Source organism: Monodon monoceros, unplaced genomic scaffold, assembly GCF_005190385.1.
Source record: "Monodon monoceros isolate NGI ecotype Baffin Bay Population unplaced genomic scaffold, NGI_Narwhal_1 Super_Scaffold_16, whole genome shotgun sequence".
Lineage (NCBI taxonomy): Eukaryota > Metazoa > Chordata > Mammalia > Artiodactyla > Monodontidae > Monodon > Monodon monoceros.
Window position 1 is genome coordinate 103,012,733 of NW_021703772.1, and position 72,089 is coordinate 103,084,821.

The following is a 72,089-nucleotide window of genomic DNA, read 5'->3' on the forward strand; positions in this document are numbered from 1 at the left end:
GTTGTTAGCTATCACCTGGCTGAACATGTTTTCCTCAACCCCTTAGGCAAAGAGGCCACCTCTGCCTGGTGACCTGAACTAAAAGCTGAACATTTCTGTGTTCAGATAAACCCTCTTCTGGGGAATGAGCTGGTCTGAACAAATAGAAAAGAGGACAGGAGAGATACTTGGGTTTTTTCCTTCCTACTGAGGGACCCTGAGTGAGGCACTTAACTTCCCCAAGTCTCCGTGCCCTCCAGCAAAACCCTGGAGAATGTGAGGGTGCTAAGGATGCCCTTCTGTCCTGGAAGGTGAGCTGCAGGATCTCTTGAGCTGATGGGACCCTCTGGGGCAGACTAAACTGACTGTAGTTTTCCCTTTTGTAACCACTTGTTTGATGTCATTTTAACAGAAGCTCTACTTTTTTTTAAAGGATGCTTTTTCATGCTGCAATTTGTCTTGTGATTCTTTCCTTATTATTTCCTCCTCCTGCTATTTAGTGCTGGCTTTCCACAGGTGTCCCTGGACCTCACCGTCATCCATCAGAGTGATTTCCTCCAAATCTGTCCCCCACAGGTGCTCCCTGGAGGTTCCCCTTTTGTCTTGATACAACGAGATGATTTTAACAGCCACATTCCCACTGTTAAATCACGTGGAGGAGATGGAACCTTCCGACTGATTCTCTTTTCCTTTCTCCGATGCCATTACACGGTGCCTTTGATACGATCTGCTTCGACACATGCCACAAAACATGAAAAGATCACAATGCCTCTTTCTGTGGAAAGTTAAACAAGCGGTTTCCAAGTTTTAATGCCACTTTTCTTCCACAAAAACTACCCAGAGAGTGGTTGATTTGTCTTCTCTTGGGGCAGCTCTAAAAAGAGAGAGGAGATAAAATTGTGATATTGAGTGCTTTCCTTGTCCTTGGCTTTCTACCAGCTGCAGAAAGAACAGGGAACCTTGCCTTGAGAACTCTCAGCATAAAAGAAGACGGATGTAATGTTTCCAGAGGAGGTTGCAGAAGTGACTGCCCTGGCTTGCGGTGCTTTCTGCACCTGCACACTTTGTAAGTTGCCCCTTTTGAGTCACAGCCTCTGGAAGTGTCTTCTCTTTCTTCCCACTCATTTCTTGGGAGCAAAAGTTCATCGATGCTAATCAAATATTAGTTTTGATAACGATGAAATGGATGATAGTAATAGCTACTATTTGTGAATATCGAGTATGCATTAGGTACACTACGTGCACTGTTGTGTTTAGTAATCACCTTGGTCCTGCTAGAGAGAAGTGGTCTCCATTGTATAGACAGGGAAAGCAGAGCTCAGAGCAATTAAACTATCTGTCAGTAGGACTGAGCTAGAAATAAATGCCAAAGTGAGAATTCACACCCAGGGCTTTTCCAACTTCAAACTCTGTGCCCTTTAAATTTCACTTTGATTGTAGGTCTTTTCTCTTTCTTTGGTCTCCCTTGTCAGGGTAGATAGTATTTCTTTGATTTTCATTACAAGCAATGGGTAAGGGGTTTGAGCAGCAAAACTCTTTGAGAGGAACCTGGGAAGTTTGGGACTCACCCTCCAACACGCACACACACAGATGACACTGTCATTTGTTGATTTTATTTTCATTGTGAAAGGTTCAAATAATGGAAAAGTGTAGAGAAAAATAAATCACCCAGAGCTCTGGGGAGATTTTTAAAAAATACAGAGACCTGTGGCCCATGATGGAGACCTTGATTGAGGGCCCTGGGGTGAGGTCTTAGGGTCTATATTTTAAATAGTCTGTACAGGTGATTCTAATTCACAGCTTGAGCTAAAAAACCATGGCCTGCTCTAGACTCAGATGAAAGATCGCAGTCATGGTTTGGCTACTGGCCTGCTGTGTGAGTCCAGATGGGTCATGCTCCTCTCTCTGATCCCTTCTAACTGGAGGACTCTCTCTCTCTCTTTTTTTGTTGCAATTTTCAATAAAAATTTATTTTTTAAGGCAAAACTGTAGTGACAGAAAGCAGACTAGTGGCTGCCTAAGGTTAAGGACAAGAGTCGGTGATTGTCTGCAAAGAGGCTAGAGGGAACTTTTGAAGTGAAGAAAATGTTTTATATCTTGATTTTTTTTTATTGAAGTGTAGTTGATTTACAATGTTGTGTTAGTTTCAGGTGTACAGCATGGTGACTCAGTTATATATATATATATTCTTTTCCAGGTTCTTTTCCCTTAGAGGTTATTACAAACCATTGAGTACAGCTCTCTGTGCTATACAGTAGGACTCTCATTTTCTGAGTGGGAAATAGGGCTGCCAGTGGTGTGGAAAGAGAAGTAGTAGGAAAGTGTGGAAGGCTCCGGGAGCTTTGCTTGTTCACTCAATCCCTTGAGATCCGGTATCTGGAATTTGCCAAGTTTTATCTATTTCCATTTCCTGGTAATGGCATGATCTTCATTCTGAGATGCAGTGGGATGCAGTGAAAAGAATGTGACTGCAGGGTCTGGCCTATGTGGCCGGGAACTGAGCTCTTCCCTTAACTATAGTTGTGTCGGGACCCAATAGGAATCTCTGGCTTTATCATTAGATTTTGACATTTGGATTCAGCCCTTCCTGCAAAAGCATGGACCAAACGGGCCTGGTTCTTTGTAGGTATGCAATACTTTCTAGTTCCCTTTTTCTGTTACGGGTAAGAATTTTAGAGCCAGGTTGAAGCCTATGCAGAGGGCATCACTTGAGATTTGCAAGCCTTGTACACAGAACTCCTTTCCTTGGTCTCTTCAGAACTCCTTTCCTTGGTCAAGGTGACAGAGTCTCCCTCAAGCAAATGCTCAATTCTGTCTGGACCCAAGGAGGGAAGAAGCCTTCTGAAAAATGTAAACACCAGGAGTAAAGCACCACTTTGGTCAAGTGGAGATGCCAGGTTTTCTGTCTTAAAGAGAAGGATTTATGCTGTGGCCATTCCAAGGAGACTTGCAAATGGTTATAAGTGGTGCAAATTATAGAAGTGACTCAAGGATACTTAGGTTATTTAATTTGATTGCTGCCCTGGAAAGATACCTCACTGACTGAAGTGTAACAGACAGGTAAACAGTGTCTGAGGAAGTTCCTTGACCTTGTCTGCCTGACTATTGATATGCATAAAAAAAAAACGAGGTATAAAAGAAAGACCGGGGGTGGGGTGGCAGGGGAGGACCTCCAGCCACTTGTGGTTATAGAGCAGCTTCCAGCCTCAGAGTCACATTTGAAATGAAGCTTTTCAAACTCCCCTCTCCCAGCTCACCTCTTTCTCATCAATCAATGGCTACAGATGATGGGGACATTTACAGGTCAGTCCATTTATCTTTGAGGCTGCCGACAGGACTGTTGCCCTGCAAAAGTCTCAGACAGATGGGTGACTGTCCTCCTTTGCAGAGCTTTCCTGAGAAATAAATCATCAGCATTCTCAGTAACCCATGCTGGTGTGGAGCGCCAGTAAGAAGGTCTCAAATTCACATAGCCTTCAAAGGGAGAGGAGTTAGGAGTCCAGCTCTGTGTTTGGTAACACGGATCATACATCTTAGAATAAAGGAAGCATGGAAATCAAACATGTAAGTGTCAGAAACAACTCACTTAACACATTACCCTGTGACTGGGGCATTATTCCTGACAATACCAGCTAATGTTCCTGTAGAAAAGCATCTCTACTTTCAGGAGCTGCCTTTCAATTCTATGAAATGCTGCATTATGACACTCAAGGTGGAAGTCAATTATATATTTGGAACCTCAGTCTAAGATATGGAAAAATATTTTTTTCCTTATGCAGAGCTAGCCCTCAGTGTAGATCTATTTGGCACTGATCTCCTTGGGTGTGGTTTGAGGGGCTCCCCATTGGTTAAAATTTTTTACAGCCTGTGAAATGGAGCAGGACCCTATGGTCCTTCCCCCACCCCATGTTCTCTGCCTGCCTTTTGTCTGTGGAAAAACTTTAGCCAAAGAATACGTTTAATCAGAGAAGTGAGAAAATACAGAAACAAAGAAAAAGAGTTAAAGGAGACCAAATAATAATGGTTTAGTCATTAAGCATAGTCAAGGACCTTTAGTTCTTTCTCAAGGGCTATAGATAATATTCTGAGCCATATCCTGTGAGCTGTCTTATAGATACTGGAACCGCCAACAAGTGGAAGAAGTTAACTACTTCTTGGCTGATGACCAGATTGTAGCCATGACATATGCTGCCACAATTCCAAGAATTGGCCTCAAGGACATGGGAACAAACCGACCCTGGAACTGAAGATTAACTGTACCGAAACCAATCAAGATGACGTCAGTCAGACCACCGATGACCAATTTCAGGATGACGGTCAGAGCTGACTCTGCCGTTTCTGCATGTAGTCCCCTCCCTCCGCCTATAAAAGCTCTTGCACACTGTTTGTCAGTGTGTTATTTTTCCAAAATAAAGCAAACTTTCCTTTCCACTCTTTATTGGCTTTTGAGCAGCGAGCAGCCAGATCGCACTTTCGATAACACCTGTACATTTTGAATTTCCCTAATCTCCCATATGGATGGCTGTCTCCCCTCTGTCTCTGCTCCCCCACAGGGAGGACTCGGGGCTGACCCTTGGGAACTCTCTGTCCCTGGTGCCTGGCTTGATTCCATCTCCCAGACCAGACTGTCCCTTGATGATAGACTCACATTACTGATCCCGTATCATCAGGTACCCCCCCGGGACTTGGGGAAGACTTTATCTCCTCTGCTCCAGCACCTACTGACCCTATGAGTTAAGGAGCCCTTGGCTGTAAGTAAGAGGAGACAGGGACCCAAATTTGTTGTTATGATAAGGGCATCTATTATTACATATAACCAGAAGCTTAGTAGTGGGCAGCTCCACTCTTCCTACAGTTAGAAGCTCAATGATGACATCAAGGGAAGTCTCCCCATTCTGTCATCCTGTTGTGCCACCTTTGCCCCCAGGATGGCTCTTTCTTGATCATATGATGGCCACACTGTTTTCCAGGTATTACATTCAGACATAGGGATGCCCAGGGGCAGAAGATGCTATCTCTTCCAAGATTTCTTTCTTTGAATAGAAAGGACTGCTTTCCTGGGAACCCCCTAATGACTGCCCCTCATGTCTCACTAGCCAGCTGACCCACTGCTACCTACAAGCCACCACCAGGAAGCAGAAGGAGACCACCATGATTGGCACACCGTGGAGCTGACCTGGACCCACCTTCCCCTGAGGCACCCAACCCGGAGGAATCCTGTTAGAGAGGAGGATGAGACCATCAAGAGTTCCTACAAACTCTAGGTCCATCCATGTAGCTGCAAACGGCATTATTTCATTCTTTTTTTATGGCTGAGTAGTATTCCATTGTACAGTATATATGTACCACATCTTTATGCATTCCCCTGTCGATGGTCACTTAGGTTGCTTCCATGTCTTGGCTATTGTAAATAGTGCTGCTATGAACACTGGGGTGCATGTATCCTTTCAGATTATGGTTTTCTCCAGATATATGCCCAGGAGTGGGATTGCTGGATCATGTGGTAGCTCTATTTTTAGTTTTTTAAGGAACCTCCATACTGTTCTCCATAGTGGCTGCACCAATTTATGTATTTCAGCATGATGTTAGTAACATGATGTCCTCATCCGTTTCTTTCCTGAAATGTCACATCCACTATGGTTTTCACCTTTTCCCCTCTTTCATTCCCAGTTTCCTGGGAGATAGCCTGTTCCACATTTTTGTACAATTTCTTATTTAAATTTGATTCCATTACGATCCTTCCTTGAGATGCTGAACAATGGGCATTTCATTCAGATCACTGTCAAACTGAAAAACTATTGTTCCCATTTTATAGATGAAGAAATCAAAGTTGACATCAGAAATCTCAATTAAGACAACACTCTCATTAGATGTGGTGAAAGGATCCAGATGTCTCCAGTGACAAAGCCCACTGGCAAAGCGATTGGCACCCACCAAGCTGCTAATCCCCCAGGCTCGAGGAGCACATCTGAGCTGAAGAGGGAGCATGACACTGCTGTGGGATTCTGGCCCCTCTTGGGGTTCTGTTTCTGCTGATGCTGTGGCTGTGATGGTCGAGCATCTGCCTGTTCTCAAGCCCTGTCACCAGCTTGGCCCTGGCAACTGTCAATGTTTCTCTTTGCCAAGTACAATCACTGTCCTGTTGCTCCAGAACTTTTAGATTTGGCACTGCCTTACTTTTACAGCCCACCTTCTGGAAAGACTCATGTCACTGGAGCTCAATTCATTATTTTTTAACCACTTTTAAAAATTGAAGTATAGTTAATTTACAATGTTGTGTTAGTTTCAGCAAAGTGATTCAGTTATATATATATATATATGTACATATATATATATGTGTGTGTGTGTGTGTGTGTGTATTCTTTTTCAGATTCTTTTCCCTTATAGGTTATTACAAGATATTGAATATAGCTTTCTGTGTTATAAGTAGGTCCTTGTTTTTTATCTATTTTTAATATAGCACTGTGTACATGTTAATCCCAAACTCTTAATTTATCTCTCCCCACTCCCTCTCCATCCTCTTTGGTAACCATAAGTTTGTTTTCTACGTTTATTCAGTTTTTTTTGAATCTGGCAGAAAAGAAAATTGTGGGACAATTGGAAGAAAATATATTTAAAAATTTTTAATTTAATTTTTTGCCATTTAAAAGTTTAATTTTATATTGGAGTATAGTTGATTAACAATGTTACATTAGTTTCAGGTGTACAGCAAAGTGATTCAGCTATACATACACATGTATGTATTCTTTTTCAGATTCTTTTCCCATCTAGGTCATTACAGTGTATTGAGCAGAGTTCCCTGTGGTATACAGTAGGTCTTTGTTGGTTATCTATTTTATATGTTGTAGTGTTTATCTCTCTTGTTCCCCTCCTTTCTCCTTTGGCAACCATAAGTTTGTTTTCCATGTCTATTCTTTTTTTTTTTTTTTTTTTGCGGTACGCGGGCCTCTCACTCTTGTGGCCTCTCCCATTGAGGAGCACAGGCTCCGGACGTGCAGCCTCAGCGGCCATGGCTCACGGGCCCAGCTGCTCCGCGGCATGTGGGATCTTCCTGGACCGGGGCACGAACCCGCGTCCCCTGCATCGGCAGGCAGACTCTCAACCACTGCGCCACCAGGGAAGCCCTCTATTCATTTTTAACAGAAAATTTCCCTGATGCTAGTTTGCTGACCTTGACTTCCCTTTGGTCACTGCTTTTGGCCTGGGTACCCCACCACTGGGTACCACTGGACTGGATCCCAGTGAACGAATGAGAGTCAACTTTTCTAGAACCGTACGGGGCAAAGTGCTGGGGAGGAATAAGAATGGTCCCTGTCCTCAAAGGCTCATGGTCTTAAGGAGTGTGGAAGATGACATTATGGTTCAGCAAGTTTCATTCCCACCTGCCATGGGAGGAGTTCACCTGTCTCCCCATTGACGTTGGTCTTGGCTCTGTGACTTGTTTCAGCACGTAGAATGTAGGTAGGAGTGCCCAGTGCACCAATTCTGAGCCCAGGCCTGGAGGGGCCCTGTGCATTTCTGCCTGTCCCCACACTCTCTGCCATCACCCAGAAAGGGCTGTGCCCCAGGAAGCCTGCTGGTCCCTGGAGGACAAGAGACACGTGAGCAGATCTCAACTGAACCTGTGGCCCGGCCAAACCAGCAGACCTGCACACACGAGTGAGAAATAATGCAGACTGTTACTCCACTGAGATTTTGTGTTGTTTTGCAGCAAAAATTGGTACCTGGAGAGATGATAATGATGAGTATAATAATAGCAATAATGGGGGAGGCACGATGGCCGGAGTCTTTACCCAAGTGCAGCTGCAGCTGTGTGGGTGCCTGCACTGCACGGCCCACCCTGGCAGGGTGTGGGGTTTGCCCCATGCCCCACCCCCCACTTGCTGTAGTTTGCTGGGATATTATCTGAGAGACAGGACCCTCTCCTCCATGTCCATTGTTTAAATCTCCTCACTCATCCTGTGCAGTTAGGGCTTCCCTATCAACTTCCAGGCAACTCAGGGATCTGCTAGGAACACTGCAGTTATTCAGGAAGGATTAACCAGAAGTGAGCCCTTAACCTTACATGTAATAATTATGTCAAAACTTAAATGATGACATTTTGTCCTTTAGATAGCATTGTGGGAGATCCGGAGATCTTTTATATATATATTTTAAACACAGTTAAATCGTTAATGACTCCTTTACTGGATCTCAATTCTGAGATAACTGAGTTAGTGAAACCCCCTAGTGATTACAGAGAGAGCAAGACATCAACGGGGCAGGGCTGGCCTCCCAGACTGGTGACATCCTGAGGACCCACTGAGATAATGTGGTCCAAACCCAGCATTTGTGCATGTTTAAAATTGAGGTATAGTTGATTTACAGTGTTGTGTTAGTTTCAGGTATACAGCAAAGTGATTCAATTATATGTGTATATACATATGTATATTCTTTTCCAGATTCTTTTCTATTATAGGTTATTACAAGATATTGAATATAGTTCCCTGTGCTATACAGTAGGTCTTTGCCATTTATCAATTTTATATATAGTAATGAGTGTCTTTTAATCCCAAACTTCTAATTTTTCCCTCCCTCCCTTTTCCCCTTTGGTCATTATAAGTTTGTTTTCTTTGTCTGTGGATCTATTTCTATTGTGTTTGAAGTCCACAAAAGCGAGGGGACCTGCCCAAGGTCCCATAGCTGTTTGGCTGGTGCTGGGAACTAAGATTGATAGAGTATCTATCACGAGGTTTCTCCTCTGCCTCAGTTTTTTGTTATCACATTTTAATCCCTACAACATCCCTGTAAATATTACTGTACTTCCTACTACTGGTCTACAGTTGGAGAAACTGAGGCTCACAGAAAATAACTGTCGACCCCCCACCCTCATTACCCCCATCACCCTGCAGAGGAAGGGACAGTATTCTTCTCTTTCAAGTAGCTGCCAGCATTGAAAACTTCTTAGATAATTTCATTAAGTTGAAGGTTTCAAATATCAAGAAAACCCGATAGCTTTTCTGCTCTGATTCCCGTCCTGTGAGTCTGCTTCTTCTTTGTTTTATTCACTAGTTTGTTGTATTTTTTAGATTCCACATACAAGGGATAGCATACAGGATTTGTCTTTATCTGTCTGACTTAGTTCACTTAGCATAATGTCCTCCAAGTCCATCCACATTGCCGCAAACGGCAAAATTTCTTTTTACAGCTGAGTAGTATTCCATTGTATATATGTACCACATCGTCTTTATCCATTCATCTGTTGATGAACATTTAGGTTGTTTCCATGTCTTGGCTATTGTTAATAATGCTGCTGTGAATATTGGGGTGTATTTTTTCAAACTAGTGTTTTTGGCTTTTTTGGGGATATATACCCAGGAGTGAAATTGCTGAGTCATACGGTAGTCTTAATTTTAGTTTTCTGAGAAACCCCCATGCTGTTTTCCATAGTGACCGCACCAATTTACATTCCCACCAACAGTGTACAAGCGCTCCCTTTTTTCCTTGCCAACATTTGTTATTAGTGTTCTTTTTGATGACAGCCATCTTGACAGGTGTGAGGAGATATCTCATTGTGCTTTTGATGTGCATTTCCCTGATTATTAGTGATGTTGAGGATGTTTTCATGTGCCTGTTGGCCATCAGCATGTTCTCTTTGGAAAACTGTCTGTTCAGTTCTGCCCATTTTTCAATCAGGCTGTTTGTTTTTTTGATGTTGAGTTGCATGAACTGTTTATATATATTGGATATTAACCCTTACTGGTCTTATCATTTACAAATATTTTCTCCCATTCAGTAAGTTGTCTGTTCATTTTGTTGATGGTTTCCTTTGCTGTGCAAAACTTTTCAGTTTCATTAGGTTCCATTTGTTTATCTTTGCTTTTATTTCCTTTGTTTTAGGATACAGACCACACCCCCACACACAAATAGTGCTGCTGTTTATGTCAAAGAGTGTTCTGCCTGTGCTTTACTCTAAGAGTTTTATAGTGTCTTGTCTTACATGTAGGTCTTTATTTTATTTATTTAGTTTTAAAAAATTTTATTTATTTTTATTTTTGGCTGCATTGGGTCTTCGTTGCTGTGTGCGGGCTTTCTCTAGTTGCATTGAGTGGGGGCTACTCTTTGTTGCGGTGCATGGGCTTCTCATTGTGGTGGCTTTTCTTGTGGAGCACAGGCTCTAGGCATGCGGGCTTCAGTAGTTGTGGTGCACGGGCTCGGTAGTTGTGACTCACAGGCTCTAGAGTGCAGGCTCAATAGTTGTGGTGCACAGGCTTAGTTGCTCTGTGGCATGTGGGATCTTCCCTGACCAGGGCTCAAACCTGTGTCCCCTGCATTAGCAGGCAGATTCTTAACCACTGAACCACAAGAGAAGCCCCACATATAGGTCTTTAATCCATTTATTCACTCAGACGTCTGAGGGAACAGATTACTTTCAAAGAGTACTTTACTCACTCTAAGAGCAGGGCCGCTAATATATAATGAAAATGGTAAGGACAAGAACAATATCAATAATAATACTGTGTGGGGTCATGAGGGGCAGGGTGGTCTCCCAATAGCCTTTGCCTCTGGAGTGGAGGTGTTATTGTTTTTGCAGAAAAAGCAACCTGAGGTGGGGTGGGAAGTCAGGAAGGCACTTGGCTTTGTTCTAAATGGAGAATGCACCTTCTTTTCACTTGGTGTGGGTTTTTATCAGGAAAGTCTTCACAGAGCAACTTTACTGAACCACAGTCTTTCTGCTATATTGAGTGTCTCTTTCCTGAGATGATTATAAAGATCCCCAGTTTCCTCCAACATGCCATGACTTGAGTCATGCATTCCCGAGGGTGAAATTTCTGCTGAAATGTTACAGGGAAAAAAAATCAGGTTTCAAAAGCTACCACGGGGTATATGGCATATATCCTGAGAAAACCATAATTCAGAAAGAGTCATGAACCAAAATGTACATTGCAGCTCTATTTACAATAGCCCGGAGATGGAAACAACCTAAGTGTCCATCATCGGATGAATGGATAAAGAAGATGTGGCACATATATACAATGGAATATTACTCAGCCATAAAAAGAAACGAAATTGAGCTATTTGTAATGAGGTGGTTAGACCTAGAGTCTGTCATACAGAGTGAAGTAAGTCAGAAAGAGAGAGACAAATACTGTATGCTAACACATATATATGGACTTTAAGAAAAAAAATGTCATGAAGAACCTAGGGGTAAGACAGGAATAAAGACACAGACCTACTAGATAATGGACTTGAGGATATGGGGAAGGGGAAGGGTAAGCTGTGACAAAGCGAGAGAGAGGCATGGACATATATACACTACCAAATGTAAGGTAGATAGCTAGTGGGGAGCAGCTGCATAGCACAGGGAGATCAGCTCGGTGCTTTTTGATCACCTGGAGGGGTGGGATAGGGAGGGTGGGAGGGAGGGAGACACAAGAGGGAAGAGATATGGGAACATATGTATATGTATAACTGATTCATTTTGTTGTAGAGCAGAAACTAACACTCCATTGTAAAGCAATTATACTCTAATTAAAAAATAAAAAATACAAGTTAAAAAAACTACCACGAAACTAAATTAAAAGGCATATAAAATAATTTCTTCTTTTATTGGCTTTTGGAGTATCAATATGACACATTGGGTTCTAATCTCAGTTCTGCCATTTCTCATCTTTTGTTTCTATCCTAGTTTCTCTTTCTTTCATCCCTCCCTCCCTCTCTGCCTTCCTTATTTCCATTAAATTAGTAAGTATTTTTCTGAATAGTTGGGGTAAAAAATGTATCCTCTCAAGAAGGATTTGAAGTGGTAAAGATAATGACTTATTAAGAACTAAATCTTCAGGATGGACCTAGATTTTCTCATACTAAGTGAAGTAAGTCAGAACGAGCAAGACAAATACCATATGATATCACTTATATGTGGAACTTAAAATATGACACAAATGAACTTATCTATGAAGCAGAAACAGACTCAAAGGCATAGAGAATAGACCTGTGGTTGCCAAGGGGGCAGGGAGGTGGGGAAGGATGGATTGGAGGTTTGGGATTAGCAGATGCAACTATTATATAGAGAATGGATGAGCAACAAGGTCCTACTGTAGAGCACAGGGTACTCTATTAAGTACCCTGCGATAAACCATAATGGAAAAGTATATGAAAAGGAATGTATGTATATGTATAACTAAATCACTTTGCTGTACAGCAGAAACTAACACAACATTGTAAGTCAATTATACTTCAATAAAACAAATTTTAAATGGAACTAAATCTTCAATTTGTAGATGACAATTTTCAGCTCTTTTGACTCCACCTCAACCTTTTGGAGGAGGTAGGGGCCCTACTAGTATCTCCAGGTTACAGGGAAAGTATTTAAATGCCTCTGTTAAGATTCAGCTCACAGTGTGATTTGGTAAACGGTTGGGCCTAGGACCTGTGTCTTGAATTTGCCCAAGCCTGAGAAGGTCTATGAGAGTCTAGGGCTGATAATATCATGACTCCTGCAGCATAGGTCTGACCTTGAGACACCAGAGGTTGGCCTCCCATCCTGACCCTGCTCCTGCGTCTTACCAGACTGGTGACCTGGGGCAAATTCAAAGGCCGCTCTGGTCTCAGATTCAGCTTCTATGAGATTCGTACAGTTGTGTCAAGAACTGTGTGGTCAGAATAAGTGAAACCCTGAGAGCGGAACCTGGTGCGTAGGAAAATCTCAAGCATGGCGTGGGTGACTTCAGTTATGACAATTGCCATCACTTCACTTTGCTAGGGAAATTGTCATTCAGAGGCCTGAACAAAGACAGGCTAGAGTCAAAACTGTAAATATAAAGATTTTGAATATTATTATTATTGGTAATACCATCGATTTTCTCGGAAATCTCTGGCTATGTGATGCTTTAATAATTTTATGTATGCTATATTTTTTGTGCTAGTAGAACTAATAAGTCCTAAAAAAAAAAAAACCCACACAAAGCAAAACATGTTTTCCTGCTGATAGTAGATAAGGGGGCCTAAAATCCAGAAAGGAATGATTTTGCCATGATTAAAAAAGGAAGTGAATGAAGATGCCTCTCACTGTAGGATAAAATAGAAAATACACGTGCTTTATTTTCTTTCTTCCTGGCTTAAAATACCCCCCCATTTTAATTCCTTTTGACCTCAGGGGTAAGTACCAGTATCCACCAGGTTGACATGGACAGAAATCTTTAGTTAAGTACAGTGGTGAGTATATAGTGTGCATGTTATTGCTGCAAATCATTTACACTATTAATCTGATTTTTTGGATGCATGTATTTATTTGGACTGGGGGTATGGAAGGAATTTGATTGCTTGAAAATAAAAGAACTAGCCTCAGCAGTCTTGGGTTTCCTAAGGAAGAGGGTGCTGGATTTTGAGCTGGGATGGAGGCTGTCCATATCTGGATACAGGGATCACTCTATCATCATTATTTGTTAATAAGCAAAACCAAACAAATCAACCAGACAGACAAAGAAACAAACAAAAAACCCCAGTAGGATTTGGAGAAAACCTAAGCTCCAGAGAGTATCTAGATTTTATTTTACTAGATTGGGTTAACTTGAACCCGAAATGGTGAAATGCGTAACACAAGGAAATCTATGTTTGTAGAAGGTGAGATGAACTTAGTGAGTCCACGTGGCAGAGCTGTGTGTGTGTGTGTGTGTGTGTGTGTGTGTGTGTGTGTAAGTGCATGTGCATGCACAGGGCCCCCCCCCCTCTATCTATCTCTGGTGTAGAAGTGTCTTTAGTCCTCCCTGCAGGGAAGAGTCGTAATGATATTCCAAATGCATCTGGATCTTCTAAATACTTAGCTCATCTGCTCTCCTAATGGGCTCTCCAAGCTCAGGACAGGTGATTGCCCCCACCAGTCCTGAACAGAACAGCCAATATATTTGATCTTGCGAGTATTTTTGTCCAGAGGAGGCCTCTGAAAATCACAGCAAGTTACATGTGGCTTAAGAACGGGTAAGACATCTAAAGCTGTATTTGAAAAGTGTGATTCACAGACCACCTGCATCAGAACCACTGGTGGCTTCTGCTGGTTAAAAATGCATTTTCTGGGCCCCTTCTCAGACTCACTGAATCAGAAGGTCTGGGGGCGACTTTGAGAAGGCTTTAGAAATCAGGAGGGGATTCTATGCCCACCGAATTTGAGCTGCAGTGATGACAAAGCATCCTTTCTCACAACTCTGCACGAGGGGACACATGTTCTTGCATCCCACCCAATTCAGTTTGGTGAATTACCAAACTGATTACCACAAAGACTCCACTGCCTGGAAACCAACTTCTCACCATTGTCTGAGAGCTGGACACAGTGATAACAGGATTCTTGACATCCATTGACCTAAAGCTGATAGAATGCTGGCTACTCCATCATCAGGTCAGTTTGCAATTTGCAGTTGTGGAATTCAATGAACTCTGGTGGAGGTGGTGAGTCCGAGGCCATGGCTCCCAGAAGTCAATGGGGCAGGGAGGCCCGACTGGGTGGGAGGAGATGGGTCAGGACAGGCTGGGCCCTATGCATGGGCCACAGATAAGGTTGTTTGGAGCTTGAGAATCTCTGGTCCAGCATTGGGGGATGATGGGGACAGTGATGTCCCCAGGCTTCTGTTTCCCTCTCTGTCCACTTGGACCGATGTTCCCCTTGCCGTTCTCCTTCCATGCCCCAGTGCTCAGTGGTCTGTGTTGATGACATCACCAAGTTCTCACAATAATCCTCTGTGGTCAACACCAGTTGCTCCATTGAATAGACTGGGAAACCAAAGTTTGGGAAGTTTGGGTAAGTTGACCAAGATCTTTTACTTTGTGACTGGCATTCAAATGCTATTCAGTGTTTACCTCACCTCCTTGGGTCAGGGAAGGAGATGCAGTGGCTGTCCTTGGGCTCCCTTTCCTGAGCCCAGGGAGGCCCCCTTCAGAGATTTGCAGAGGACGGCGGAGGTGTCCCTCATGTCCTCAGGCAGCCCTTCTCTGCGTAGCATCAAAGAGATGTCACTGTGCAGGGGAAAGAGTCTGGTTTTGGGGTCATTTGGTGTCCCACTTCTATCATTTTAGCTGCACGACCCTGAAAAAGTTACTTAACCTCTTTGGGTCTACCTATCTTTAAAGATATCTCTTCCTTATCTTTAAGGGGGATTGGAAGGGTGGGCAGTAGTAGAATTTGCATTGTTGAGCACCATGCGTGAGGGGCAGGCTTAAGCTATTTGCATTTATTATTCCATTTCGTCTTTGCAACAACTTACCTGGTGGACATTATTGTCATTTTGCAGATGAGGAAACTGAGGCTCAGAGAGGTTAAATAATCTGCTCAAGGGAACAAGCAGAGCAAGTGAGTAGCACTGCTGGGATTTAAACCAAGTATATGCTCTTGCTTCCCTGTGAAGTGCTGAATTTCCTCCTGAAAGACTTTCTCCATCCCTGCCCCTTGAAAGATCTTACAGCGCTATTGACTTCCTTTGTACCCTCTCCAGGCACTAACCTCTGGACTACCTTGCCCTGTGGGGTTGGCTCCTGTGTGCCATAGGTAGTGCTCTTTGTTTTCCAGGTGGGAGCGGGAGAGAGTACAGCTTGTTTCTCTAAACAGAGAACACCTGAGGGTAGGATATGTTTATTCATTCAGCAGATGTGGGTTGTGTACCTACTGTGTGCCAGACACCATTCTAGGCACTTGGACTATAGCGATGGATAAAATAGACACGCTCTTCTGTTTTCACAGAACATATTTTAGTGGGGAGAAGATAGACAAGTTAATGAACCAAACCCTACTAACTAACCAGCTAATACATAGAGTTTGCTGGATAGTGGAAGATGCCATGGAAAAAAATAAAATAAGTAGGAGGGTACACACCAGTCAGAATGGCCATCATTAAAAAGTCTACAAACAATAAATGCTGGAGAGGGTGTGGAGAAAATGGAACCCTCCTACACTGAGGGTGGGAATGTAAATTGGTGCAGCCCCTATGGAGAATAGGGAGGTTCCTTAAAAAACTAAAACTGGAGTTACCATATGATCCTGCAATCCCACTCCTGGGCATATATCGGGACAAAACTATAATTTGAAAAGATACATGAACCCTTATGTTCATAGCAGCAGTATTTACAGTACCCAAGACATGGAAGCAACCCAAGTGTCCATCAACAGATGATTGGATAAAGGAGATGTGGTATACACACACACACACACACACACACACACACACACACACACACACACACAGGAATATTATTCAACCATCAAAAAGAATGAAATAATGCCATTTGCAGCAACATGGGTGAACTTAGAAATTATACTAAGTGGAGTAAGTCAGACAAAGACAAATATCATATGGTATCACTTATATGGAATCTAAAAAAATGATACAAATGAACATATTTACAAAACAGAAACAGACTCACAGACATAGAACACAAACTTGTGGTTACCAAAGGGGAAACGTGGCAGGGAGATAAATTAGGAGTTTGGGATTAACATATACACACTCCTATATATAAAGTAGATAACCAACAAGGACCTGCTGTAGAGCACAGGGAACTACACTCAATATTTTGTAATAATTTATAAGGGAAAAGAATCTTAAAAAGAATATATATATGTATATAACTGAATCACTTTGCCGTACACCTGAAACTAACACAACATTGTAAATGAACTATACTTCCATATAAAAATGGTTAAAAAAAAAAGAAAGAGGATGGAAATGTCATTGGGGAGGGGTCACTGGGAGAGGGTCATTGAGAGAGGGGTTTACAAATTTAAAAGGGATGTTCACAGCCAACCTCACTGCAGGTGACCTTTGAGCAAAATCTGAAGGAGATGAGAGACAGGAGGCATAGGTAGTGAGAGGAGTGCTCTGGAAAGAGCGTTCCAGGTGGAGGGAATGACAAGAGCAAAGGCCCTGAGGTGAGGGGTGCAGGTCTTTTACAGGGTAGTGAGCAGGCTCGTCGGATCGGTGTGGCCTGAATGGGGCAGTTGTGGGGCAGGTGAGGGGAAGCTCCCAGAGGACAGGAGTCATTCTGCTGAATTTGCCTTTTATTTGGAATGAGGTTGGAAGTTAAAAGGAAGGCTCTGAGCCGAGGAGGGACATGACTTGAGTTATACTTTCACAAGCTGTCTCTGCCTGCTTCCTAGGGGAAAGCCAGAAGGAGGAGAGGTCAGAAGTTAGGAGGCTACCAGGAAAAAAATGTTTTCATTTCTTTAATTTTGTATCTTTATGAGTTGATGGATGTGCACTGAAACTTACTGTGATAATCATTTCATTATGTATGTAAGTCAAATCATTATGCTGTATACCTTAAACGTATCCAGTGCTGTGTGTCAAGTATATCTCCATAAAACTGGGAGGGAAAAAAAAAAAAAAAGAAGCGAGGGTGAGCTATATCAGCCTGGCTTCCACCAGTATGAGATTTTAAAAAAAGAGGAATTTAGGAAGCTATTGCATTAATGCAGGTGAGGGGGTCAGCTCCTCGGAGCACATCGGCCTGAGTTATTTTGTATCCACTCTCCTTCCACCACAAGAGAGTGGCACATTGCAGGTGCCCACTAAACCCTTGTTAAAACATGGAAAGCGAGGATGCAGCATCATCTAGCGCTTACAGAGTGTGGGCATTGCTGCTGGATTCCAGCTTCAGAGTTCCTGCGGTGTGACCTGGGACACATGACCTTCCCTCTCTGTGCTTCAGGTCCCTGATCTGTAAATGGCATACTAACAGCCTTGACCCTGTACGCTTCTTGTGAGGATTGCACAGAATAATGTATGTGAAGGGCTTGGAAGGGGGCCTGGTCCACAGTTAGGGCTCCACGAATATCCGTAATTACCAAGGCAAGAGCAGGATATATGTGCCTTTGTTGAAGACAGGGAAACGTTGAGAGAAAAATATTAGAAATCTTCATGAATGATTTGGAAATGTGAGAAATACAGAGTATTTCTTTTGCCATATTTCCATTCCAGCAATGCAGTTTTTGTCGCCCATCACTCTTCTTTCCTGGGATGCAATCAGATTTTGGTTTTGCTGACATATTCCAAATGGGCTGGTAGTCTGATCAGGCAGCAGTGGGAAGGTGGGTTCCATCCTCTGCCCCAGCTTTTCTCTGTATGGAGCAGCCCTGTGTCCTTTCCTCTTATCAAGCTTCATGTCAGCCACGTTAAAAGTTTATCGCTAATGTTATTAGTTTCTAATCAGGGCCCACTGAGATTATTACCTAATAGTTATTGCTCTGCTCTTCCAACCAGATGTCAAGTATAGCGAGCCAATAAAAATGCTATTAATTTAGGCTGAGTGACAATTTTAGGCCCTCGGAGCTCAAGATGAGGGGCCTCATAAAAGCAGGGCACAAATAATTGGGGTGCTCAAAAGTAATAACAAAAACGGTGAGAATATGGATAAATATGTTTCTAATTTAAAAGTGAAACACACAGCTCTGAATACTAACATTTCTCATGCAGTTTCCTGGGATGAATGGAGCAATTTTCAGGGACCCAGCATGCAGGATTTGGGCAGAATGGCTGAGGAAGTCTGCCCTTGACAGGGAGAAATTATGGTACCACCACAGCCCTGTTTACCATGGTCCTGTTTGGTTCCAGTGAGAGAATGGGGTTCACGGATGCCTGGAAGAGAGGGTTTCCCTGGAGAGCTCAGTGAAACGTGCCTGTTTTGCGGCCAGCCTCTGGGGCATCCTGACTGGTCCCTGGTTGCCTGCCCTGACACGCACCCCATTTTTGAGAAATACCCTCTTTCTACTCACCTCTTCTGTCCTCCTGTATAGGGTTTTGAGAAGCTTGTGTTCAAATTCTAATTGCATGGGCTTCCCTGGTGGCGTAGTGGTTGAGAGTCCGCCTGCCGATGCAGGGGACACGGGTTCGTGCCCCGGTCCGGGAGGATCCCACGTGCCGCGGAGCGGCTGGGCCTGCGCGTCTGGAGCCTGTGCTCCGCAGCGGGAGGGGCCACGGCAGTGAGAGACCCGCGTACCGGAAAAAAAAATCCTAATTGCATCACTCTCTGAGGGAGTGATCGAAACATCCTTCTGAACCTCATCTCCCTCCTCTCCCAAAGCAGCAATGTGAACAGCACCTACCTCAGAGGACTGCAGGTGCAGCATTCAAAGAAATAACAGATGGAAGGAGCTTAGCACGGCGCCTGCACCCCCATGAACTGGACCAGATATTGCAGTGCTTTAAATGATGCAAACGTGCTTCCTTCTTCCTCCTTGCCCATCCATTCCTTCTCTTCATTCCCTCATTTGGATACTACTTATCAAGCACTTAGCAGAGCCAGAGGGGGTACCTTTAAAAGGTTCACTTCTTTCCTTCCCCATCCTCAAATGCATAAATAACGCTGTCCTGTGTGCTTTCACTTTGTTCCACCAGTTTTTGTTTTATTTTATTTTATTGAAGTATAGTTGATTTACAGTGTTGTATTAACTTCTGCTGTACAGCAAAGTGACTCAGTTATACATATATATACATTCTATTTCAAATTCTTTCCCATGATGGTTTATCACAGGATATTGAATATAGTTCCCTCTGCTCTACAGTGGGATCTTGTTTATCCACTCTCTATATAATAGGTTACATCTGCTAACCCAAATCTCCCAATCCATCCCTCCCCCAACCCCCTCCCTCTTGGCAACCACAAGTCTGTTCTCTGTGTCCCATTTCAGCATTTTTAAAGACACATAAGCATGTTCTGAACACACACTTGGCTAATTGTGATGGTAGGGGTGTGGGGTGCCGAGGTGAGGCTTCAGTGGGTGCTTCGATTCTTCTAATGTCTGGTGACTGTAATCAAGGAGGACGACCCCTGCATGGCCCTGGGAGAAGAAGGGGTGGCAGTAAAGGTTTCAGAAGAAGACTCCCTTGCTGTGGGCCCTCCATGGCCAAGCCTTCCATTAGTAGACCTGGTGCGTGCGGCTTGGCCCTGAGATGTTGCTGCAGATGCAGGCTAACTGTTCTCAATGGTTACTTGTTCCCACTAGGTACACAGGTCCATCCACTCCATTTCCCAGTGAATGAACTGTGGGCCGAGATGATGTGCAGCATTCTCTCATCACTCCCCATGCCTGGCCCATAAACCCTACCTTCCAACCCTCCAGGCCTCTCTTCCTTTGTCTTCTGGCCACCCTGAAAGATGCAGTAGTGCATCTGGGACCCTGAAATGTCAAACCAGTGGACGGAGGAGCCTGTCCCTGAATGAGCACCTGTCAACCTGCACTGAATAGTGAAGTGAGTACACAGATGTCATGGTGTAATAGGGAAAAACAAATCTGACTCTATGTTAGATCTATTCTTTAACCTTTGTATTCTATTGTTTTTGCTTTGAGTTAAGAATGTTGCCTATAGCCTGAAATATACAGGATAGCCTGTTTGGAAGGCTCTGAGCTTTAAGAGTATAACACTTTCCCACTCACATAGAGATACAAAGTCACAGAACAGGGAATAACACTTGTCTTGTTGGAGGTTTACAGGAACATTGTGACCTAACCTACCTGGACAGCTGCAAGCACAGAGGATTCTGACACCAAGAAGTGGTAGTATTAAAGAAGCCCCTTTTTAGTATAAAAGAAGCCTGAATTCTGACTGGGGTAAGATGGTTCTCCAGGATTAGTCTGCCATCTTCTTGGTCTGCTGGCTTTCTGAATAAAGTCATTATTCCTTGCCCCAGCAACTCTTCTCCCAATTTATTGGCCTGTCGTGTGGCGTGCAGAATGAATTTGGACTCAGTAACAATGGTGTGGAGGTCTGGAGGTTTGGGGTCGTTTGTTATAGCAGCTAAGCATCCCTGACTAATACAGATGGGCAGGACTTTGCCAGGTAGATGGGCAGGAAGAGGGCACTGCAGGTCACAGGTGTGGAGGAGCCAGAAGCCCCCAAGTGTGTGCTGTGGGGACTAAAGTCAGCCAGTACTGCAAGATGACCCAGTGGGAAGGTGGGGGGTGGTGACAGAGAGGGGGCAAGAGCAGAGGCTCAAGGGCTGTTTCTGCCATTTAGGATCACACTGTAGGCCATGGGGCTGTTGGAGAATGGTAAGAAAAAACTCTGACCATAATGCTGCTTTGGGCATGCCCTTCTGGTGGCAATTCTCCAGGGGAGGATGGACGAGGGTGACATGGGATTTGTCCCAGGCTGATGGATAAGGAGGCTTCACAGACGGTCGAGGGGAGACAGCATGGAGGCCTGAACTAGGAATGTGGTGGTGTTGGTGGGAGCTTGAGCTGACAAAGTAACTATTTCAGAAGTAGAATTTGCAGGACTTGGTAGTCATTTTGGGCCCGGTTGGGATTGGGGGAGGAGACCCCTAAGGCTTCCTCTTCCTTTTATATCCTTTTCTCCATTCCCCTTCTTTCCTAATTTATTTCAAGTGTGAACTGTGAGCTGTCACAAAATGAAGTTTGGTTCTTGTTTTCTGGGGGCATGCTTGCTTCCCACAGATGCACTGACCCACAAGGATGCAGAGCAAACAGTACTTGCCCATCAGTACCACTCATGCCCTGGCTCTGCTGTCTCCCAGGGTGTGTACAGGCAGTGGGCATCCAGGTGCAAGTTTCCTCATCTCTGACTTCCTTGTTGTGGTCCCTCCATGGCCAAGTCTTCCATCAGTAGATCTGGGGTGTGGGGCTCCTAAACCACCTGTTCATTCACAGGTGGATTGTGGGGACGGAATCATTCTTCCAATTGAGTCTGTTCATAAATTCATCACCAAGCAAGAAGATAGGAAATTATTTTAAATGGATTTGAACAGAATTTTAGCATGTTCAGCAGAGCCAGATTTGCTTTTGTAGCTCAGGTTAAAATTTGATGTGTTAATTGAGTCTCCAGTGCAGCTGGATTATCTTTGCTGCTATTAAAGTAGAAATCAATATTAATATTTTCTCCCTGTTAACCATTTTTCTAGAACTAATATTTTTCTTCCCTTCATGTCTCCTTCTATGACTCTGTTACCTTTGCATTTCTAATTGTGTTTGGAATTTATGGAGTTTTTTTTTTTTTTTTAAAGAACACAGATAGTTTTTGATGCTGCTGCATTTCCCATCACATCTGAGATCAACGTCTGTAATGGATTCGCTTTTATGCCCAGCTCCTGGACAGCCCTCTCATTATCTGATAAGAGAAGATTATTTTTGCTGGCCTTCTAGGTAATGGATCCTTTTCATTTGTTTTCCTGCAAATAAGAAAGGGGCTGGTGAGAGGATGGGAATTTTGTCCAACGTACATCTTGAGAGAGCTTTTCTGACCCTCTGCTGTTCACGCAGCCTCACCTCTGACTGCAGACCTGTGCTCCCAACCCCTCTCTGGGCGCCAAGTTCATCATCTAACCAAGATGTGTGTGCTCACCTGGGTCCCTGGGATCTTCCCCACCGTGTCCGGGGCACTGGTGTTCTCTAATCTGGGTGTATAATTGGCGCTTGTGCCGAGAGGCGCACTCATTCCTTTCCTCGTGCTCTACAGTGAATGCTGCCCAGTGATTTTATCACTCCCTCTAGGAATGGCTCTCAATTTGCTAGATGTCAACTCCTTAGCATGGCACTCAAGGTCCCCTGTAATCTGTCCGTCTTTATCTCTTTGGCCTCATCTCCAGCCTCCATGACGGGAATCTGAGCTGTAGTTATGCAGAGCTGCTTACAAGTTCATGAAGACAGCTTGAAAAGGGGCCTTTCCATGCTGTTCCATCTTCCTGGGAGGTCTTTCCCCACGAGCTACCCCTCAAGGCTGAGCCTGAACGGCCCTTCTTCTGAGAAGCCCCTTGACCTTAAAGGCAGTTGGCTGTTCTCTGTCTTTCACGTCCTTGTGGTCTGTCTTTCTCTCTTCTCCACTAGACCCTGAGTTCCTTGAGGGCAGGGCTCCTGTCTTCCCATCTCTCTACTGCTGCCACCTTGTACTCAGCCTGGGGTAGAGATGTGCTTGGTGAAGGCTAGCTGAGCGGCACCTTTCCATGTGTGTCTGGTAACACAGCCCCCATGGGAAGAGCTTCACACGCCTACATGCTTCACTCATCTACAACACACCTCTGTGAGGTAGATGCTGTTCCTTTCCTCCATGTCACAGATGAGTCATTTGAGGCACAGAGAGGTTAAGTGACTTGTCTAAGATGGCTCAACTTCTGCGTGGAGGTGACAGGAACAAAACCCTGGCCTCTCAGGCTTCCAAGCCTATGGTCTTAACCATTTTGACCTATGGCCCTTCCCCTCCTATCTGTTTCTCTCGCCCCTGCATCTTGACAGGTCTTTGTCCTCTCCCGCTGCTTTCCTGCCTCTCTCAGAGGATACATATTGCCGTAAGAGGAGATGGTGGTCTTTGTGAAGTTGAAAAACAGCGTAGGTGTGCTGTGTGGGGCTGCCCTCTGTTTGTCGCCCCTCCCCGCACCTCCCCTGTGTAGACTCCAGCTCTCTCTGCCCCGTGTCCCAGGAGCTCAGCTCTGGGGACCCTTCACTTGCTCTCTGGCTTCCATTTGGCCCATGGAGGCACTGGGATGGGGGACAGAGGCAAGGTGGTTCCTGCTCCCTCACTGTGTTCCCCTAGAGCAGGGGCTGCAAACACTGTAAAGTGCTAGATGGTAACTATTTCAAGCTTTGTGGCCCAAGAGACAAAAGTAAGGCTATGATTTAGGTACTGATATAACCATTTGAAAATGTAAAGTCATCCCTAGCTCATGAGCTATAACAGAGCAGGCAGCAGGTCCGGTTTGGCCCAGCTGTAGTTTGCCAACCGCTGATCTGGAGTTGACGGCAGGGGTTGTCAAACTTTGCTGTGTATCAGCATCACTGGAGGGCTGTTCTAAGACAGATAGCAGACCCCGTCCCCAGAGCTTCTGATTCTGTAGGTCTGCAATGGGGACTGAGGATTTGCCTGTCTAACAAATTTCCGGGTGGTGCTGATGCTGCTGGTTTGGATACCACAGTCTGAGAAACGTCAGAGTGGAGATGGCACCTGCCAAGTGTTCCTTTGGGCTCAGGGACACTATTCTCCCCCTTTGCTCCTTCAGGCCTGGGTGCTTCCCCATCCTTTGGGGATTCCCTTAACACTGCCTAAATCTTTGTAAATCATTATTTCCTTTTCAGTTAAACCCTTTGCGTGCTCCATCTTGGTCAGAATCTTCCTGATACTTGAAGGGTTTCCGTTTTCCAGAAAGGACCTGAGAACTCTGTGTCTGTGTACGTTAAAGGAATACTCCTTGGAGGAGAATGTTTCATCGATGAACTATTCTTGTGCTGCTTGCATAAACATTCCTAAAGAATCTCTTCTGTGTGTGGCTCTCTGGGAGCTGGGACCAGTTCAGAGGATGAATAGGACAGAGCAGAGTCCCTGCTACCAAACGGGCATCTGTAGGACGCTATGGGTGTGTCAAGGCCACCCAGCTCCAAGGAAGTAGCTCAGAGTAGGCTCTCCAGGGGGAGGAGATGAGTTCAAATGAAAAGTACGCAGCCAGCCCACAAGGAACTGGAGGTCTTGGGGAGCAGAGGGTGTGTGGAGGGACCTGGGGAACCCTGGCCATAGTGTGTGTGTGTGTGTGCGTGTGTGTGTGCGTGTGGAGGGGCAGGGTCTGAGAGCAGCCATACAGCTAGAGAAGTGAGCAGAGGCCAGATCACAGGGTCCTCATTGAGGATAAATATAGGAACATTGGGGTTTTCATCAGGGAATGACATAGTGAGATTTCCAAGCAGAAAGACCACCTCAGTGGGGAACTGCACGGATGGCACACAGGACAGAGTCTGGTGGCTGGGTAGGAGGGCCCCTCACAGGCTGCCAGGCTGGTTTCCCACTGATCTGGGTTGGGACAGGCTGAACCTGGAAACCGTGGCTGCCAATTAACTTTAGGATAATCTGAGACTGGTCTCTGCCATTGCACGTGTGCCCCCTGGTGAGTGTGCAAGAAGAAAACCTCTACACAAGGCCTCGCCTCCTTCCTCTGGGAAGCAGAATTCTCATTGGACTGGATGCTGTCCACCATGACTTCGCTTGAGGGCTTCATTTCACAAATGAAAAATATCAGCGAATCGAATCATCTCGAAGAGGTAAAGCGTTAAGGAAACCATGGCAGCCCAATGTCTGTGTTTCCTGCAAGCCAAAGGCTTCTCTGAAACGTTTACCCAACATCTCTGAGAGCTCCCACCAACCAAGGGCTACCTTTTTGGAAAGGTCAGACTTTTAAAAGGTTAATTGTTACCCTTAAGAAAATCGCAAAAACAAACTGCAGGGCTGCATCTTTAATGAGTATTTGGTACAGCGGTTCCCAGAAGCACCATTCCTGACGATTTGATTTAAACAAGACTAGTCTAGAAATCAAGTGCCTGTGGCAACTTCTGACTTAAAGTGTGCAGGGCCGTCTGCGGTTTAAGGAGTATTACTGTGCTTCGGAAATGTCCTCTGGCTCAAACCTCAGCCAGCCAGGAATTTGAGCGCTGCTAAATCCTTTGATCTTTGCAGTGAGGTGGCTGAACAGCCGAGTGCGGAGGGACCCCAGGATTTCAGCCTCTTCTCTTGTCAGAGTGCTTTCTCGCTCAGCAGTCTCGCCCAGCCCAGCGCCTGGCCGGTCCCCTCTGAGGATGCCTTGTCCATCGGCTTCCTCTTGCTCACTTCCACGTGGCTGCTCTGCAGCCGCCTCAATGCAGTTTGACCAAATCAAATCACTGTTGTCCCTTTCCTCCGCGCTAGCTCTGCCCTAGCCCCTACCTTCTGCCGAGCGCGTCGCTCCCCCAGAGCTCGCCCCACCCCCAGCTAGAACTCTCCGGTTCTTGGTTATTTTCCCATTCCACATTGTTCATCTAGGACCTCGTCCTCCCAGTTGCCAGGTCCTACTGATTTCTTCCTCACGATCTGTCTCAGGACTGTCTCTTTTCTTCGCTGCGGGCACCACAGTGGTCTGATCTGAACCTCTCTCCTAGGTGATTCCAATCACTTCCCACCATCTTCGTTGTGGGTCATCCACGTCGCCTGCTGACACGAGACAGATTTTCCTGAAGATCTGCTGTGATTCTGTAAATCCCTCGATCTAACGGCTCACTCTTTTCTTATCGTCTCTGGAATGAAACTCAGGATTTCAGGATTCATCACCTTTGCTTAATCTCTTACCCTCCCCTTGCCTTTTCTAAATTAAATTTTTAAATTTATTTTATTGAAGTATAGTTGATTTTCAATGTTGTGTCCTCCTCCTTTTTAATTGTGAGAGCATTGTAGAGCTCTACCCTCTTATCCAATTTGTAAGCCCACAGTACGGTATTGTGAGCTATAGTCACTGGAGTTAGGCAGACCTCGAGAACTTATTAAATATTACAGAACCTATCACACGGAAGAGAATGGTCTCTGGTCTGAACTGGAAGCTAGACTCGCCCCTCTGTGACTTTGCTTGGCCCTCACATGCCTGGGATGCCCCTGCACTCCTCCTGGCGGGGGGGGTCTCCCTCTTCCCCATGTCCTCCCACTATCTCCCTGGTCACCCTGGCTATCCTTTCTCCTAGGCTGCAGGGTATTATGGCTGTTTGTGTCCATGGGGTGTTAGAACTGCTGGACTGTGACTTATTTACCTTGTAGCCTCACAGCTATGCTTTTTGAAACTGTTTGGTTTGTTTTTAATCCATAGAATGAGGGTAATCATTCTTCCAGAGCAAGTGTATGGGGTTAATATTATTGATAAATGCCAAGGGTACAGTGAGCTCCTAACAGAGTGTTTGGCCCACGATAGGCAGTAAACACACAAGCACAGTCCAGAGTAGGTGGGTCATTTCAAAGGGCGGAAGTCGGGGAGAGGGAAGAAGAAACACAGGAAGGGAGGAAGGAGGGAAAGGAGGAGGGAAGGAAGGAGGTAGAAAAGCTAATTTGCTAGAACTGTCTTAACTGTTCTCCTCGCAGTCAGACCATAGTCTTCCTACTTCTCCTATGTGGTAAGCTCTGTCCCATCTCTACACCTTTACCCGTTCTCTGGATTTCTCCTGAAAGAGCTGTTTCCTTGACTGTACCAGGTTGCGCCCAGTCCTGTGGATTCGTCTCCTGAAGCCACCACACATGCACTCTAAGAGCTGTTTTCCCTTAAATTTTCCCTTACTAGTTGAGTACCACACGTGGAAGGTCATACAGGGTCATCAGCCACCTGTGTGTTTTTATTGCACATGCTCCATGGTTTTCAGGGTCAGAGTTTCTTGCTCAGATGCTACAAAGTTTCTGTTTTAGATGCCATTTCTCCATGTATCTAATGGCCTCATTCAGTGCAAAACAACGAGGTGGCTTTGCCTTCTGCTTGATGCCTGTACATGAAGAGGCTGTCCTTGGGTCCCACCCTGTCTTTCCTGCCTCAGTACCCCTATGGTCTAAATACCTTAAGTATTTAGGTAAGATTTAGGCGGGATCTGTTTTCCCCTCCAGGTTCCTCCCCTACGTCTCCACCTGGCTGGACTGGCCTCCTAGGAGGAAACCTACAAGGCCTCCCACCCTCTGACTTACAGTTGCATTGGGTCAGTGTGTCACATCAGGAGGAGGGGGAGATGGGGTATTTCTTTTGGCTTCTCCCCTACATGGTTGCCCAGGCTGGCTGTGGCCCGACCAAAGGTCACTGCACCTAACGTAGCCTCTTCTCTCCTGTGGGTCAGGCGGCCACCCCCTCCCTCTCCTTCAGGGGGTGCTCCTGGTCATTACTGATGCCAGGGTGCTTGTGCATTCCCAAATCTCTGCCCCAAGTTAGTAGACAGGTTATTAAACTCCCTTAACTTACAAGTGGACTCTTCCTTCCTGACAAATATGCTCTGTAAGTGCCTTGTGGATCAAACTCAGAAATATCGCATCCAGCAAAAGAAGCCCCACAGGAAGGAATGTGTATGAAGTTCAAGAACAGACAAAACTCACCTGTGGTGATAGAAGTCAGGGCTGTGGTTGTTTGTTTTTGGGTTACGACTTGGCAAGAGGGAACTCGCTGAGGTTTTGGAAACATTCTGTCTTGTGATTGGGTGGTGGTTATGTGAATATTTGCAATTGTCAAAAGTGATTGATGCAAATCAAAACTACAGTGAAGTGTCACCTCACACCAGTCATGATGTCAAAATCTTGACTCTCTGTGAACCAATGCTGAAAAGAAGTATGGAGACAGAGCTTTGGAGGAATGAGAAAAAAGGCTTTAATTTTTGCCTGCAAAGGTGGTAACACAGCAGGCTAGTGCCTCAAGAACTGTGCCCCCCTCCCTGGGGAATAGGGAAAGGTTATATAGCCTGGAGCTTGTGGTCTGGGGTAGGTGATAGGCTCAAAGTAATGAAGGTCTTGCATTTATTTTCTTCTGAAAATTCATGGCCAAAGCTGCTGTCAGGTGGCTCAGCAACTGGGTCTGGTGTCCCTGAAGTTATGGGCCCATGACCTTCTTTCTGAAATGAAGAGTGCTACAAGGGAGTGCAAGGAGAGAATAAATGCCAGGTACAAAGGATAATTCATGTGGAGTCAGAGAATAATCAGCTTTGTGAAGGACAAATCTAGCTACAAGTGTTTGTTAGTAGTAACAGCTAAAGAATAACCAAGATTGCCTAACTCTTTCAGGCATCTTTATGTTGTTTCCCAGTTCATTGTTTCCTTATTTTCCTTCTTTATTGGAAAACAAAAGTTTCATTTCTATTTTTGCTGCAGTGGTCAGAATGGCCATCATGAAAAAGTCTACAAATAATAAATGCTGGAGAGGGTGTGGAGAAAAGGGAACCCTCCTATACTGTTGGTGGGAATGTAAATTGGTGCAGCCACTATGGAGAACAGTATGGATGTTCTTTAAAAATCTATAAATAGAGTTAACATATGATCCTAAAATCCCACTCCTGGGCATATACCTAGAGAAAATGCTAATTCAAAAAGATACATGCACCCCAATGTTCATTGTAGCACTATTTACAGCAGCCAAGACACAGAAGCAACCTAAATGTCCATCAACAGATGAATGGATAAAGAAGATGTGGTACATATATACAATGGAATATTACTTAGTCATAAAAAATGAAATAATGCCATTTGCAGCAACATGGATGGACCCAGAGATTATCATATTGAGTGAAGTAAGCCAGACAAAGACAAATATCATATGATATCATTTATATGTGGAATCTAAAAAAACAGGTACAAATGAACTTATTTACAAAACAGACATAGAAAACAAACTTATGGTTACTGAAGGGGACAGTGGTGTGGATGGGGAGAGATAGATTAGGAGTTTGGGATTAACATATACACACTACTATGTATAAAACAGATAACCAGCGAGGACCTACAGTATAGCACAGGGAACTATATTCAATGTCTTGTAATAACCTATAATGGAAAAGAATCTGAAAAAGAATATATATATGTGTATATATATATATATATAACTGAACATATATATAAAAAACTGAAACCAACCAACCAACAGACTAACCCCCAAATTGTTCTTGAAACAAAATTCATCTTTGGGAAGACTTTTAAAAAATTTGGCTACAGTGTTAAGATACTGGCATATGTTTTTCTGTAGGTTTATTGGTAATTTGTATTCATTTTATAAAATGTCTATTCATATCTTTTTAAAATAAATTTATTTATTTAATTTATTTATTTTTGGCTGCATTGGGTCTTCATCACTGCACATGGGCTTTCTCTAGTTGCGGTGAGTGGGGGCTACTCTTCGTTGTGGTGCATGGGCTTCTCACTGCGGTGGCTTCTCTTGTTGCGGAGCACTGGCTCTAGAGTGCAGGCTCAGTAGTTGTGGTGCATGGGCTTAGCTGCTCCGCGGCATGTGGGATCTTCCCACACCAGGGCTCAAACCCGTGTCCCCTGCAATGACAGGCGGACTCAACCACTGCACCACCAGGGAAGTCCTATTCATATCTTTAAAAAAAGACATTATGAGAAAACTCTTCTTCAGAATAACTCAACCTACACTTGAGAGGCAGTGAAAGGTTATCTATTTGAAAAAATCAAGGAAAAAAGTCGTTGAACTCATACATACATTTTATTATATGTAAATTATATCCAATAAAATGTAAGTATCTAGAATTACAAGGGAAAAGTAATTTTACTGAAATACATGTAATGAAATGTTAAATGCAAGTTTGTGGAATGAATAAAAACGTCTTCGTTTTCCTCAACTACCCATCAACATTCTATACATCCTCAGTCATGAGCCTGCAACCTGGTGGCACCTAGGGCTGCAGCATCCTTTCTTCCAGCCCAGAACCGTCTCTGCTGTCCTCACGGGGCATCTACTGCACCTGTGTTAACTGCTGTATGAACAGGTGTTGCTGAGTGCAGGCGGTGCCTCTAAGATGCTTAGAAACAGGGATGGAGACCCTGGCACAATCCCATGCACAGAGTAGACACTCAATGCCTAAAACCAAAGCCACTGCTTCTTTAATAAACATCGATTGAATTCTTATTCTGAACTAGGCAGCAGGTTGGTGACTGGGAAAACTATTTTCATTTTTTTTTTCATTTTTTAAATCGAGTCTCATAAACTCAGAAGTTTCCTAGGTCCTTGGAGATTTGGCAAAACCTGGCTCAACCCCTCAAATTCATGGGCTTGTGAGAGGGCTGAGCCTGCCCACATTCTATGATTTTTTCCCAGTGTTTTTCCGTAGAGGCCCCCATCTCTACTCCTGTTGCTCTTCCTGTCACCTTCATAACACCCCCGTGGGAACCTGGGCACAGAGGTCTGCTGTTTAGGTAATCTTCATAAAAAGAGAAAATCGACTCCAGCCCAGCATTGTGTGTGGGATGTTGGGTGTCAGGAGGGAGACTCACCAGGATGGCTGGCCTCCTGCATCCTCCCTGTATGCCTGCCCTCGGTCCACGGACATCCTTAAGTAGGGTCTCAGTAGGTGAATTCCCTACCCCAAGCAGCCACTAGGGAAGTAGAATCTATTCTTTCACGTTTCCCCTGCCACAGTGTCCATTTTCCCATTTCTCTTGAATTGTTTTTCAGGGACCAATCAAAGCAGGTCATTTTTCCTTTCATGAAATTTCCTGAAATTCTAATAAAAATATATTTTTCCATCTTATTACATCTGATAGAAAAGTATTTCAATCTCGTGTGGTGGCACCAATGCAGATGACCTCTCTGGAGGATGGATGAGCAAAAGACAATAAATTGTGTAATTTTGGCCTTTGGCCATCCTCACCCAATACAGCTTCTACCTTAGGTGATGGGCAGTGCTATTCTCTGGGACTGTGCTTGGGGATCTGTTCCATGGCACAGCTGGGATGTGGGACTATTTTGTCCCTTCTACTTGAGGCTTCTCAGCCACTATGGGGCGCCCGTGGTCGGGGAAGGTGTCAGGTAGCCTGGTGTGTGTTTGGATGTCGTGTGTGCAGACAGAGCTGCATGAGGATATGAAGGGTCAGGGTGTGGGTAGCCGGAATTCCCAGACTAGATCTTCTCCAGCTTCTTCTACCCTCAGAGCCAAGGTCTACCACCATGTTGGACCCTATCCTTTGGGAGTTAGGGTTTGTGAGGGGGCACCCATACTAACCAGATCTTCATTCTCTGACCTCAGTTTCTGGAGGTCCCACATAGAATTCTTCTTTTTGGTGCAGTTTGCCCCAAGATGCCCATCAAGAGTTGAAGGTAAAACAAATGGAATGCAATTCCACTTCACAAAGTCTTAGGTACCATTTTGTATTTTCTTCAATCTGTCCCACAAGTACCTGGGCTCTGATGGGTTGCCTAGGAGACCATGCATGACCCTGGAAGGGAATGAGCCTCTAAGTTGTTCTGAAGATCCCTTCTGAGGAACCCAATAATGACCTCACCCGAGGACTCTGCCTGGTTGGGGGTTCAGCCCCCTGCATAAGCTTTGGGTCTGGGAATCTGAGTTTATGCTCCAAGATCTCTGTGAAGTTTGTTTCCTGAGGGTAGCAGTTTTCCTGGAGGTAACAGACTTTTATTTTCCTAAATTCACAAGAATGGGGGCAGAAAATCTCAGCCTTTTTGTGCAGGCTGGGTTTCTTGAGCTGCATCTCACTGTCAATCATTTTCTTTCCACTTTGCTCCAGCTGGATCTGATTTTCCAGATTAAAATCATGAGGGGTTGGTATCCAGCTTACTGCCAAAGCCTGGGGAGGTTTTACCCTGAGGTCTTTTCTCCTTCCTGTTGGTGCATGTTCAGAAACCTGCCATGTGGATGCCAGCACCATCCACAGTCCTGCAGGCCTGTCTGAGTGCTCTTTGACCCTGGAGACAGAGAGATTCATGACTTTTGACTATGTGCAATTTCTAATTCTGGATGGACCACACAATTTTTCTATTCATCACCATTGCTTCTCCACATCTGAGACCTGTCTCCCTTGGAGCATTTCAGTGGCATATCCTAACTGTGGCTCAAAATCTTCCTCTTCAATCTGGCACTGTTTGCCCCCAGATGCCTTATCTGGGCTAGCATCCATGCACCTGTGACCAGCGATTCCAGGCTAGCTTGATAGTTACCCCTTAACAGGAGGCCGGGCTCTGGAGCAGTCTGTCTCAGCAAACAAAGCAGGATGAAGACCCTTCTCAGTTATCTTGAGCTGGGTGATCATGGGTCTCTTCTCCTCTTTTAGGACTGAGTGTCACTGGAAGCTGTATTGACCCCCAATCTGTAGGGTTTCCTCTGGTTGGCTAGTTGCTAAGTTCATTTCTTGTCCTGTGTTGCCCTGGCCAGGGTACCAGCAAATGCTCTGTGTGTATTTCTCTCTCTACCTGCCTGGATAGGAACATCACTCCCTCACATTTTCATGCTGGTCTTGGGGCTATGTGACCACTGTCCTCTGACCCAAGCATCGCCACTCTCCTCTGACCCAAGCATCAGCCTGGTCCCTGCAGGAACAGTCATCTTTCTCCCCTTTTGGCAATCAGAATGAGGGTGCCCTTTGGCTTAGCTCTAGGGTAGTAATTTCATCCACACTACATTGCACTGGGGTCCTGTTTCTCAGCTTTAAGATCCTAGGCCTGTGCCCCAGTGTTACTCAGCTGTCACTTGGGTCTGCACCGCCTCCTGAATATCTAGGTAAATGAGACTCTAATCTTCAATGTTATGGATCATGTGAGCTCAGAGCTCTGAACAATTGCTGTGAATTCAAAACTTGAGTCCTCAGGGTCTCCATATGGGCCTCTTTGATGGCCTGGATGCAAATCTTTGCCTGTTCAGAGCTTTCCTCCAAAATTTTTACTCAAGTCAAGCTGATACTCTGCCACTTCTGTGTTTTTTGTTTGGTTTTCTGTTTGTCTTTGGTAGAGAAGAGCTGCTATAGGCCAGTCAGCTCTGTCTTGATGAATACAGTTTTCTCTCTTTCCTTAGACAAGTATTTTTAAGTTGGACTTGGCCGCGATCACCAATATTATTTCATACTCAATTGCAGGCAATATTTCCGGCATGGAGTAGGTTTGAGTTTATAAGCAAGGGGGTTTGCAATGCTTATTTAACAGTATTTGGCTTAACGGATGTTACCTAAACGTGGATAAGTAAGGGAAATGAAAACTAAACCCCTTATTTTCGCATTCATGTGATTTCATGAAAAGCACATTGGCTTTTTTTCCTACTCCTCAAAATTCTTTTTTATCTAAAGAATTGCATTTTTATTATTAAGTATCACTGTATTCATATTGTAAAGAAGATTTATAATATGTCTTAAATAGCTAATACGTACTTAGTTGTAATGGCTCTGTTCAACTTTCCAGCTATTTTTAATCACCACTTAATGCAACCCTGACATTAACAATGAATATATATATTTCATACTAATTTATTTTTCTAGAAGTCATTCTGCTTCCTAGAAAATGTTCCTTCCAGAGATTCTTTCCAGAAACCTGGACATGGTTCTTCATAGGAATTTCTGCTGAAAAGTCTTTTAATTAAAATTTAACCTATATTGTTGTAGAAACAATCATCATTATCATCAAATTTGCATTCTCAACTCTTTTCATGAGCTCTAGAATAAAGTACCTGTAATAGCTTTCTGTTCTTTTCCTGGCCAACAAAACATTCTCTCCATAGCTTTACGGTAAAAGAATGTAATGCCCCACACAATTTAAAATCATAATCTACTCTTGTTTAATGGTATTTTGTTGCCTTTATCTCCATTTATCTATAAATGCATTTTTAAACATAAGATGTCCATACCTTTTTGTCTTCGTTTTTACTCACTCACACTAGAACACATTTCAGTGTTTTTCTGGAGCCTTCATAAATGTGATTCTTAATGCCCATAATCTATCTTTCTATCTGCATCTTAACAATCAAAACTTTTATTTCCCCTCTGACATCTACAAACACATTCACTCAAAAAGCTGCTTTTAGCCTGTGGTTTCAGGTAAGACTGCCCGGGTCTGATAGTAAACTTGGCTCTGCAGTGGTTCTCTGACTTCCGGTAAGTTATCCTCACCCCACTGTTCTCATCACAGAAGCCTGATAATAATAGTGCCGCGTCATAGGACCGTTGTGAAGATCAAATGTGTATTATGTGAAAAGCTTTTGGATCAGTGCCTGGCACAGAGTAAGCCCTTAATAAATGTTGCCTATTATTCTTTTCTAGCTTTTATTCTTATTTTTTGCAAACATCTCCATTAGAAATTACCTAGTTCCCCAGGCTGGCGTAATGTCTGCTTGGGTTGTGTAATGCATACTCTTAATTATTTTCATTCTTCACAGTTTATGGAGAATCCCTTGGACATTCTCTACTCCCTGATTTAAGTGGCTTTCCAGGTAGAGTAAAATAAAATGATTTTGTGTGAAGGTGAGCTGGCCCCCTTGCATTAATTAAAGAAGTAACAATAGTGTTCCCTAAGAAAGCAGGTGTTGGTTTTTGAAAATTTACATGAAGATTGCTTTGTGGCATATGTTTTGTTTGACAACAAGAAATTTTATTTCTTCATAAGTAGATGCAAACCAAGAACGTAGAAAGTCACATAAAGAATTGTGTGGAATCACAATCACTGCATTGTTCTGAAACTCACCCAGCTGAGTTTCTGAATGAATTGGTCTTCAACAAATTTACTATTAACCAATACCCCTATAGCTGGCTATATCACTTACTAGGCCCAGTTAGACCATTATGAAGTTTAGCAAGTTGAAGTTTACTTCTCTGTCTCAAATTTTCTCTTATCAAATTAAGAGAAACCCTGCTGAATTTCACAGGGAAATAAAGTGTTTTGAAATGTAAATATAACTATAGATGCACATAAAATAAACTATAAAGTGCTCTGCAAATATCTTATTAAAACTATGCATTTTCTTTGAAAGGTCAAGAGATTATTTTAATTCACATTTTTAGGAGGCTTATTTTCAATTAAAGTTAGGATTGGTGGTCTTTGTGAGTGAGGAAAAGTCTACTCAGTTGTAGGTTTCATTCATATGATAGAGAACCCCTGTTCATATCTCTATATAATATAATGCTGTCTTTTCAAAGAAGGCTTTATTTTTCAAAGACCACCTGTGTAAGCAGGTGAGAAGAGCAAGATCACAGACCTTCTCTCACTGTGTACTGATGATGTACTTTGGGTGAATTCCATTTCAAATCAGCAAAGACATAGTGGATTTGAAATTAGAAGACCTACATTTGCCTTTGGTTCTCCTGAGTAATCTCGGCAAAACAATGAATCTCTCCCTTCCACCTTGCCCTTTCGTCTTCTCACTTATTTCCTCTAAAACACATTGCATGCCTGAATTTTCCAGAAACCTACCCACTTTTATTCTGTGTCTTGTTGGATGCAAATATAACCATTTTGTAGTTATAACTATAAAAACTATAAACATAACCTTTCTAACTAGCTGTATTTCTTTGTAGTAGTCCCTTGGAATCACAGAAATAAATTTTGCTTCAAATATCAGAGATTATCAGTTCTCTGGTTTCTTTGCATATTAATTGAATACTAAGCTTTAAATAGAAAACATATGATACTTAGAAGTTTTCTTTCATGCACTTAGATTCTATTGAAGACTTAAGAAATTATCCATTTTTAAGGAAAGAAGGGGATATTTTAAAAGTACAAAACATATGTTAAAAAAGTTTGTTATAGATTGAATTGTGTCCCCCAAATTCATATGTAGAAGTTCTAACCCCTGGTATCTCAGAATGTGATCTTACTTGGAAACTGGGTCATTGAAAATGCAATTAGTTAAGATGAAGCCATCCTGGGGTAGAGTGGGTTCCTAATCTGATACAACTGGTGTTCTCATAAAAAGGGGAAATTTGGACACAGACACACACCGGGAGAACACCAGAAGATAAAGGCAGAGATCCGGGTGCTGCTTCTACAACCCGAAAATAATGTCAAATATTGCTACAAAACCACCTAAAGCTGGGAGAGAAGCACAGAACAGAGTCTCCCTCCGAGCTTTCAGAATGAACCAACCCTGCCAAAACTTTGATCTCCAACTTCTAGCCTCCAGAACTGTGAGACAATACATTTCTGTTATCTAAGCCACCCACTCTGTGGTAGTTTGTTAGGCAACTCTAGCAAATTAATACAGATTGTAGTACCAGGAAGTGGGGTGCTTCTTCAGGGAATACCTACAAATGAGAAAGTGGCTTTGGAATTTGGTAATAGAGTCTTGAGGTGCTGGATAGAAAAAGCCTAGATTGCCTTTAGGAGATTATTGGTAGAAATAAGATTGTTAAAGGAATTCTAGTGAGGTCTCAGATAGAAATGAGGAACGCTATTGGAGACTGGAGGAAAGGCAGTCCTTGTGAAAAGGTGGCAGAGGACTTGGCTGGATTGTGTTTTGTTTTCTGGAAAGTGGAACTTATGACCCATAGGCTCGGGTATTTAGCCGAGGAGATTTCCAAGTGAAGTGTCGAAGGTATGATCCAGTTGCTTCTTGTTGCCCGTGGTAAAATGGGAGTGGACAGCGATGAATTGAAGAGGGACGACTAAGCAAGCAGTGCTCTGGAAGCAGGGTCAAGGGTGTAGCTGGACAACCTTTGCTAAAGAGATTAGGTCTGTGGCTTGTGGGTCCAATCAACTGTCTCAGGGGAAATGCTGCCAGCTTGGACTGAAGGGTACAGAGTAGGGATGAAATGAAAGAAGGTTGCTGGACTTCTAGGATTCTACAGGCAAGAACTGAGCTGATAGTGCTATTCAGCTGCAAACAACTGTTGTCCTTCAAGAAAAAGGAAGAATGACTCAAAGGCTGCTTAGAAGGCAGTGAGGCTACCTCTTGCTCCATTGTAGTGTACCTGTCTTTCTTTTTCAGTGTCCCTCTAGACCAGTATAGTTAGTACCTCTTTGCTTTCACTTGGAGAGGGCAACAATATACCTGGAGAGTCATGCCCCAGAGGTTCACAGAAGCCCCTTCTATTTTTCCTAGGTCCTTAATACTTAAATGATCTAAATTCCCCTTGTGAGACACATGAATATTCACTGCCACAACACCCTGAATCCTGCCAACCTCCTGCCCCTACAAGGAGAAGGGAAATTTCATGACTGTCTTACCTTGGGGAACTTTCTGTACCTCACTCAGATTTACTAGAGACTTCTACTGAGAATGCCAACCTGACATTATTTATGTGTGGATAATTCCTAAAAGGTTAAACTGGAGCTTATCAGGAGAATATGCTATTTCCAATGAAAGCTGTCCTTTGGAACATGGTTCTCTACCTGAGGTAAAATCAACCCAGCTTTTGACAAGTAAGTGAAAAACTCATTGCACTTACTTGGCAACTAGCCAAAGAACAGAGAACAAGCGTATACAGTTGTCCTTCAGCATCTGCAGGGAATTGGTTTCAGGACCCCCCCCCCCCATATAATCAAGTCTCATATTAAAATGGGGTAGTTTTTACGCACAACCCACGTACATCCTCCTGTATGCTTTAAATCATCTCTAGATGACTTATAATACCTAATGTAATGTAAATGTTATGCAAATAGTTGTAAGTACAATATAAACTCTATGTAAATAGTTGCCAGCATGCAGCAAATCCAAATTTTGCTTTTTGGAATGTTCTGGAATTGTTTCCTGGATATTTTTGATCCACAGTTGGTTGAATCCATGGATGTGAAAACCATGAATATGGAAGGCCAATTGTATACAGATATCAGGTATGATTTTGGAGTAGTACATGACTCGGGGATGCTTTAGAGGAAAAGGCTTTTTTGCCTTTTCTGAAGCTCCTATCAAAAGTGGACAAGCTAAGGAACTTTTAGATGCATTCTAAAACAGTTTTAACCTAAGTAACAATCTTAACTAAACCCTCCAAGTATTTAACCAGGTCATTATAAAATGTCAATGATTAGCCACTGATTTTGGAAAGGAAGAACAGAAAAAAGTGGGTTGCACCCTTCACTCATATAAACTCTGGCAATACCAAGATGGCTACCTGGTGGTACCAGATTACTTCAAATAGATACTAGCTAAATTTCTCCATGGAACCATTTATTACGGTACAGACAAATGGGTTACTATCTTAAATCAACATCTGTGTGGAAACTTTAAAAAGACAGTTAAAGTTATTTTGAGATCACATGTCACCTGTCAGGAACATAATCATGGAAAAACTGTAAAGGAACATAGCCAGAAACAAAACCCCAGGATCCTTTGAACACCTTAAGATGGATTTGGTACAATTTCCAGCCTCCATGGGATTTGAATATATTTTAGTTGTTGTATATTTATTCTCAGGATGGGTTGAAGCATTTCCTTTTCAAAAACTACAGATTTTACAGTAGTGAAACACCTGCTTGATTTTGTGTTTTAACCTGGGCACAGAGATTTTTATATTAAATTACTGAAGCATATAGTTTCTGGGAACAATTATAGAAAAACTCCATAAGGCATTACCTGTTACTCAATAACTGTATTGCTCTTACCATGCATGATCATCTGGAATGATTGAAAGAACCATTGGTTTCCTTAAATTAATATGAGCAAAATTTTCAGGAACTCTTGAGTTCTGGCCAAAGCTCTTCTGAAATAGACCTTCTGGCTATAAAGTCCACTCCCTCTAGGACACATTAGTCATCTCCTTATTAATTGGTAACTGGAAGTCCCATGCACTTAAGATTTTACTTCCAGTACTAGACTCTGCCATGCTACACACAGACGTAGCAAAATATTCTAAGGAACTCATCATGTACTATACCTGGCCTATCACCAATAGGTTAGTGCATCTTCCCCCAATATCTTCCTGAACAGCCTCTTCATGACATTCGACTGTGAGATTGCACATATTGGAAGAGATATCAGAGAAAAACTGTTCTGAAGTCATGCTGGAAAGAACCATATCACGTTCTGTTAACAATGAATACAGCAGTACAACCCCAGGGAGTCAAGCTTTGGGTTCACTTTTCACAACTAAAGAAGCAATTCAGAATTCCACACAATTGGAAGTCTACTCCAACTGCAGGTTCTTAGAGACCTTCTAGAAGGAGCTGATCTTCTGGAGTAGACAGCTGATCCAAGATCTTTGGAACTAGTACATGACTTCAGATAGTGGAACGCTTTGCCCCGAAATTTGAGCCAAGACCTATGTCTAATTCCTGTTTTGTTTTCATCTGTTCACTTATAATCATCTTATTTTCTTTAGACCCTTGGTTGCCACTGACCCATATTGGCCTCTTTACTCTTTTCTTTCCCCTTTATTATAATGGCTGAGTTTGAACCTACTCATTTAAACACCATTCTTAGATTACCCCAAATAGTAGCCACCACCCTCAGTCTTGCTGACTGCTGGATATGCCATCCATGATCAGTCCCCCATGATAAAAATTCTGGGCAATTCTTGTTTCAAATGAGGCAATCAAATAAGGCAATCATAGCCAATGGCATTTCCACTTGCACCACATGGACAATTGACCCTAAACAAGTCAACTTATGACTTTGTTAGTGTTCCTCTCTCCCAGAAAAAGAACTATTTATTACAATCTATTGATCAGACCTTAGGAACCTCTAAATTTGAATTCAACAAACTTTGTAGGTGGATACGCCAAATCCCACCTGAAAGAGACTAATATAGGTCCAAACGTAACCCAGCTAATATAAGGGTTTGGCTCCAATCTCATGTCATGAAAACTCCTTTTTTCCTGATCTCCCTGTACCCCTACTGGATACTATTTCTTTTATGGCTAGGATGTCTGGTCCTGTTTGCTTCTGATTAGTACCTCATGCACTTTAGAACTAGTATTATTATACTTGTCTGTACACAAAGACCCTATTTCTATAAATCATCAGGGCTCAAAATTCTGACTCAAACGGGGGTTCTGAAACAAAGTCACTCTCCACACACTCTACCTGGAGGAATTACTGACTTCCTCAGAATGTGAGGAAGTTTATGTGAATAAACTTTATGTGAATTGAGTTTATGTGAGTCATCAGAGCAGTGTTCCCAACTGGCACTCTGCAGAGGTCATTAATTGTACCACCTCTGCCCTAGATGGAATACAGATTGGTCTCAACTCACTAGCATGAATAGTAGTGGACAGTTACGTTGTTCTAGATGCTTTTGTTGGCTAGTTGTGGTGGAGCCTCTGCCATTGCTAATACCTTGCTCTGTACTTGGGCCAATGAAACAGACAGGATGGAGCAGGCTATACAGTGCCTTAAGGAAAAAGCTACATGGCTCATGGTTGATGCTCATGGCCTAGAGGGGATTTGTTCTTGGTCTGGATTGGACAATTGGGATTCCCAGTTCTGAAGCATTTTACAGGGACTATTAATTGCTCTTGTTTTTGTCCTGATGCTGGTCTGTTGCATTCTATCCAGAGTCTTAAATGCATCTATGCAGCTGTTCTCTTGTCAGAAGGTCATGATGATGACACAAAAACAAAAAGTTCAAGAAGATCTCACAATACAGTGGACTATGGAGAAAATTGTACAATCCACGAATGGAGACAATCTGGATCTTTAGCCTTCTGTGAACTGGTCAACCTCTCACAAATGAGAGACTGACCAAAAGTGGGAACTGATAGACTGTATATACAAGTGGACAAAGCCCAGACCGTATGTGACAGCAAACTGTGACCCACATCAGCAGCAACCACTCCAGGAAACCCAACTACAACTTCTGCAACAATTGTCCCTGAATGGTTAGGGTTTGGTCAATGACTGACAGCTTCCCCAATTTTTGTTCCCATCCCTTACCTATTTCCAGTTCAGGACCAACTAGAGAAAGCCAAATATGCTCCCCAAACCACTTACATAAGATGCCTCACTTCTAGTTATCCTACCTCTACTTCCCTGTGGCAACAACCTCCAATCAGGGCATAGCTGAAGTCTTCCCTTTTTGTCACTGTAAACCTTTCCTACTCCCCTGCCTGCCTCTGAGTCTCTGTCAAACTCAAGTGGTGGTGACTGCCACACTTCTTAGCAATAAAGAATAAAGGGCAATCTTGCTAATTAAGAATAATATGCATATGGGTTAGGGAGAGGAAGAAATTCTGGGTAGGAGAGAGAAGACAAGGTTAGTCTGATTTAGTACAAGAGTGAAATAGAGTTTTCAGAGTTGCATTTTTTTAAACTTTCAAATAATAACCTTTCTCTTGTCATTGTCTCACACACGGTAGACAACTATTAAGTGTTTGTTGAATGAATGAGTCTATGGAAGCTTGTTCTCCCCTCCTCCATTCCCACAGCAACATCCTCAACTCCTACTGTTTGCAGGATATTATTGAGCTGGACAGTTGGCCCTGGGGCCAGAACTGTGACTAGTGGAAATTGGTTTCATGCTTGTCCTTTCAACCTTCCTTTTGGCACTAAGGCTATGTTCTCTTTTTCTAGGACCCTTTGGTTCAGAAATGTTGCTACTTATTATTAGATTCCTTTTATTCAAGAGAAAGACCCTGTATATTTTTGAGGGCCAAAAAGTATTTTATTCCAGGGAAATTATGCAAGAGATATTTTCAAACTGTTGAAGTCCTAGCATTGTGGTCTTATAGGATACAGATTTATTCCTATAGTGAAGAATTATAAAGACTTAAGTTTTAGTAGATTAGGAAAGGTAAAATGTTGGTGAATGTTATGACTTTATATTGAAATTTATTCATGGAGATGGTCCATCTGATTGAACCAACCAAGTCATAGCTCCAGGCAGATGTGATGTGCACAAACTCACCCTGAACTTTCTCTAATTTTTTTCTCCCCCTGACTTCTTCCTCTAATCATTCTTCACTCCTTTTTTTTCTTGTGACAGTTTCTAATCAATTAAAAAATTTTAGTTTACGTTATAATACACTACAGTGGGTGCATGCATGCATGTGTGCATATACACACACACACACACTTTTCTCTAAATGGGGAACATCTTCCTTGACTTCCCTTACTTTGGTCCATTCCCTTCATGGCTTACTTTTGTGACACTGTGCACCTACCTCTCTTTTCTATCTTTTTCTCTCTTTTGTCTCAGTTGCAATTTTATACTTATTTTATGATGATTTGATCAGGAGACTGGAAGAACTATGTCTGTTTTTGTTCATGGTTTAGCACAGTGCTTGGCTCAGTAAATATTTAATTGGATTAATGGAATAAGAGTATTGAAATCATCTAATAACCTGTTTTCACATCTCTCTCCTCATTAGGGAATGCTGATTTCTTAGAACACAGGGCTAAGCCTGACACATATTGGACACTTAATAGAAAACTGTTTTTGAAATGAATTGGTTGTATCTGTCCTGTGTCATTATGCCATCCCTGGGGGAAGCGTGAACCAAACCAAGACCCAATGTGCCTGACTGAGGAGAAGCAGGTAAGAAACTACAAGGGGTATGTGTGGTTGCATCAGAGCAGCCTGCTCTATTTCTTGCAGAAGATAAGTGATTAAATCACACGTTAATTCACCTTCAGTGGCACTGGATTTATTGTCCTTTGGTTTCTTAGGCTGTTTGATAATTTGATTAGTAAGTTAGTTAAGGAAGTAGGAAATTCTTATTGTAATGTAGTGGAAAAACTGGTCTAAGAATCAGAGACCTTGATTCTTTTATTTTATCTTTAGCTAATGATGGGCAAAAATGTTTTACTCTCTAGGCTGCAATTTTTTCAGCTTAAAATGAAGCTTTGGGGACAGAAAGTCTCCTAGATTTCTAACCCTAAAATTCTGTATCTTGTAAAATAAGACAGGATGTTAAGTTCGAATTTTCATTTATTTTGCTTATTTCAGCCATATATTATTGCAAGTTTTGAATCATATTCTGAAAAAGTTGAGCATGCCTGAAGGAGTATTTACAAGGCAGAATAATGCTGACTTAAAATATGGCCAAAAAATCTTAAATGTAATAAAATTCTCCCTCTATTTTTATATACAACTGGTCATCCCAGGCTAACTCATCACAATGATTTCTTACTTCTCACAAATATATTAATTTTACTCTGCCTTGGTTCTTTAATTATTTAAGTACGCTGTATTTTATGTGTGCATTATGAATTCTTTTCTCTAACGCACTAGGGAGATATGGTGTAGTGTATGGGCTTGTGTGTCAGACACAACTAGGTCAAAATCCCAGCTCTGGCACTCACTAGCTGATTTATCAGGATAATTTATTTATTGGCTCTAATCCTCATTTCTTTCTCTAGTGAAGGATAATGAAGATGACATCATCAATGTGACGACATCATCGATCAGTATGATGACATCATATTGTAGTCTTTGTAAGGAATAAATGCAATAATGCAGAGCAGACTGAGTTCCCATTATGTTCCTGGCACTGCAGTACGTGAAAGGTTCTCAATCAACGCAAGCCCTTCCCCTTCTGCTGCTCAGGAGGCTTCCTGAGTCAAGCAATTCTTTCTTTTTGTAAACACTACACCACTATAATCAGCAGTTTTTATAGTAGGAGCTTCATACAGGCTGATGGTTGGAGCGAACGATTGCTCGATACCTAGAAGGATCATAGTTTTGAAGAATTTTTTTCTTTTTGTAGTTCAGGGGAACGAGAAGGGGGATCAAGCCAATAAAATGTAAATATCATGGGAAACACACAGAAGATGGGAGACTTCTTGTGAAGGGTGAAATATGACAGTGAGTGTGCTCTCTGGATAGGCCAGGAAAACAATGCTTCTCCTCTGGTTCATCTCTGCAAGGTGGCAAAACTGTAAAAATGTGCATTATTTCCTGGAAAATCATGATGGAAATGCTGTGGATTTGTGCATGAGGACTTAATGGATTCATCATGGTTTATTCCATTACAATAAACACCAAAGAGAGTAATAATGGTACACCATTTATTTTGTAGTATCGTCAACATTTTTATATGGTAGACGGAATCTCCACAGGCTTGCTAATGGTACATAGGCCATACAACCTTTGCACAATAATGTTAAACTCTATCTGAAACAGTGCAGTCTTCTGGGAGTTGCATAAGTGGTCTGGTTCTTAAATCTCTAGGAGAATAACAGAAATGGAACCAAAGGCCTCTGGGAATTTCTTTTTCAGAACAGATGACCATCAATTAGCAAATACTTGTTGCTTGTGTACAATTTATAAGTCTTCGTCCTGGTCCTGTATGAGTATGTGTATATGAGCGGGCATGATTACACCAGGTACTTCGATTTAACAAGTCAGACGCAAAGTCAATGTATGCAAAATGCCGAAATCCGAACTGAACTTCCTTGTTAGGCTCTATTTTGTGTTACTTTAACTGGAATTCTGAACAAACTTATTTTTTTAGTTAACTCCTAAAAAACAAGTATTAATGCATTGAAAATGAATAGATTAGAAATGTTCGTTTTCGATGATGAACCTGGAATGAAAAATATTTTATAACACTGAAGGGACTGTTGCTCTTTTTCTCTCTCCCTCCCTCTCCTGGTTTCATTCTTCCTCCTCTCTTCTCTCTTATCTTCACTTTTTCCTTTCCCCAAGTTTGAGATATGATTTTCTCCTTGTCAGATGAATAGCTGCATCATAAAATACAGCAGCTCTTAAGCAGGAAGGAATCTCAGGATGTCACCACATCCAAGCCCACAGTTTCAGATCCAGTTGTCCTTGAAAGACCCTTAGATAATTGTTTTTCTAGTTGTTAGACCTAACTGCCTCATTCTCAGCATAAGCAGTAATGAGGGAAAATAAATTTCTATAGGGGAGAATGCCTACAAAAATAACCTTGCTTTAGGTTATATGGTAAGGCCCATCCCTGGAATTACAAAGGAAGAGTCAATGCCAACTGTTCATGCATATACGAAGCAATCGGCACATATAATATTCTCATGATTCCACAGTCTTGGGTATAACACATGGAGTGATTTATCTCATTATAAACCATGATAAACCAAACAAACCTTTGTTTGCATTCCTTCCCAACTGCGAGAATAGTGATCATTGGGAAAAATTGAATGTTTTATCCATTTCAGCATACTCAGAGTAATGCAATGTAGAATATGATTCAAATTGAGTAGTTTCCATGTAAAAATGAAGCATACTATCCCATGCCTAATACATTAAACCATGCCCATGTCAAAGGAAATATTCTGTTGTGAGTAATGAGCAAGAATTTTCAGAGAACTTGGCTAAGGCTATGGGTAAAAACTTAAAATAAAGAGCTGCAAGTTTCCTTTCAGCCCGTGGAACACTTGCAGTTTTCCATTAAAATGAGTCCAAGTGGAACCTGGCAGAGTAGCAATGGAGCATTTAAATCAGGAGAATGGTGCAACAGTTGTGAACATACGGTGGGTTTTTAAGCATCAGAAACAGGAATTCCTTTTGCCATGCAATAGCAGAACATTCTGTTATTTTTGTAAATGCATTGATCAACTCTATCAGGACAGAAGGATATTGGGACTGAAGATGGATCAGGGTTATTTCAACCTAGGAAAAAATATCAAAAGGTGGTTTCTGTTAAAGTTGATGCAGGGAAATTTCCAGTGATCCAAACTACTTTGACCTGAGTACTCACCAGTCCCAGTTACCTTGGTAGGACTCACAGATGGGAGAGCAGCAAAGTCAGCCTGGAAATTAACATTGACTCTCTGCTCAATATTCATAGTAACCTAAATGGGAGAAGAATTTGAAAAAAAATAGATACATGTATATGTATAACTGAATCACTTTGCTGTACACCTGAAACTAACACAACATTGTTAATCAACTATGCTCCAATATAAAATACAAATTTAAAAATAAAAGAAAATGATTGCTTTAAAAAATAAAAAAGTAATAAAAAATGTGTAGCTTAGTGGTAATGTCCATATAGTTATTCTTAAAAATGTTTTAATTAATTAATTAAAATTTATTTTATTTTTTATTGAAGTACAATTTATTTACAATATTGTGTTCGTTTCTGGGAATTTTAAATTTATTATTATTATTTTTTTTAGATGATAGTGGCTACAAGCCTATATTATAACCTAAAAGGAACATGTTACACTCCCATGATATTAGACTTCTGTAATGAAGAATGATAAATTGGTCAGGGAACGGAGATATTTTGCTTTCAAAGCGGGGATGAGGGGGGTCGCATGGCAGTCAAATGAGCACAGGCTTTGAAGTTGGCCAGGGCAACTTCAAGCTTCCCTGCCTCCTGAGGGGAGGCAAATCATTTAGCCTTTCTGAGATGCAGTTTCCCTATCTGTCAGAGGCCATGCTAATCCCAGTGGTTAGACATAATGTAGGAAAGCATGGGACATAGGTAATCAATACGTGTGTTATAATTGAGAAAGTGTCTGGTGAATGCATAGTACCAACTAAATTGCAGGGGCAGTCAAAACTGCATAAGATGCTAATGTGAGACCATTTATGTGCAATTGACTTGATCATTTAAATAATACTTACCAATAAATAGAGCCTTTTCCCACAACAAGTAACTTCATAAGGCAAAGCTTAACCAGATTCCATCTGCAGGTATTTGAAAATATTTCTTAATTCTGAGCACTCTCGCACCTGGTTAGGACAGGGAAGTGGTGGAGTGCTGGAGCCCAGCTTCTTGGCTTCCAATCTTTTTCAGGTTATTTTCCCCTATATGTCATTACAGAACATTGAGTAGAGTTCCCTGTGCTGTAGAGTGGGTCCTGGTTGATTACTGATTTTGTTTATAGTAGTGTGTATATATTCATCCCAACCTCTTAATTTATCCTCCCTTCCTGCTTCCCCTTTGGTAACCATAAGTTTGTTTTTATACAGAGTAGTTTGTATCTCTTAATTCCATATCTCTATCTTGGCCTTCCCCTCTTCTCTTTCCCCACAAGTAACCACTAGTTTGTTTTCTATATTTGTGAGCGTGTTTCTATTTTGTTATATACATTTTTTTGTTTTATTTTTTAGATTCCACATATAAGTGATAACATACAGTATTTTTCTTTCTCTGTCTGACTTATTTTGCTAAGCATAATACTCTCTAGGTCCATCCACATTGTTGCAAATGGCAGAATTTCATTTTTGTTTTTAAACATCTTTATTGGAGTATAATTGCTTTACAATGGTGTGTTAGTTTCTGCTTTATAACAAAGTGAATCAGCCATACATGTACATATGTTCCCATATCTCTTCCCTCTTGCATCTCCCTCCCTCCCATCCTCCCTATCCCACCCCTCTAGGTGGTCACAAACCACCGAGCTGATCTCCCTGTGCTATACAGCTGCTTCATTCTTTTTTATGGCTAACATTCCATTGTATGTATATATACCAAAAATACTTTCTCCATTAATCTGTTGATGGACACTTGGGTTGCTTTCTTATCTTGGCTGTGGTAAATAATTCTGCTATGAACATTGGGGTACATGTATTTTTTGAATTATCTATTTGCATCTATTTGCATTAGTTTCTAAATTTTTGTAGTGTTATCAGAGAGCTCAGTGAATGTAGGCTAATCGTAGAGTATATTGATGTCTTCTTTGTGGCAAAATATATGGTCAAATAAAAATAACGTTTCCTGGACATCTAGTTTCACGATGTAGAGTTTGATACAGCTATTAGACATAACATGTTAACCAGGTAATTCAGATTTATAACAGTCTACTTTATTGTTTTCTACCTTTTCTTGATGGCCAGAGAAAGATGAGTAAAAGCATCATATGGTTCTATGTTTCCATTTGTCTCTCTCATTGTTGTTGCTTCATAAATGTTTATGTGTCCTGTGTGAAGATTTATGACAGACCTTCCTGTGGATGATGGCTTCTGTCACTAGTAAGTTCACTTCTTGGCTTCACTTTCTGTTTTATGCTTTTCATTTAATGAGGACTAATATTCATCGATGAGTCCTGATTTCTTTTTGTTTCCATCTGCTTTTATGTTGTTACCCATCACTTTTCTTTCAAAATTTCTGAGTCTTTTGTTTGTGTCTTTTGTTTACAGCATGTAGATGGATTTCATGTTTTACACAATCTAAGAAATATTTTAAAAGGTGAGTTCATCTCATTAACATTTATTGATATGACAGTTGTATTCGATGTGTTCATTTTTGTTTAACCTAGATTTTGTTTGTTTTCTACCTTTTGGTACATATTTTGTGTTTACTTTGCTTTGTGCATGTTTTCTTTCTGAGAACCTGGAAAGTTTATGCTCTGTTTTCAGTTTTTGTTAATATATATTGTTGTATTGTTCTGTTGTTATTGTTTTTTCATAACTTTTAATAATATACTTAACCTTAAGTTCCTTGATTTATGAGACTCTGGTAGCATCTATTGTTGTCCCCCCTGTGAAAGATGAAATAATCAGAGCAGATATAATTCCTTTCACTGCCTTTTGCTTCTTTGACCTCTGACTTTTGACTTTTTCTTTTCTACTTTCAAGGGGAAACCCATCCCCACCTCTCACCTTCCAACCTCTGCCTGTACCCCTAGTACCATGACCTGACCATAATGTTATACAGGATTATCTTCATAGAATAAACAGTGTGTGCAAACTTCCATTTCTTGATTTTCAGTATTAAACAGTACCCATTGAGTCTCTGGTATGAAAAAAGAGCTAATCAAAAAGTAACCGTCCTCTAATTTTCTTCCAAAAGCTGCACCAGTATGGGTACTTTTACTGTTGTTTTGTAACTTCACTGACCTGTTATTCTTAGTTTTCATATACTGTAGGTTAGGGTTATAGCTGTTTTAGGGGGCTATTTGGGGGGCATGTATACTTGTATATGTGTATTATGTCAGTATAAAAATCATAAAATTATGTCAGTATAAAGCTTTACATTGTTTTATATTCTATAAATATATTTTACATATTATATTTTATATCATATAATATATATTATATAAGCCATTTTCTATTTTTTAGATTGTGGTAATATATGCATAACATAAACTTTACCATTTAACCATTTTAAAATGTACAATTTAGTGGCATTAATACATTCATAATTTTGTGCAATCCTTACCACTATCTAGTTTCCGATTCCCCAAAATAAACTCCTTTATCCATTAGGCAGTCACTCCTCATTCTCCTCTTCTTCTAATCCCTGGTAACCACTAATCTGCTTTTTGTCTCTAGTGATTTGCTTATTCTGGACATTTCACATAAATGGAATCGCACAAAGTGTGGCCTTTTGTGTGTCTCCTTTCACTTAGCACATGACCTAGTGATTCTACTTCTAGTTATATACACAGGTGTTCAAACAAAACCTGTACACAAATGTTCATAGCAGTATTATTCACAGCGGCCAAAGGGTGAAAACAACCCAAATTTCCATCAACTGCTAAAGGGACAAACAAAATGTGATATATCCATATGATGGAATATTATTCAGCCATAAAAGGAAATGAAGTACAGATACATGTTGCAAAATGGATGAACCTTGAAAACCATTATAGGTTATTTATAATGTTATTACAAATTATTTGCATATTAATAGAAATTGTATATCTCTATCTGGGAGACTTTGACTTCTGTGTCCCAAAACCCTAAAGCATTAGAGAAAATGATTTAGAAAGGCAGGCAATGTGCCCCTCACTATCACACCCGCTCTCCAGACTAGAAACCATTTCCTCAAGAGCTGGGAGTTGATGAGGCTGAGGGTAGTGGATGAGAGTTAAGAGTATGTGCAACCCAGGGAAGGGGTTCTTTGCCTGCCCCCTTACCTTGTTCCTTGTCCCGGGCAGACAGAAGACCCAGAGAGCTCTGGAGGAAGCAAGAACAGAGGAGATGTACACTTCCCACAGAGAATGGAGGAAAGTGGCCGCCTGCAGAGAGGGCGTGCTGCACGGCGCCCGGTGCATCTCAGCCAGGGCCAGCCTGGCCACAACTCCTAGGCCCCATTGTGACCCAGAAACAGCAATGTGATGGCCATGCCCTTAGGTCTCACCTGAGAGTATCAGAGAGAACCAGGAGGGAGTGAGCGAATGGACCCTGGGGCCAACTTGTAGTAGCAATCTGTGTGTACAGATGGCTGAGCATCTTTGGGGCATGGACACAGCAATCTCTCTGTGGACATGTAAATCTATTCTATTATAGCTGGCTCCCCACTGCTTTCCCTGCTTCCTTGATAAAAACAAGATATAAACACATCTCCTTGGTATTACACAAATCTCTGGAACTTGGACATGGCCTTGGGGGAAGTCTGAGTGAAACCAAAATCAGCTGAGATGAATTTTCCACCATTTCATTGGGTGGAGTTTTAATTATTAGAGAAAAATAAAAAGAAGGATCATTTCTTTTTGATACCCAGGTTTTTGTAATTATACTTAACCTCTTTATACAGATGTCAACAGGGTTTCTTTCTTCAATTACCAATTTCAGTTTTTGTTGTTGTTGTTTTCTGTTACTTCCAGAGAGGAAGTTGAAATAAATGCTTTATTCCAGCTTATTTAATTGGAAGCTCCACATGAACTATTTTAGAGACATTTGGATTAAAATGTATATAGATAGATAGATAGATAAACTGAATCACTTTGCTGTACACCTGAAACTAATACAACATTGTAAACTAACTATACTTCAATTAACAAAGAGAATAATATAAAATATGATAAAATGAATCCATATAAAAGCTTTTTGATAAAAATAAAGAAAAAGTAATATTGCTAAGGTCAAGTTCTTGGATTGTCTAAAGGGTCTTATTTGATTTTTCTAAACTTTTCCATCAGACAAAGTTTATTTGGGAAGAGACAATTAGCTGCATAGGTAAGGACTCATCATGTGTGGTTTTCAAGAAGAAAAGAAGGAAGCCAACACCAGGAAAGATGTCCTCCCTCACTGCCTTGTATCTAGTTGTCCTAGGTTGTCTTCAGCTCATGGTTGAAGAACTATATCAGTTGAAGGTATATGCTGTTGTGAAGAAGAGCTCTCCAAGATATCTTAATGAAAACTAAACATGCAAACTCAGAGAAGATACATGCAGGGATTATGAAAGCTTAACTAGAGAAACCCAAATGAGAATGAATACATTGACTTCAAAGAAGCAACCCCAAAGAAGCTTTGCTATATTTGAAGACAAGATGCCCATCCAGGGTCCATGCTGGGCAAACTTGAATAAACGGGAGGGACAGAGTCAGTTCGGGTGCAGGCCAATTGATGAGGTCCTTATCATCAAGTCTGAACAAAATGAAACAAAGGCAATCATTCAGTTGGGCAAACCAGTGGTTTTTTGAGCTCAGTCTGCAATCTGTTTTGGAGATTGGCTCATCATTAGGATGTTACACATTGGAGTGACATGACCATTTTTCTCCTCTCCAGCTATTTGTTATTGCTTAGACACCCTCTTTATGTTAGATATAAAATTACCTGACAAGGTAAAATGGAATGATGTTATCTTTTTAATAAATGTGTAACGGCCATGCTGTTTTCAGCCACAGTGATTGAGCAGCCCATGTCTGCGATCCAGAGAAATCATTAGAGATGCCATGGATGGGTCTCTCTTCTGGATACCTTTGGCAGGGAATGGTGGCAGTATGGTGTCACTGGGAGTGAACATTACTATGTCTTTCGTCTTTCTTTCAACAGGGCCTCATTTACACTGTGAGAATTTCCTAAGAGAGTGTCCTCTCCCCTTTTTCAAGACATTCTGAGATGTCCTGGTGAAGGATGGGCACCCAGTAGTCAGTTGTTCTGCCCAAGAGGAGCAGCAGCAAGTTCAGTGACTGTTTTGACTCATGTATACATTTGATACTCTTGGAGGCTTTCCAGTGGGTCTGTAACATCCATGCAATCTCTGATGATATGGAGGAGATACCCAAGGCTCACACAGGAGGAGACTGATGTGGTGGAATGTGTGAAAGCTTGGAGCCAGGCAGGTCCATGTTCAAATCAAGTGCTCCAGGACTTATTACCTCTATGGCCTGGAATGAGTTTTGGAACTGCTCTGAGCTCTAGATTTCCCCATGGGAATAGAAATAACTCTATCCCCAAATTTTCAATGAAATCCATACATGTACTGAATATCTGCAATGTACCAGAGTCAAGTTGGAGAGACAGATTTACTTTTATTCATTCACAAATATTTGGTGAGAATCTGTTATGTGCCAGGCCACTAAAATGAATGCCAAAAAAAGAAAAAGGATTGCAGGAGAAAGTGATAAATACATGGATAGAGATGATTTCCAGGTTTATAGAAGAGTATAGAAGGACTGGTGAGATCAGGGAAAGCTCACAGAGAAGAGCTGCTGGCCCGTAGCTTTGAATGAGGAAGAGGAATATTCCAAGTGGGGAACTGACCAGGCTCCACTAGTGAGGGTGTGATGGAGAGAGAGGCCCAGCCCCCAGTCCAGGAGCTTTTGGACTCCTAAGCTAGTGCTCTTTTTCGCTGCCGTATTCTTCATCTTGGTTTGAGCTTTAAAAGATTAGATGCTAAATATGATAATTGAGGTATTTAGGAAAGAGCATATAAAACCACAAATGAATCAAATATGAAGAACCGTTTAAAATGCAGGCTTCCATCTGTCTCTCATAGCCAGGAATGACATTCTGATGCTCTCCTTAGAGGATAATGTGTAAGTTAAAAAAATTAATATTAAAGCCTCAATTATGGGGGATGGGATGGAGAGAATGCATTACATGATAAGAATTATTTAAGTCATTGAGATAATAAAACCTTCATTCTCATAACAAGGATGAGATAATGAGATGTTAATCCTTCCAAGATTTCACAGATTTATTATTCTAATGAACTCTACTTGACAGCTTTGAACTGTATATAAAAACGTATTAATCTTTGGACAGACATTGAGATTTTTATTCCTCTCCATCGAGGTGTACAATGGAAAAGTTATGGCTGAAATTGCTCACTGAAATTTTCTTCATGGCAGAGTGCCATATTGAGGATATGTCTCTCTACCATCCTGACTTTATTGAATTAAACTGTGGAAATAAAACTCTGCAAAGAAGAAATTAGAGGCCTAATGATGGAGGAGATTAACTGACATATGGGTCCAGTAATAAACAAAATTAAACACAAATGGTAGAGGCTTTTATCTGGCAGATCAGCAGGATTCTGTCTTGTTAATTTAACGGCCTTGTTAATTTCACAAAGATGTTCTGAACATCTATTTTGTGCCAGGCACAGTGTTGGTGCCAGGGACACAAAGTTAACTAGGATATGGCTTCTGTCCTTGAGGATCTCAGTTTGTAGGGAGCATGGACCCCCAGCCAGGCAAGGAGGGAATTGAGTACTGAGATGGTCAAGGGATAGGAAAAGGGGCAGAATGAACAGATTGGAAGTCTTGAGGTAGTTAAAGAATTGTGGGAGCTGGGATACTAGAGAGAATTAACAAGAGTACAGAAGGTGGTGGTTAGGGAGTGAGATGCTTGAAATAAAAACATAGGATGAGGTGAAATTATTGGTAATGTTTACAGCAGTGTTTTTCACATGTTTCTGACTATGACTCAACGTACGAGAGAGATATTTTGTATCTCTACCTAGTACCCATGTATATCATTGAAACAAAGTTTCATGAAACAATTCTTACTCTTCCTACTGGAAATGCCTTCTGATATTTCCTGTTCTACTTTATTTTGTTTACCTAACTAAATACAGATTTTATGACTCACTAATAAGTTGTCACTCTAGCTGGAAAATCACCAGGAACGGGTGGTTAACAAGGGGTAGAAGACAAACCCACTGGCAGTGAGAAGGTAAAGAAACCAAGAGGCCAGAGTATTGAATGGATTGTTCAAAGGTTTTGAAATCACCAAGCATCATGGTAGGGGTAATGGTGGAGAGAAAGACAGTGGTCCAGGGAGATAGAATCTTCAGTGAATGGGGGTAAGTGACCAGGAGAATGGGTGACTGCAAAAGAAGGAGGGATGGTGTCTTCTAGTCCAATAGAAAGTACTTCAGAGGGACCAGTAGTCTTAGGGAGATGGCGAGAACATGGTGTAGAAACAGCTATGTGGGGCAAGAAGGCACTCATCCCATGAGTGTGAGAGAAACACAGCTTCCACTTAAAAGAATTGCAGGGAAAACAGTCATCAGGGAGAGACAGCTTCCAGTTAGAAGACGGAAGGAATGTTTAGAGAGAGAGTGAAGATGGAGAAGAATTTGCCCTCTGGGACTCATGGTCTGTCATTGGGTTTGGAGGGCAGAGGAAATGAAGGAGCTTGGGTTGGTGTAGAAAATGGGTCAAGTTTTGAGGGGCTGAGTCATGGGTGCTCTTTAGTGACCAAGTTAAAGGAGGATATTGCATCATGGGCTTTGACATGGTGCCCTCTGGGCAGAAGGTTGATCAATCTTCATGAGACAAGTCTCTTCAGCAGCGTGTAGCATTGAGTCAGGGAGCATTTTGGGGAAGCATGTCTGCTGTTTTCAGAAGGTGGAGGGGGACATGAGATACCACCTCTATCCTCTATGTAAAGATTTAGAAGTTTACTCAAACGACAGAGTGTTGCCAGATCATAATGCAGCATGCAGGTGTCAATCGCTATTGAGAGAAAATAGAAGAATTAACTTCTCAGAGGAATTGGGGAAGCCTTCACAGAGAGGGTGAACTCTAAGTTTTCACCTGGTTACAAGGAGAGGGCAAACATTCTACATCCAAAGGAAAATCCCGCTGGAGAAAGTAAGACCTGATCTGGGTCTTGCCAGCGGCTTAGAACAAACTGTGGGTTGCAAACCATTAGTGTATTTTAATTTAAGTAGTGGGTCTGCACTGGCATTTTTTAAAAGTATAGAACATACTAGAATAAAAAATGTAACGCAGTAAGGGAAAATATAATTTCCTGAAGATTTTGCATGATGAACAGCTAGTGTAAGTGTTCTCCACGGAGAGTCATAACTCTTGGTATAAGAAGTAGAGAGTAGTGGTCAATTACAATCCCCACAGAGAGGGAACTCTTGATATTGCCTCTTTGAGGGACTTAGGACATCATGGTCCCCCTCTGGACCTCAGCCTCCTCATCTGGAAAGCAAAGTGCTGGGGTGATCTTTTTGTTTTTTTCCCAGCTCGAAAATCCTCTGATTTCTCTTATTCTTATCTAGGAAGATGGCTGCAAAGCACACAGTAGACAAAATGCTAATGTTTACTATTCCACAGTATATTTTATCTGAAGTTTTCTGTCTCACGGGGTCAGAGAATTAAACTCATTATCCTTATTGCTAATATAATAAAATGCCTTTGAAGCCAGAGATTTCACTTCTGTAGTCATCACTGATCATTGAGTGATAATTGTGTGGTCACATAATGAATTGTATTATCAACTGCATAAATAATGAATTACAGAATCAGTTATGTAAAAGCTATTTTGAAGTGGAGGAAATTGACCTAATCTCCTAAACCAAGGAAGTATCCCTTAGAGCTAAGTAAATTCTTTTTTTTTTTTTAAACTTATAACACTTAGAGCCTGGCCAAAAGATATCTACAGAAGTAGAAAATGGTCTGTCTTAGAAGTTTTTAAAGATCTGTATTAAGTTGCAGTCCTGTTCTATACAATATGTTTGATTTTTCCTAGATCTATCTTTCTCTTTTTTTCCTGACAGCACATTTATCCTTATACCTTTCATACTGAGCTTTTCAACTGACCAGCCTCATTAGCAATTTGCTAGAAGGAGGTAAAATGCAACTTCTGGTTTTTGAATGGAAATAGTTTGTGTGTAATGGAATAAGTGATTGCAAGGTACTACTGATACAGTTTCTAACAACTTTCTGGAGATTAGAGAGAAAGCCATGCATAGAAAACATGGTTATCTCTCAGTTTTCAATGTGTACAGTTAAAATGAAAGATTAAAAAAAAAAAGTAGGGCTTCTCTGGTGGCGCAGTGGTGGAGAGTCCGCCTGCCGGTGCAGGGGACACGGGTTCGTGCCCCAGTCCGGGAAGATCCCACATGCTGCGGAGTGGCTGGGCCCGTGAGCCATGGTCGCTGAGCCTGCGCGTCCGGAGCCTGTGCTCCGCAACAGGAGGGACCACAGCAGTGAGAGGCCCGCGTACCGCAAAAAACAAAACAAAACAAAACAAAACAACAATAGCAAAACTAGGCTTGATATAGGCTTAGAAGTTGAGGACAGCATAAGGAAAAAATAATAGCCTTGCCTTACTGTTATCTATGGGGTTTGTCATTGAGGATCAGCTGATGGATTTCAATACTTCTCTTTATTAAATGGGTTGGGGACACACCTTCACATCTGTGATTAGAATGAAGTTTTTAATGTGAAGCTGCAAATAACTGTAGTTGTTCTAGACGTTGAAAGATCATATAAAAGTAATAAAAAATAGTGCAGAAAATAGGTTGCTATGAATATGAAAGAAAATATGTCTAGAATTCCTAGTTCAGGGCCTGGCACGTAGTACCAGCAAGACCATTAACAAGCTCCAACACATTTTGTAAGTGATTTGTTGACCTGAACAAGAGCTGTACTACTTAATTATATTTATTTTTATGTTATTGTTTAATATCATTCCTAACAACCTTTGGGACAAAATCAATCCTCCCTCTAATTACAGTGCTCTTTCCAGACCTAAAAGCAAAAGAGTAACTTCCAAGTGGCTGAAGGTATAGGATCTGAATTATCAACAAGCTGATTTTTGTTAGAGCACTGCACTTGGGTGTTTCCCTGAGGAGAATCTAACCTGAGTCACTCATCAACTGCCACAGCCTCCTTTTTAAAGATAAACATTTCTTCTTGCATCAACAAAGATGTTTTCAGAGCAATCTTAACACATGGATTTTTTTTCTCTTCCTTTTCCTTTCTTTCCTGCAACATGTTTTTCTCCCTAATTATCTACTGTCACATCTCTCTTGGACATTGTTATATAACCTGTCATTCGAGTGAGTTGTTGGATTAACCTGGTCTATTAACATTATTAAAACTTGCATGTTTCATGTTATTCTTTTGTTATAATTGGTAGAACCAACTAGAATTCTCATCTCCCAGATGAAGAGGGATTATGCCTGCCTGGTTCGTTCTCTTCATTAGGAAAATGGACTAATTTAACATTTCAGGAACCACTATTGAATCATTTCTCCATTTGGTTGTTGTATGCAAACACTGTACTGATGAACCGTTTGAGCTACATTCTGCCTTATTTTGTGAGAAGGACCCTGATGACTGGCCCTTTCTTCTCTGCATCTGAGATTGTCTGACGTACTTGCAGCTCCTTGGATTTCTTTTTTCTGTTCACAGAGATAAAAACAAGTGCCACTCGGTCATCTAGAAGCAAATATATACTGAACAAAGGAAATAAAATATTCACATAAATGATCACTTGGGAAAGTCAATAGCAAATGGATAATTGGATAGGATACAGGCAACTTTTTGTATGTTTCATATTTACTGTCACCTAAAATCGGAGGTTAGGGTGCATATGAGAGTTTGTTGGTTTTTATAAGGTGATGCCTATTCTACCTGTGTTGAGCTCATTAACTTTAACAATAGATCAAGTGATTCTCGTATATTTTCTAGCTAGATGATCATATTTTATACCAAGAATGACAAAAATACTATTTCCTTTCCTATAGCATTGGCTAGAACCAAGGTTCAGTATTGAATCATATGATTGATAGTGATTTCTTTTACTTTTACATCAAGTATAAAGTTGACTGTAGGTTTTTGAGAGATTAAAATGTCAAGTTAAGGAAGTTTTCATTTAAACCTAGATAGCTGTCTTTTTTTTAAAAAATGATGGTAGGAATGAAGGTTGAACTTTATCAGATGTTTTTCCAGAATCTATTGAGTTGATTTTTATCCCTTACTCCGTCTCAAATCTAATGTAATTTCATGTATTGATAGTATGATGTATCAGCCTGAGAAATACTTTGATGTAGAAGCATGATCACATTCCTGAGATTAAAGCCTATGGCCATGAGATGGTTTTGTAGTTATTGTTTATTTTTCTTTTCCTCTGCTTTATTCAACTTGCTAATAGTTTTCTATTGTTCATTGGTGTTTTTTTTCCAGTTTAGTATTAAATTATATTTGATGGATAAAATGAGTTGGACTTTCCTATGCTCTGGCAAAAATCACAGAATCGTCTCAAAGTTTCACTAGAATTCCTCAAAAAATCAATCTGTTCTTATTTTATTTTTAGCTTATCAATTACAACTTTAATTATTGGACTATTACATTTTCCATATTTTATTGAGTCAGTTTTGATAATTTAAATTTTTCTGGAGAAATTTCTATTCCTTCTAGGTTTCCAGATATTATTGAAAGGCTATACATACTATCCTCCTATCACTTTAACATTTTCCTCTTCATGTATATGTAAAAACAACTTCCTAATAACATTCATTCCAATATCTATTTTTACCTGATTAGTCCTTTAATTTTTACGTATTTCAACAATTTTCCAAATTATCTTTTTTACTTTATTAATCAACTGTAGTTGAAGACTTTATTTTTCATTAATTTCTGTTTTAAACTTTATCAATCCTTTCCTATTCTGTTAATGAGTATATTTTTCTAGCTTTTAGAAAAGAAAGCTGGTTATTTATTTTTCTTGTTTTCCAATAGAGATTTTTGATATATTTTCTCTCATTATTGCTTTGGTTAGATCCCTCAGTTTGTATGTAAACAGTCACTAAAGTTTCTGTTGAAATTATAATTTTAACTTTGATAATTTCTTTACCCCAATAATTAATTAAGAGTATGTTTTAATATCCAGGCATATGGATTTTCTTTTGGATAGCCTTTATTGCTATTGCCTACTTTGATTGCATTCATGTTCAGAAAAGGTGACCTCTTTGATTTTTACTTTTTAGAATTTGGGGAGATTTCTTTTGTGGTCTAACACATGATTTGTGTTATCAATATTCCATGTATGTTTGAAGAGAAAGTATTGATTTCATAACAACAAATTTCTATGTACAGATAGGTACTAGGTCAAGCTTTTAAAATTATGTTATTCAAGCATCATCTACTCCCCCCCTTTTTTTTTACTAACTTATCTCTGAGAAAGGTGTATTTAAATCTACTTCCATGATTTTAGATGTCAATTACTGTTATATTTCCAACATATTTTGCCTTACATATTTCTAATCTGTGTGGTCAGGTACATAAATAAATGTGATTATTTTCTTTGTGAACTGGACTCTTTCTCTTATCAACATGAACTATCTTCCTATCTCTCTTAATATTTTCTAAACTGAATTCTGTTAACTTTTACTGTATTATACCACTACATTTATTCCTCTTATTAATATTTGCACTGCATATATTTTCCATTGTTTATTCAATTTTCTGGAGATGTTTTAGTTATAGGTATGTCTCTTTAAGGCAACATATTTTTAGCTTTAATTAGTTATTCATTTCAGTTTACTTATAATTTTTTAAAAATTATTCTCTTTATTGTGGTAAAATATATACAACATAAAATTAGCAATTTAACCATTTTAACTATACAGTTCTATAAAATTAAGTACATTTATAATGTTGTACAACCATCACTACTATCAATTTCTAAAACTTATTCATCATCCTGAATAGAAACTGTAACCATTAAGCAATAATTCTTTATTTTTCCCTCCTCCTGCCCCTGATAACCTCTAACCTACTTTCTGCCTCTATGAATTTGCTTGTTCTAGATATTTCATGTGAGTGGAATGTGTCCTTTTGTGTCCAACTTATTTCACTTATCACAATATTTTCAAGGTTCATCTATATTGTAGCAGGTGTCAGAATATCACTCTTTTTTTGTTGCTAAATAATAGTCCATTGTGTGGATATACCACAGTATTTATCCATTCATCAGTCGATGGACATTTGGATTGTTTTCCACCTTTTGGCTACTGTGAATAATACTGCAATGAACACTAGCATACAAATATCTGTTTGAGTCCCTGTTTTCAATTCTTTTGAAATTCTCTTTTCAATTCTACCTAAGAGTAGAGTTGCTGGGTCATATGGTAATTCTATGTTTGGCTTTTTGAGGAACCTCCCTACTGTTTTCCACTGTAGCTGTACCAGCCTTCATTCCCACCAATGAGGGTTTCCTTTTCTCCACATCCTTACTAGCATTTGTCATCTCTTGTCTTTTTAATAATAGCCATTCTAACAAATGTGAGGTTGCATTTTACCCTGATAAGTGAGGGCGAGCATCTTGCCATGTGCTTATTGACCATTAGTTTATCTTCTTAGGAGAACTGTTTATCCAAGCTTTTTGCCCATTTTAAAATTGGGTCATTTGTCTTTTTCTCTATTGAGTTGTAGGAGTTCTTTATATATTTTGTATATCAAATCATTATCAGAGATATGGTTTGCAAATATTTTATCACATTCTGTAGGTTGTCTTTTCACTTTCTTGATAATGTCTTTTGATGTACAAAAGTTTTTAATTTTGATAAAGTTCATTTTAATCTATATTTTCTCTTTTTGTTCATGCTTTTAGTGTGATAACTAAGACCCCAAACCTACAGTCATGAAAATTGAGCACTATATTTTCTTCTAAGAGCTTTATGGTTTTAGCTCTTATGTTGTTTATCAATTTTAAGTTAATTTTTATATATGCTGTGATGTAACGGCCCAAATTTTTTCCTTTGAATGTGGTAATCTAGTTGTCTCAGCACAATTTGTTGAAGAAATGATTTTTTTTTTTTACTTAAAAAAATTTTGATTGGAGTATAGTTCCTTTACAATGTGGTGTCAGTTTCTGCCATACAGCAAAGTGAATCAGTTATACGTATACATATATCCCATCTTTTTTAGATTTCCTTCCCATTTAGGTTACCACAGAGCACTGAGTAGAGTTCCCTGTGCTATACAGTAGGTTCTCATTAGTTATCTATTTTATACATAGTAGCAAAAATGTATATATGTCAATCCCAATCTCCCAATTCATCCCAGCTCCCTCCCCCTGCCTTGGGATCTGTAAGTTTGTTCTCTACATATGTGTCTTTATTTATGCTTTGCAAATAAGTTATCTGTACCATTATTCTAGATTCCACATATAAGTGATATTATATGATATTTGTTTCTCTCTTTCTGACTTACTTCATTCTGTATGACAGTATAGGTCTATCCATGTGTCTGCAAATGGCATTATTTCATTCCTTTTTATGGCTGAGTAATATTCCGTTGTATATATGTACCACATCTTCTTTCTCCATTCCTCTGTTGATGGACATTTAGGGTGTTTCCATCTCCTGCCTATTGTAAATAGTGCTGCAATGAACATTGTGGTACATATCTCTTTTTGAAGTATGGTTTTCTCAGGGTATATGCCCAGCAGTGGGATTGCTGGGTTGTATGGTAGTTCTATTTGTAGTTTTTTAAGGAACCTCCATACTGTTCCTCATAATAGTTGTATCAATTTACATTCCCACCAACAGTGTATGAGGGTTCACTTTTCTCCACATTCTCTCCAGCATTTTTATTTATAGATAGTTTTGATGATGGCCTTTCTGACTGGTGTGAGGTGATACCTCATTGTAGTTTTGATTTGCATTTCTCTAATAATTAGCAGTGTTGAGCATCTTTTCTTGGGAAAACTGGATAGCTACATGTAAAAGAATGAAATTAGAATACTCCCTAACACCATACACAAAAATAAACTCAAAATAGATTAAATACCTAAATGTAAGGCCAGACGCTATAACACTCTTCGAGGAAAGCAGACAGAACACACTTTGACATAAATCACAGCAAGATCTTTTTTGACCCATCTCCTAGAGTAATAAAAATAAAAATAAACAAATGGGACCTAATTAAACTTAAAAGCTTTTGCACAGCAAAGGAAATCATAAACAAGATGAAAAGACAACCCTCAGAATGGGAGAAAATATTTGTAAAAGAAGAAATGGACAAAAGATTAATCTCCAAAATATACAAACAGCTCATGCAGCTCAATATCAGAAAAACAAAAAACCCAATGAAAAAATGGGTGGAAGACCTAAATAGACTTTTCTCCAAAGAAGACATACAGAAGAAATGATTCTATCGGCATTCCATGGACTTGGTACATTTGTCAAAAATTAACTGGCCATACATTTATAGATTTATTTCTGGGCTCTCAATTCTGTTCCATTGGCTTATATATCTATCTGTTTAATTACTGTAGCTTTGCTATAAGGTCAAATTTGGGAAGTGTGGATCCTCCAACTTTGTTCTTTTTCAAGATTGTTTTGTCTGTTTGAGGCCCTTTGCAATTTGATATGAATTTGAACATTGCTTTTTCCATTTCTGAAAAAAGGATGTTGAAAGTTTTATAGGGATTGCATTGAATCTGTAGATTGCTTTAGGTAGAGCCAACTTCTTAACAGTATTAAGTCTTCCTACCCATGAGTATGGGATGCATTTATGTTAATTTAGGTTTTCTTTAATTTCTTTCAGCAGTAATTTACAGGTTTCAGAGTCAAGTCTTTCACCTCTTTGGTCAAATTTATTTCTAGTTATTTATTCTTTTAGATGCTATTGTAAATGGAATTGCTTTCTTAATTTACATTTCAGATTGTTCATTGCAGGTGTGTAGAAACACAATTGATTTTTATAAATTTATTTATTGATTTGTTTTTGGCTGTGTTGGGTCTTCATTGCTGTGTGAGGGCTTTCTCTTTAGTTGCGGCGAGTGGGGGCTACTCTTCGTTGTGGTGCGTGGGCTTCTCATTGTGGTGGCTTCTCTTTGTTGTGGAGCATGGGCTCTAGGCGCACGGGCTTCAGTAGTTGTGGCATGGGGGCTCTAGAGCTCAGGCTCAGTAGATGTGGCACACAGGCTTAGTTGCTCCACGGCATGTGGGATCTTCCTGGACCAGGGCTCGAACCCATGTACCTTGCATTGGCAGGCGGGTTCTTAACCAGTGAGCCACCAGGGAAGTCCCACACAATTGATTTTTAAATCTGAGTTTCATTTTACTACAATTCATATTTATGGTGAATTTAAACTATTTTTGGATTTATTCTGTCTTTTGGCAATTTTTATTTAATGTGTTATTATTTTTTTCCCTTTCTTGCCTTTTGTTAAATTACTTCTAATAGCTTTGAAAAATAGATCTGTAAATAGATTTGAAAAATGTGTTTTTTCAATAGCTTCTCTTAAATTAAGAGGTATGCTAAATATTAATACATATGTATTTACTTTAAATTAATTTCTAGAATTAATCAGAAAACACATCATTGCTTGGAATAAGCAAGAATCATATCTTGTTTTTATCTCCTTTCCTTTTTTTCCACCCACTGCCCTTCTTGATATAATGTAGAGTTTTAATTATACTATCATTATTATTTCTCTTTGTTTTTGTCCTTTATTAGACTAGTGATAAGTTTTAATCCTTATTTTTTCTCATGATTGCTTTTATGATTCAGTCTTGGATGCACTTTTATTTTTGTTTTGTTGAAGTACATCCTTTAGTACCTCTTCCAGGTTGATCTGTGAAGAGTTAACTTATTTTCTTCCCCATTCTAAACATGCTTTAATTTTATATTGCTCTCATTTTGAATAGATAACTTGTGTAGAGAATCCTTGATCAAAAATATTTTCCCTCAAAATCCTGAAGAAATTGTTTTATTGTCTTTCTGCATTTAATAGTGTCAACAGAGAGTCTTCTATCAGTTTAATTATTTCTTCTATGTAAGTAATCTATCCTCCTCACTAGAAGTTCTTTGAGTTTTCTCTTTTTCTCTGGTATTCATCATGATACGTATGTTCGTGCCTTCATTTGGCATCATTAGGGCCCTATCTGAGGTTTCATGTCTTTTTTAAATTCTAAGAAGTTTCTCCTATTATTGATATATGTGTATTTCTCCTCTCTGGTTTCTGCTTTGGGAATTACTATTAGACAGTTATTAGAATTTGTGTAGGTGAGGGAGATTAATATGTACAACTTTCCAGTTGCAAAATAAATGAGTTACAGGTATGAAATGTACACTGTGTGGAATGGAGTCAATAATTATGTAATATCTTTGTATGGTGACAGATGGTAACTAGACTTATCATGGTGATCATTTTGAAATGTATAGAAATATAAAATCACTATGCTGTGTAACAGGAACTAACATAATGTTGTAGGTGAATTGTACTTTATATATATATATATATATATATATATATATATATCTTTCCTTTCTCTCTTTTACCTTTCTACTTTCTTATCTTTTTGTGGTGTTTTTCTTGAATAGTCAGTTTAAACTTCCAGCTCACCTTTTTACTCCCTTTAAAAAATTATATTTATCATGAAAAATTGTCAACATATTAAAAGGTGCAGAGAATAATGAGTATTTATGTGCATAAAATCTTGCTTAAGGAATAAAATAGCACCAAAATATTTGAAGTCTGTGGTGTTTCTCTCCTCAATCAGAACGTTTCTCTCTAACAGGAGGGAATCATATTTTTGCATCTGGTGTTTTATCATTCCCACTCATGTCTCTACATTTACGATATACATGGCATTGCTTCCCTTTTTAAAATATTGTACAAACGATATCATAATGTGTACATCTTTTGTAGCCTTGCTTTTTAAAAAAAACTCAGTATTATGTTTATAATATTCATTCATGTTTATAGGTATAGTTCTAGATCATTCCTTCAAATTGTTGTTTAAAATATCTGAACAGACCTCAGTTTATTTATTCATTTTCCTCTTGGTGCGCATTCAGGTTTTCTCCAAATAGACACTTGCAATTAGAAGCAGGCTTACTATGACCACCTTTGTCCATATCTTTTTCTTACTAAACTATAGATTACCTTACTTATCTTAGGAAGTAATATTTTGAGGGTCCAAATATGGTCATCTCATTTTATAATAGATTGTTTTTGCACTCCTCAAATGGTTTCTTTGGATAAAGAGACGTTTTAAAATTAGTGTGTGATTAAATTTATTAATTACTTTCTTTAAAATTTGAGCTTCTTATGTCTTATTAAGAAATCATTCCCTGTGTGAAGTCATAAAATATTCTTTACTGTTTTATACAGTTTTCAGGTTTTCATTTTATTCATATTTAAGTCTTTGATCTGCCTGCAATTGTTTATTACTTACAGACTAGTTAATTTCCATAGGTACTCAAATATTCCAAAATATTTGAGGCATTATATAAATAAGAGCAAGGCAAGATGAAAATAGCTAATGGCTAATTACTCATTATGACTGTGAGTGATTTAGACTTGACTGACATCTTCCAGACTTTGGGAAAGTTGGGCCTTTTAGAATTAACTCTTGTCATAGAGGGACGATCTGAACTTGTGAGATGCTCTTGTGGTCTTAGCCCAGAGCATGAGGCTAGAAGACTCAGGACATCACTGCTGGGAAGCAGCAAAGGAAATTAGTCCTTCATTCAAATGTGCCAGAGGACAGTGGGCAGTGTCTTTTGACTGTTTGCCATTTGATAAGCTTTCATCATCTAACTCTAACTTGTGCCTGGGAGCAGCTTATGTACTATGTTATTTAAGTTAAAGCCACAGACTTGATATTCTGCAGGCTTTTTAATCATGTGGGCTTTCATTAGAATGCTCTGAGCCTGCTGCTTTGTAACAGCTCTCTGATGGAGATTAGATGAAGCCCACCTCTCAGGGCCTGAAATAGCAAAAATAAAGGAGTTATTGGCTGTCATCACTACCAGTCAGCTCAGTCAGAGGAGGAGCGGCAGTGCCTAGGTTGAGCCCATGGAGCTTAAGTGTGGATTGATTTCTTTTTGTCTGCTTTATCAGTAAAGCATGATTTTTATCTTTTATACCCTATATAGAGAAATGAAGGGATTTTGTCAATAAACCCATCTACCTGATGGACCTATCTCCTGAAGCTCTGAACCCTTAAAAAAATAATAACTTATTCATTATCTTTGGACCTGGTAAGAGAAGGAATCTGCCCTAATTATTCACCAGAAATTCTCCTTGAGTGTCATGTTATCTATATCATGGTTCTGTGACTTTTCTCCAGCTGTCTCTTCTACCTGGCAATGTGTCCACCTCCTTTTAGAAAATAGATTCCTCTTCACCCTTTAAAACCAGCTAAGCTAAGAGTGCCCCTCAGCCAGTATCTCCATCATGGTGCTCAGCACATGTGTGAGGTTGGCCTCTTCATGTGTCCTCCTTTCTGCTGGACTGTGAGCTCTTGAAGAGCATGGACTTGTCCTCTTCATATATGTATCTGCTCTTCTTTGTTCTTTGTACACACATGCACACACACACACACACACACACATACACGCACACAATGAATCTCTTTCTTTTTGGTGTCCATGTGCATTTTATTTTTTATTTAAAAGGAGGCTGGGTGTTCCCTAGGGTGGTCTAAGTCAGCTTATTTCTTTTAATCTTTTATTTTATTTTTTTAACTGAAGTATAGTTGATTTACAATGTTGTTAGTTTCAGGTGTTCAGGTGTACAGCAAAGTGATTCAGTTATACATATATACATATATATTTATTCTTTCTCTCTTTCTATTTCTGTTGAACTGAATTGAAATGAAAGTATCATTAACTGATATCCAGAGAGGCAGAAATAAAAGAAGATTAAAAGCTTTGGGATCAGAGAGAACTGGGCTCAAATGCTACTTTAGCCATTTATTGCTCAGATGACTTTGGAAAAATGAGTATCTGAATCTTAGCTTGTTGTTTGATAAAATGAGAATCATAAGTGTTCTGTTAGATGAGACAGCACCTACACAGTCACGGTCACACAGTAGGGCTACTTTTAGGTCTACTCTCCTAGAGGTCTACTCTCCAAAAAAGGGCCGCTTTTAGGTTATTTTCATTTTAAAAGAAGCCTATTGATGACAGTCCCTTGCATAAGCAAAGGATCAAATTATGCGTGTTCCTCACTCCTTGCTTATTTGTTATTTCCCTGTGTAGGAAAGAATAAATCAATGAAGATTTGACATCAGACTCCAGGGACCAGAAAAATCACAGCCACTTGGGAGCTGGTGAGAAATGCAGAATCCCAAAAGTTACTGAATGACAAATGTGCATTTTAGGAAGAGCCTCTGAAAATTCAAGTGCCATTGAAGTTTGAGGAGAGCTGAGCTAGAGCAGGTGATGAGTGCTGATGGAGTAATTGTAGGAAGTTAATTCTAGTTTTGCGCTATTTGTAGGGAGACTTCTGGGGGTAAATATGGGTCAGCTGGATAAAACTTCCTTGTGGTGAAATGAGGGATGGGCTTCCTGTTGCATTTATTTCATGGGTGTGACAGCCTGGAGCTGCCTGGGCCTGTGTAACCATTATTGTCCCCAGAGAAACCAGCTCACATGCTCACTGATGTGGAAAGAGTGGCTTGATTTCATTTCCCTGTCTGTGATTCTTTCCCGTGGCCATGTCAGCAGACTGTAAAGCCTTGTGCCTCCCCAGGGATTCAGAGAACTGAAACAAAACTTTTATTTTCTCTTTTGTTGTTTTATTAAAAAAAAAACCCTCTAAAAGCAAGGTGTTAATATAATGTATATAGATGTGAAGTGTTCCATGTCTCACAGAAAACATATTATTACCCTTTGAAAGGACAACCTTCACTGAGATTTCAAGTCAAGGATACTGGCCTGGTTGACTATCTTTCTTTTAAGCATCCATACGTTTATTTGAGATTTGAAGGTGTTCTCGCATCAATTTGATGTCTATACTCTGAAGATGATCATTCATGAATAACTCCAGAGTTTCATCAGTGGCAGCTAAATGTAGATTTTCATGTTTGTCTAGGCGGGTACTTTTTGTCCTATCTTGTGTGGTAACCAAACAAATGTCACTTCTGAGAGCTGGATGGAAGCTTAGGAAGTGTTTTTCAGGAGGAAAGATGGCTTTGCTATTTTCCAGTTTCTCTTTTATGTGTTGGTTCAGCAAATCTCTCAAATACACCTGCAGTAGAACATGTCCTTGGAGTAAAGAGAGATGAGAGGCAAAAAGAGTCTCTGCCTTCAAGAGGCCAAGAATTTAGTAAGCCTACAAGCAGTGTTCAATTAATTGCATATAAAATATGATGTAATTGCTGGACTCTAAATTAAATAAGACCAAAGTAGGTATAGAGTACTATTTTTGTCCAGGGAGAACAAAGGGGATGTTTGGGTGGGGGTTTGAAGTCCCAGAACAGGTAACTAAACTTTGGCTGTGTGTGATTAAGAAGAAACCCCCATATGGACCACAGTGGCAAAAAGACATTCTATTGGAGGGAAATGCATCTGCTCAGGCCGGGAGATATGAAACAGTATTGTATATTTGGGGAACTAAAAGTATCTGTTGGTAAGAATGTAAATTGATACAACCACTATGGAGAACAGTATGGAGGTTCCTTAAAAACTAAAACTAGGGCTTCCCTGATGGTGCAGTGGTTGAGAGTCCACCTGACAATGCAGGGGACACGGGTTTGTGCCCCGGTCTGGGAAGATTCCACATGCTGCAGAACGGCTAAGCCTGTGAGCCATGGCTGCTGAGCCTGCGGGTCCGGAGCCTGTGCTCTGCAATGGGGGAGAGGCCACAACAGTGAGAGGCCCATGTACCGCAAAAACAAAACAAAACAAAACAAAAAACAAAACTAAAACTAGAACTACCATATGACCCAGAAATTCCACTACTGGGCATATACCCTGAGAAAAACATAATTCAAAAAAAAAGACATGTACTACAATGTTCATGCAGCACTATTTACAATAGCCAGGACAAGGAAGCAACCTAAGTGTCCATCAATAGATGAATGGATAAAGAAGATGTGGCACATATATACAATGGAATATTACTCAGCCATAAAAAGAAATGAAATTGGGTTTTTTGTAGTGAGGTGGATGGACCTAGAGTCTGTCATACAGAGTGAAGTAAGTCAGAAAGAGAAAAATAAATACCATATGCTAATGCACATATATGGAATCTAAAAAAAAAAAAAAAAAAAGGTACTTATGAACCTAGATGCAGGGCAAGAATAAAGAAAGATCCCAAAGAAATAGAAAATGGACCTGACCCCATAGAAATTGGACTTGAGGGCATGTGGGAGGGTGAAGCCGGGGCGAAGTGAGAGTAGCATCGACATATACACACTACTGAATGTAAAATAGTTGGCTGGTGGGAAGCAGCAGCATAGCACAGGGAGATCAGCTCGATGCTTTGTGATGACCTAGAGGAGTGGGATAGGGAGGATGGGAGTGAGGCTCAAGAGGGAGGTGATACGGGGACATGTGTATGCATATGGCTGATGCGCTTTGTTGTACAACAGAAGCTAACACAGGATTGTGAAGCAATTATACTCCAATAAAGATCTATTTAAAAAGAAAACGATGTGGTATATATATATACAATGGAATACTAAGCCATATGAAAGAATGAAATAATGCCATTTGAAGCAACATGGGTGGACCTAGAGATTATCATACTAAGTGAAGTCAGACAGAGAAAAACAAATATCATATGATTTCACTTATATGTGGAATCTAAAATATTATATAAATAAACTTATTTACAAAACAGAAATAGACCAAAAAGGAAAGGGAGGAGAGATAAATTGAGAGTTTGGGATTAACATATACACATCACTATATATAAAATAGATAACCAACAAGGACCTACTGTAGAGCACAGGGAACTCTACTCAATATTCTGTAATAACCTATAATGGAAAACAATCTGAGAAAGCATATATATATATATATATATATATATATATATATATATTTAACTAAATCACTCTGCTGTATACCTGAAACTAACACAACACTGTAAATCAACTATACAACTATACTTCAGTTAAAGAAAAATGATGGGTACTAGATTTTGGCTTGAGCAACTGTATGGATGGTAGAATCACTTGATGAGATTGGGGTGGGCTTGTGTGTATTATTGTGCAGGTGAAGGGTGGTGATCAAGAAATTTTGTGACCACCTAGAGGGGTGGGATAGGGAGGATGGGAGGGAGATGTAAGAGGGAGGAGATATGGGGATATATGTATATGTATAGCTGATTCGCTTTGTTATAAAGCAGAAATAAACATACCATTGTAAAGCAATTATACTCCAATCAAGATGTTAAAAAAAAAAAGAATTTTGTTTTGATTGAGGTGAATTTGAGATGACTATTGATTTCCAAGAGGAGATGTCAAGTAGATAGATGAATAAATTAATGAGGAATTCGGTGAGGATGTCTGGACCTAGATTCATGAATGTCAGTGCCTTTGGCATGCGGATGGTATTTAGAGCTGTGGGATAGTCTGGCATCAGACAAGAAGAGAAGGCAGATAGAGAAAAACAGGGAGTCTAGTCCTTAGTGAAATGGGCTCCATTATTAAAAGATGTAGCTGAGGAAGGGAAGACAAAAACTAATATTGGAAGCTGGTGGTGAACGTGGTAGAGGAAAGCCTGGGTCGTTGTTCTTAAAATACCAGCAGGAATGAGTGTCTTCTAAAGAAGGAGGCCCTCAGTTGTGTCAGATGCTGATGAGAAGACAAATGGCAGGAAGGAGTGATTGCATCTGACAAGGAGAATTGGAGTGGTGTTGAAAAGAGTAATTTTTTGTAGAGTGGTGGCTTTGGAAGCAGGAATGGAAGGGCTGGAACGATAATAATGAGGATGTGGGGATTGGGACAGGTGTTGTGCCAGAGCCCAGGAGGCAGTGAGAACACCTGTTTGTCTATCCCAAGTGCAATGGAATGTTATTGAAAGGGTTTCAAGTAGAGAGTTTTGAAATACTGTGTGGATAGTATATGGAGAGCAGACATGATGTGGGTTTGTGTGGCTAGAGAAATTAGGAGGCTTTTGCAGTGGTCCAGGTGAGAAATGAGGGCAGCTTATTCTAAGCATTTGGGTCCATGAAGGAATTATGTCACAGAAACCCTTCAGAGAACAAAGAAGCAAGTTCAACAAGAGCAGCAAAAGTGTTTTATCTTTGGAAATGAGCGTGATCTTGCATTTGACAATATCTCATGTTAATTTATTCTGTTGACTAATTGTTCTTTGGAGAAATTGAACTCATTCTCCATTAGGTTTGACATGTTAAATTAATCAGATTTCTTAAAAGGCTTCCAAATTCTGAAAGCATCAGACAGTTCAAAATTGCATCCACATTTATCCACGCTGTTTTTGACATGACATGCAAAGAAAAATAGCCTCATCTATTCCTGTCTCTACACCAGCATAGGGGGGGCATTTCCTAGGTTACAAATTATTTCCCCTTCTTCAAGATGAACTGTCTGCCTTAAACTCAACTCTATGATTAATCCATTATTGATAAATAGAAGCCTTAAAAATACAGTGTTTTAAAAATTGCAACATACCATAGATCACGTTCCAACACTTTTCATTTCTCATCACGTCATTTCTGATTTTGATATTTCTTTTAAAAAAGATTTTCTCTTCTCTGTAATGAGATATGGTGTCTATAGCACATTTCCTATTACACTGCCATTTTCCTTTAATGGAACTCAAAGTATCAATTTTTCACTTGGAGCAAAATGAAATTCTTTTGCTGAGCTGTTGTGTTGACGATTCCTGTTGTTTTAGTTCTAGCTCTTCAAAACCATTAGTGATGTATACTTAATGGGTCTTCTTCTCACATCTCACCCATTTTTCTACATTTCTCACTTGTCCTAAATATTCTCTTCAAACATCTAACCTTTATGCTTTTCTACTAAGCTCTTCTCTTACATTTTAATGCCTCATTTAGATGTAGTTTATCATTATCTGTACTTAAAGATGTGGCTCTTGTTTGAGGAGATGTGATTACCTAAAAGTAGCTTTTGCAAAACTTTTAAATAGACTAAACTTTTAAGCGGACCTTTTCAGTCCTGAACAAAGACCTAACTACATTTCTGTGCAATTTGTAAATTTCCAACTTGACTGAATGCTCTGTTGCTCTTGAGAGTATTGAAAAGGTGTTTGACTTTGAGCAGGAAGCATTTGTGCTCTGGTTCTCTCTCTATCTCTGTCTCCCTCTGTCTCTCTCTTTGTACTTCTCTAAAGACTCTATCTGCCTCTCTCTGCTCCATCTCACCTGCATCTTGCACTGTTCCTCTGACTCCTGATTAAAGGAAGTTGTACCTCTTTTCTCCACCTTCCATTT